Source organism: Aythya fuligula, chromosome 9 (assembly GCF_009819795.1).
Source record: "Aythya fuligula isolate bAytFul2 chromosome 9, bAytFul2.pri, whole genome shotgun sequence".
NCBI classification, from domain to species: domain Eukaryota; kingdom Metazoa; phylum Chordata; class Aves; order Anseriformes; family Anatidae; genus Aythya; species Aythya fuligula.
The window spans coordinates 22424604-22487802 of record NC_045567.1 but is presented as its reverse complement, the minus strand read 5'-3'; the positions used below and the strand labels follow the sequence as shown (position 1 = coordinate 22487802).

The 63199-nt window shown below is 41.3% G+C and overlaps 1 protein-coding gene across 2 annotated transcripts; it reads right to left on the bottom strand.

Moving 5' to 3' along the window:
* Nucleotides 1-30470: 30470 nt before the first annotated feature.
* On the bottom strand, nt 30471-62546 carry GOLIM4 (golgi integral membrane protein 4). 2 transcript variants are annotated; one of them, XM_032193108.1, is made up of 16 exons: nt 62163-62545; nt 48504-48578; nt 47243-47292; nt 46550-46603; nt 45889-46039; nt 44489-44571; nt 43842-43925; nt 40809-40976; nt 39690-40022; nt 38192-38430; nt 37531-37610; nt 36953-37062; nt 35533-35703; nt 34731-34799; nt 32695-32775; nt 30471-32346 (listed from the first exon to the last, which is right to left on the bottom strand). In XM_032193108.1, exons 1-16 carry the CDS (start codon nt 62347-62349, stop codon nt 32194-32196), a joined length of 2088 nt encoding a protein of 695 aa, XP_032048999.1. In that variant the 5' UTR covers nt 62350-62545; the 3' UTR covers nt 30471-32193. The 2 variants fall into 2 exon arrangements, with proteins under 2 accessions (XP_032048999.1, XP_032049000.1); XM_032193109.1 differs by lacking the exon at nt 43842-43925 and having other exon boundaries at nt 62163-62546.
* Nucleotides 62547-63199: the final 653 nt, after the last annotated feature.

Here is a 63199-nt window from a genome sequence, read left to right as displayed (position 1 = left end):
CTTTTCCCTATAAACTCTCTCCAAGTCCTACCACTGGGAGTGAAACCTTTTACTGGAATCCTGAATGGGCAGGACAAAAAGAAATTTGTTGCCTAGGAAACCCGACAAAATAACTGGATAGTTTATGCAAGAATGCCTGCTTATGTGCCAGAGCACAGATGAGCATATATGCGTTTAATATTGAGTTCCTTTTCTAGTGCTTCCTCTGAGTATCCATTCAGATTATGCCAATTAAATATTCGAAGAAATTCTCCCTAACCAAGTCATCCTGCATGAATGTCATAGATTCCTGGGTATAGTCAAAAATTAACTTTCTACTGTAGATAAATGTCATGAGATTTTTGGATCTGATTGTAGTGGTGTCATCAACCTAACAGTCTGAAAACACCAACAGGTATCAAGCTAACAGTAAGTAAGAAGCTTACAAAAAGAACATGAAATAACATCAACAAACTGATTTTTACAAGCTGCTGTATTCCCACATCACAAAAACGTTGTAATGAAGAACTGTCATTTAAGTATTCTTTAAAGATTATTAACATAATGTCAGAACAGAAAATCTCAGCAATTTAAGTGCATAGGCTTTAAGGGCATATTGCTTGTCTAGTCTGATTTTAATGAAGCCAGTCTCCATGAATCATGTTTGAATGCTGACCCTATTCACATTAACAGATTTTTTGCTGTTGACTACCACAGCGCCAGGATTTCATGGTCTGAGTATTTCAGTTATTATGAAAGGGGGAAGGATAATATTATTGCCTTTCTCCTATTCTTTGTCTGTCTGCTCTGTTCAATTAGACTAAACTCTCTGGAGCAAACTCTCTTTAGTGCCTTCCTGTGGTGCCCAGAACATCAGGGCATCTTGTGGCCTACAGCAGCCGTGATCATTTGAGTTGTTGCTGTCATTAGTCAGGCCTCACGATGAGGCGGATTCTGCACGGTTCATACATATTTCAGGAGAGCACCAGCTGGATTTGTAGGACATGCAGGGAAGCATCTGATCAATCACACGTAGATGGGAGGGATACGTGGCTGAGAAGGCTGCACACTGTGTATTTGCCCCACTCAGCCACTTCGAAAACAAAATTATTATCAGAATTGGACAAAGAGGGAGAAGCTATTTCTTTCTTGCAGGCTTGTGGTTATGCTGCTGAATTTCTAGGCAGAAGCACATTTTTATGGGCAGGTTGTAAGGATCTGAAAAATAGTGTTTACAATGGAAATGCTGCCACCACCTTAAATATGTCATTTCACTGAAGTAGCACATAGGGAATTTTTCATATGCTTTATGAGGAAAGTATTTGCCATAGAAGATCTGAAGCCCATTAGGCTGTGATGTGGACTAATATGATGTGGACTTTCATTTAACACAGACAGGAAAAATGTTAAATAAGAAGCCCCCAGACTACCGTCTTGTTTAATTTAAAAATGAAATATTAATTTTCATTCTGAGCAGGTAGAGAAAAGATGTGCTTAACTGACCTGATGAGGTTCTTCATACCCCATTCTCTGCCCACCCTGTAGTTAACTCCGTTTGTACAACCTAAAGTTTTAGTGAAACCTGAGTGGAAAAGTTATTTTGTTAAATTTCAGATAATGAACTGATGAGTCAACATTTGGGGCCACAAATACCTTTGTATATTGTATATCTTGCACTTTACTGGCAAAATAAAATTTGCAAGTAAAATTTCTAACAGAATGTTTTGGAGACTTCAAGCACTCTTCATTAAAGTACAAGCCTTTATATGTAAAAATCTATTTTAATGACCAGCCTTTATAATGACCAAGAAGAAGAGAAAAGGGGAATTCTGAAGGAAAGGGAGGATAGGGAATAGATATTCTGTAAAGAAAATGAAAGGTCAGAAGGCAGAACCATAGAAGTTCACGACTATGTTATTTCCAGTTGAGTATCCGTGGGCAGAGGAGTTTACTATGTAATTTTTTTCACATTGATCCTAATCCATTTATCCCCTCTTCTTTCTGTATGAAGGCTAGGAGCTTCAGTGAGGAAGGAGCTATGTCTGCAATGTGGGAGCTGACTTGCAGATCAATAGGGCATGATTGACTGCTCTATTATAACCTTATACAGCACAACATCAAAACTTGGTTCCCGTAACTACTGCTGGAGTTTAAAAGGCACCTGTAAACTTCAGCAGAGACTAGTCAATGTCCATAACAATATTGAGCTGCTGCAATTCCATCAGTGGCATGCTGCCAGCAGCTCCACTCTGTATGAGTGAACCAAATGAACATTACACCAAACCCATTTTAAAGTGGATAGCTTCACTACACATTCACAAGACCTATAGCTTTAAACTTTAAAGAAAAATATAATATAAAAATAGACACAAAACTGACCTGTCGGTTTCCACCAAGGAGAAATGTTCCTTGTTTTCATTCTCAGATGCAAACTCAAAGAAGGTAGCCTGGAAGGCTGGGAATGAAATGGCTGAGCATGCTCAATGGTGTAAGGACATTCAACAGAGCAAAGAGCTGCTCTTGATGCCCTTGATGTATATTACTTAAAATATCAGACTCTACAAGCATCTATTTTGTTTTCATCCAGAGTTCTTGGATTACTTAATAAGCTTTTTAACAGATATTAATGAAGGAGGGGATGTTTTAAGTAAAGGCAAGCTAAACTTCAAATGGGCAAAACTGTGAAAGTAAGTCAGAAATGAGCAGTCACGGCAGTTGAGCAGGGTGACCACGTGTCTGGCAGCAGGTATCACCCACCTACCTGCAGCCACCTCAGGGAAGGACAGGCAGCTCACTGATACCAGCTACACCAGCAGAGGGATTTGCTTGATGTGCTTAAGGGATCAGTGACAATCGCTCCTAACGCCGCTGCATTGCGAGCTGACAGGGTTGTCCTGGAGACTCTGAATCCCTACAGCCCTGGCCAGGATCCTGACGAGTCACCTCTCTTCCAAGGATGTCGAACCACCTCTCTGTAAAGGGGAAGAGATGGGAAGATAAGCGTGGGCTGTAGACAAATGGCCTTCTGCACGATGTGAGGATTTCATGCAGCAGCAAGACATGTCTGAAAGGTAGGAGGGTGAAAGGAGAGAAGTACCTGCAGTCATTGCACAGCCGGCTCAACATGCTTTGACAACAAAGATAGTGTTACAGGATCGAGTGTCTTTTTTAAGTGTGCCAACTGCTGATGGAGATTGTTGTGCAGTGAAAACAGGAAAAAATGGTTTTGTTTTGTTTTTTCTTGGTGTCATTGGCTGATTACTGAAAGACAGAAGGTGTCTCAACAAAGGTGTACGATTTATTATTAAAATGTGCAACAGGCACATTGAGGTGTGGAATTTGTATTTTGGCAAGTTAGATCCATGAAGAGCTGCACAGAATACTAGTTAATATACTAGGAATGTATAATTGTGTCGATAAGAACTAATTATGTTAATTATGTCTTTTGGGGGGGCAACTTCATGATGCGTAAAGCAAGATAATTGATGATTGAGTTAGCAGCAAGGATGCATTGGATTCGTAACTTACAGGTGTGTTTGTCACTAAATTATGCTCAGATGAACTGCTTCAGAATGCGAGATAATGTCTCATAAAACCCCTATAAAAGTAATTGAAGGGCAATAGAGCATGAAAACACTATGTCCAAGTCCTCTTCTCTTCTAAGTTCAGAGGGTTCTCATAATAAACCTTTGCAAACAAGCAACACCTGCTACATCGCAGTAAATTGTGTGCATTTTGAACAAAGCACAGCCTGAAGTCTGAGTTTCCTGGCTTTTAAATACCTTTACAAATTGCATTTGTAAGTTAACCCTGCAGTTCATTTCTGTTGATCAGCTTTGGCATGTGCAATTGGCTGAGACAACACAAATAACTGGGTGTTTGCATCATGCAGGCAAACAGCTAGCTATTTGCGCGAGTGGTTTGGACAGATCCATAACCAGCTCTGTCAGAGCTTATGCGAAGTCAGTGGCTCTTACCTGGGTATAAGAACTCGTCACTTTGGGAGAGTTCATCACCCTTTTAAATTTTATTTTTCTTAAAGATGATCTTAAAATTTGGCAGATTTTAATCCTTTAGAGTGATCCGTGTTTTTCACTTGTATAGTTGTAGGACTAAAAGGTCTCGAAGCTCTTTGCTGTTAAGTAGCAATTTGAGAAGGCTTCACCGGGGTCAGTTGCACAGGAGCCCGACGCCTTCCATCCTGCTGCTCTCAGGTTTGGGTGGAGGTCACCATAGCAGTCACCAGAGCAATTCCCACTCTGGATGTCCCTACAAGAAAGAATAAGCAGCCCTGCTTCTTGGAGCAAGGGCATTTCAGGTTTAAATGGCAAGTAGGCAGGTTTCAGTGAAAGCTAGGCCTGCTCGGAGCCGCTGAGTCCTGAGAAGCAGCTGGGGTTAACGCTCCTGGAGGCTAGGCCAGACCCCACAACTGCTCAAAACACCGGGACAAAAGCCTTCCAAATCCCAATTGCAAGTGTTCGCCTGCCTTGTCTCGACTGCTCATCTGCCGAGCTTGCCATTTGCTGTTTTTCACGAGGCAAAGCTGAACATGTGCTCCAGAGTCTAAAATGTTTCCGTATCAAGGCTGCCAGTTGTGTCAGGAGAAAAGTTTTTTGACTGACAACCTTTTCTTAAAGGCCAAATGCCTAAAATAATACACAGGAGGGATATTTTTCACTCAGAATATCTTTCACTGGCATAGCTTCAGAAGCAGCACATCTATAGCTCATCAAAGCATTTCATGGGCTTTTAATGTATTCTACCCTTAAAGTCAGCTGGACTCAAATGTACTTCCATTGCAGTGAGAACATTCCCAATATTTTATTGCCTATGAAAATTTTGCTAAGATTTCAGTGGGAGGAGAGGCAGACCCAGTTCACTGGCAGGACTGACACTGACATCTTGATATCTGTGACTTTTATTAGTTAAGTCTATAGGAGTGCACGATGTTTGAAAGTATAGCGTGATATCTCATAAATGATGTTTTGAAAAAAGTAATAGCTGTTCTCTACTCATTCTGCGCAGTTCACAAAGTATTTCAGTCGCTGCATTCTCCACTCTGACTTCCACCAATGAAGTATAAAGAACACAGAGATAGTCATGACTTATGTCATGATAGTCCTCCTTATGATAGTCCTCGTGTAGGCAGAGCAGACTCCAGCTGAAAGTATCTGGACATACCCACTTGCCTCCACTAACTGTAGACAGAGTCAAGACAATTTGCAGGCTGGCAACTCCAGCTAGGTGAGAATAATCATATTTTATCCAGGTCAAGGTTTTAGATGTTTAATGTTTACTTGATTATTCTGAAATTTTGTGTGCAGATTGGATATCAGTGGCCAAACCATACTGATGACACCAGCAGCCTCAGGAATTAGAAGTTGGTCACATACAAGGTTTTTCCCCCCTTACTAATTTATGTTTCACTTCCAATCCCATTTTATAGGATTCTTAAAATATAGCTAAGTATCTCTGCTTAAAAGACATCATAGATGCTGACCCCCCCACCCCAAACCCCAAGAAGAGAGAGGAATGGAGAAAGGTTATTGCCACAGAGGGTTTCCATTACTGAAATTAATTCCTCTCTCATAAGAATTTAGATCTATGATTTATGATAGCCACCAATTTCTCACTGCAGGCAAAGTGAGAGGAAATGAGTCAGCCTGGACAGACATCATGAATCTAATTTTTTTCCCTAATGCTTGACATAATCTAGTGTGCTGCTCCCAGAGGTGTCATTGGAGATTCATATCCAGCCGAAGGGCCTCACAATCAAGGCAGAAAATTTTGTTACTTTCATGTATTGTGTGATCTGTAATTGTTTGGAATTGCATCCTGCCTCATTCATTGCAATTTCTTTTATGTCAATTTTACAGCAAAATGATCAGGAAAACAAAGCAAGAGAGAGAAAAGCGGTGTTGCACTCGCTCCTTCTGCAAAATCCTGTGACACATTGTTAGGGTCCAGCTGGTGCTTATTAAACTCAGGCAGTTTGGAGATGAAAAACGCTTCCTTCTGTCACTCTTTCCAATAGAAATCTCACTACCCACCTGACTTGAGAAGTGTTATCTATCACATATTGATTCTGGAATTTTATGTTTTATTTTCTATCACTGGTACAGAATTTAGCGAGTGGGTTTCTGCCAAAATATCAGAATAGAAATCATCCAGCTAAAATGTTTTAGCCCACATTTCAAGGGACTGGCAGCGTATATTCATGTCTCAGCAGAGGAGGCATTTTCTAGGTGAGAGGAAGGTTTTGAAAAGTCTCACAATTATAAACAGTTATTTGAATACGTCTTAACAATTTTTTTCCATAACTTAGAAGAATAACAGATCTTTTCCTTGAATATAAAAGCATTTTTATATCTTTTTCCGATATGACCTCATTTAATGCATAAGGAAGCAAAGTAAATACCAGGACAATTCTAAGCAAGAGTTCCCGGCACTTTTTTTCTTTTTTCTTTTCTTTTTTTCACATTGACCAAAGCTAAATCTTCTTTTCACAGAGTTGCTGTGTGTGTGAATGCCTGCTGACTTGTAGCAGCACACACATCTGAAAATGGTCTGTTTGCCTCAAGACAGCCTCTAAAAATGCCTAAGTAAATAACCGTTATTTTCAGAAATGCTGAGCATACTCAGCTTTTAAGTCACCTATGGTTTATTGTGACAGCTTTGATTGCATTAAAAAAAAAAAAAAATCGTAAAACAGGAAGGGAGGAGTAATTCCATATGTCAGTACTTTTCTCTACAGCCAGTAGGCACTTCCAGGCTAGAAGTAATATTTGGTTTTGATAATGTTTGAAGAGGCATAACAATCTTAGAAGGTCAACAGAGTAAGTCTCTTCATGATTATTTTCCAATAAGTCTGTAATCCCAAATTTTAACTGATATGCCATCTAGCTTGTCTTTAACACTAAATATGAAACTTTCATTACCATCCTCACTAGACCATTTTAAAACAGCATTTTTATTCTCCATTTCTGCTCCTGACTATAATTGTTTTAATGATGCTTTCTGACAGCTGATACTTTCTGGCAAGCTCTCACTGAGCTGGTACAGTGAAAGTCAAATTATAGTGCTGTATGCACACACTTACTAAGTTAAAATTATTTTTCCGAAGTATTCCATGGTAAATTTCTAAATTGTATCTGCCAGTCTGCAAATTATTCAATATCTGTGAAGCACAATTGGAGAAATTACACCATTTGGGGTATATAAAATGTACTTTTGAAAGTGTTCTTGGGCAATGAGCTGGCAAAGCTCACAAGCACATGACTTCAAGACTCTATTAAACAAAGTTCAGCTCCTCTTAGGAACTTTGATACTCTACTGAAACATACTTAAGGGATTAAAATAACTATGCAGCTGAGTTATCTTTTCATACAACCTGGATATATGACAGCAGGGCTATTCAGGAGAGAAGGGGACATACCATGTTACTGAACAGGTTCAGTTCTTCATTATCTCCAAGGCTGTTTTTCTGACAAACCTCCAGTAAGTTCCTCTGCCTAATGTTTGGACATATCCATGAAAGCCTCCTGTATGTATGAAATGGTATTTACATGAGAGGTCCCACTAAGGGACTGCAGGGGAGTGCTGTAACTATGGTGCGACAGGATCGTGAGGCTCTCATCTGGTGATGTGTCCTACCCTTGCTACTCTGTATTTTCTAGTATTATAAAATATTTTGCATTTATTTGAACAGAATCAATTACTGGTTTAACAACTCCTCTCTAGTTCCTCAGGTCTGACTACAAGCTATCAGAAATTCTGTAAATCCTATTCAACCTGCTGCTCCGTCCTGAGTGATACAGATATTATTCCACCAGTTTTATCACCAAGCAGAGGATTCATCAGGCAGAACTGGGACTCCGGGCTGCCTTCCCCAGTAAGTGTTTGGTGTACCGGTCTGATGACAAGTTTATAGATGAGAGACTGACAAAGGGTAATTAAGGCTGAAATCTCTTCCTCAGCTTTGAAGCTTATTATGTTAATGCAAGGAGGCCTTTTATCTTCCAAAGCTAGATCAGATTACAAATAAGATTATATGCTATGGTGTCAGCTTTGGCTGAATCCCTACAGCATCTACCAGCTTCTGGATGTGTACATTGCTCAGCCATAACTTGAGGGAAAAATGCCCTGGAAATTATAGAACATGTTTTAGTGGAAAGGCAAAATGGGCAGAAACCTCATGTTCTTGACTGCAGTGGCACGTTTTCTCTGTATAGATTTAATGTCTCATTTGCATGCAGGTTATTTTGTATGTAAGATGATCCATAGATGTGTTTACATGCATATGCATGTACAAATGCATGCTGTTGTAGTCTCACTTCCATACATCATTTTGCTGTTCACCAAACGTTATTAAGGTAGAAGACAGTGTAAACATGTATGAATATTGTTGATACTGTAATAAGGCCAGAAATATAAGAAAATATAATGTGAAAAACCTACAACAACCTTATCTGATTCTTTTATTTCTTTGTTTTTATTTTGTGTGTGTGTGTGTGCTTTTTTTAAGCTTCCTTCTGATTCCTTCAAGTATCTGAGCTGGCATGACATAGAGGAACATGATGTTCAGGGAAATCAGCTTCACTGTCCCCGAGTGAGAAAAGGTAAGGAACAAAAAGACATATTTATGTTTATGCCTCATCTCTATTTATTCTGAAAGTGTGCTGGTAAATGTTATAGATGAAACCATGGAGCTCAGCACTGTTTTAAAAAGGGACAGGATTTCACTCCATATTGTACATCCTTACTAATTACTATGAAAATACTCTTTGTAACTCTGAAAACAGGAAACAAAAGCCAAAATTTAAAAAATTTAAGTATTCTGGTGTTTACCACCTCTCCCAAAAGTTCATTAACATTTAAATACTGTTCAAAATGCTAAAGGCATATACCAAACAAGAAACCAAGAGTGAAGTCCAGTCCTGCTAACAGTGACATATACTTTACTCTAAGGCCTAATTGGCCCAATTGCAATCTGAAGGTGTGCTCAAGAAAGAGGAATGAAAGATGGATTTTAAAATCTGGTGTTTGCACATTAGCCACTGCCACGCTGTCCTTTCTTTCGTTAGAAATGTAAAGATGTTCATAGCTGTAAGCATTTCAGTAGACCCACTGACTTGAAGTCTTCAGCATGTGTTGTTCTTAAGGATGAGGATATTAGGCCAAGTTGCAGCTGTTGTCAGTGACTGGCAAGTTAGAAACGTATCTCTTGCTCAGGACAGTTGAAGGATAAGCGCATCTCTGTTATATAATCTTACTTAAAAATATGATAGAATATATAGAAACAGTATTTTAGAACTCAGATGCTTGTGCGCAACCGTTTAGGAAAAAACCTTTTTTTCTGAGCTGTAGAAGAAATGTCACTTACTAACCATGTACCAAATCATCATGACCTTAAATTGCTTGCTGAATAATGGGCCCAGAAATGGTAGAACATCTTCACAATAATTTACTTCATTGAAGCCTGGAAACCTACGCACCTTTAATACTATATATATTCCCTCATTTCAGATATCATCCCAGCCATATATATAATCTTTCAGCAAGTAGCTAAATGCCAGTTCTATATCACATCCATTATTGTAAATCTTTTTTTTTCTGAGCAGGGCCTTCAGAAGAAGAGCTGTTTTTCAGAGGAGAAGAACATACGTTGAAAAAAAGGAAGCTAGTAACTGACACAGAGAAGTGGCAAAAGAAACTTCAAGAGAACTGGGAAAACTGTGCTGTAAAACTTTCTCATTAATTCTTTGTACTGTGATTGTAAATAAGCCAAATAAATAATGCACTGGCTGCTCCTTCCAGTTAGTAGTTTTAAAGCTCAGGTTGGTACCATGACACTTTAAACCAGAAGGTTTTTACAAGCTGGAAGGAACACTGGAATACGTTGTAATTTGAGTTAGTGAGAAGAGTTAGCTCCTATCTTTTGATGAAGCCTCATTTGTGCTTGGGCATATAAAACTAGTGAAATTCTTTGCCTTCTTAGCACCTTCCTCAAAAAATGATGATAAGCAAATGTTAGAGAATGGTGTAGTTCAATTTCAGTTCTCCTCCTCTGTCCTCATACCAGCTTATGCAATTCTTTTGGCTGGAGGTACCACATTATTGCAGGTTCTCCCCAGGAATAAGTGATGACCTCCGAGATCAAGGAGGAAGCCATGTAGGAACTTATCTTTAAGCCATGATCACTTAGTCCTGCTTTGTCCACCCAGCACACGCAGGCATCCCCAGTCAAAGAGGAAGGAGGAGGCTGGAAGAAAAGTTCACATGCTTGAGAGATGTTTTCTGGCATCAAAGAACACGTGGGAGAAAATACAAAAATAATGAAGCGAAGAAAATGGGAAGTTATGGAAAAGACTGTTGGAGAGTGGGTGGAGGAAGGAGACCAGTGGATCAGATGACGATAGAGAGAGCTGGAGTTCAGGAAACATTCCCATCTGCGGCCCCACACAGATAACTGCTATTTGATTGGCAGAACTCCAGCGTTTTGTATCATTACCACTTCAGGTGACCCTTACTTTCATTGCACTGTGCAGTGCATCACTATGATTCAAAGGCAAATTTGGCACCAGCATTTGTTTTTAATCGGTGGAAGAGCAGCATAATAAAATCGATTCACCTTTTAACTAATTCTGACATTGAAAAGATTTAATAATGTAGTTACTAGAAAGCAAGAAAAAAATGTAAGTAATTTCTGTTACTTTTCTCTCCCCAGGAGTTGAACCTCTCATTTCAGGACCTGGGTGATCTTTACCAGGTGGAAAACTTCAGGAGGATTCTCCAAAGATTAATTCGTGTGGAAAAACTGTGGTTGGTGGACAATTCCTTGACAGACCTAAGTGCCATACGGTTGCCAAGGTAGACAAAATGTTCTGCTTATATATATATTTTTGATATCATAGAAATAAAAACTGTTATTTACGTAAGTAATGGCTGAAGCAGGCTCTTGCAAACTGCCAAAATATGATATTTTGGGAGTTGTTATATTGAGAATCCATCAGTATATTTCTATTCTGAGATCATGTTATACCCGAGTTGAAAATATTCAGTAAGGAGGTAAGATGACGTCCCCTTTATTCCTGGTGGATAATTCATGAGTTCTTCTTAAGTTAAGTGATATTTTTCCTAAAAGGGAACTTGTTAAACACTGAAAGAATGTGTACAAAGAGATGGTTGAACATGACCTGAGCAGAGAGGCCAGGTGCAAACATTACAACTATATTTTTACAGTGGGTCTATTGCTATCCTGATGTCTTGTGGCTAGGTATATCCAAAGCTCTAATACAGGGAACAGGAATAATGATGTATCTATTGTACAATATAAAGAAAGCTGAGAGTACAAAGTATAAGGATATTATCTTGCAGACCTTGGCTAGCAAAAATAACACATATGTAAAAAAGTGTGAAAACAGGTCCCTACGAATCAAATTGTTGTACCTCTCATTGGAAACTCTAAGATGCCATGCTTGGCTTACAGGTATGTACTATTATGAACGTGGTCAGTGATGTCATGTGCTTTGTACTTTACAGATGCAGAGAACTAAATGTCAATAAAAACTACTTTACATCCTTCAAACAGCTGCCAAAAATACCTCAGATTCAGCACTTGTCACTGGCTGAAAATAACATTATGACACTAAGTGGAATATCAGACTTGAGACACACTCCACTCGAATCCCTTATACTCAAGAGGAATCCCTGTGAATTTCAAGAAAGCTACAGGCAACAGTAAGTCTTACCATCCCATGGCCAAAAAAGTGGGTTAACACAAAGAAATATTTGTGAGAGTGCACAAAAGGAATAGGATCTCAACCAGGATCCCAAATTTGGTGCCCAATGACAGGAGAAGAGTTCGGACTAGATGACCTCCAGAGGTCCCTTCCATCCTAAGCCATTCTGTGATTCTGTGAAATACAAGCTCTCCCAAATAATCTCTTTATTTTCCCATATTCCCAATCATCGCAGGAGCTTCAGGAAGGTGAGCTTGCAAGCCATTATCTGAGAATACCCACAAAGGATTCAGAAACTTCCTGGGAGGCTTTCTAATCATGTGAATGGCAGTTCATGAACTGAACTAAGTCCATGGATCACGTTTAGAGACAGCGAGTAGGGCAGATAAATTAGATTCTCTTTTATTAATAGAAACTACCTATTACTCAAACTCTCTTCTATCTCATTGCATCACTCATGTATTCCAAAAGGAGTCTAAATTGCATTAGATGTCAGAGGTGGAATGAGAAGGATGTGTTGAAAGATAGGAGCTAAAGTAAGAGACATTTCAGTCACCTTCATTTGATTTTTCTAGATTTAGTGCTTTCTCTTTGTGACAGCACTGGGTTGAATCCTCCACCTGGTGTATGTAATACACCTGGTGTATGTACAAGTTGCAGGCAATGCCATGTAGCATAGACTTAACTGAGCTGCCTCAGATACTAGAAATGAAAACTCAAATCCATGACGGAGTAGAGAATTCAGGGCAAGATAATTTATTCTAAATCTTGTGCACATTTTGACACTCACATCCCTATTCCATTTTACCCAATTAATGTTGACTCCAAAACCCTGTTGCCAGGAAAAAAATTGGACATAGGTCAAAATGGGGAATGAAGTGTGTTCCTTCTGAACTCCTGAAATCTACATGGTTGGGTGTTTTTCCCAATAACAAACACAGTATCTAGTCAGTCATCTACAGCAGGTTATTTCTGAGCTAAACCTTACTGCATGTGTCTGAGAAGTCCTTTCTTCCCAGGAGAGAAAAAAAGAGAAGGAACTTGTTAAATGAAAACCTTTCTGAGTTTCCAGTTGGCTTTTACTTCAGTCTAGTAGGCAGCCCTTTACCAGTGTGATGGTAATGCTTGTGCTTTTTAAAGATGGATAGGCAGATATCAAAGGGAAAGTTACACAGTAAATTTTATATAATGGATTTCACATCTTATTTACATATCAAAAGGTCCAGGAGAAGAAAAGCTGAAAAGCGCTTTTTAACAACTATTAATTATCTTTATGCCCTTAATCCTACCAACTTTTAAAGCAATTAAATATATCTCTCTGGTATTGCTTTTACTGCCAGTGTTGGAAGACAAAGTGAATCATTTTCAAGCCTAGATAAAGCCCTGACATGCCGAAGCTGAGCCCTGAAGTCCTTGCTCACCTCAGAAGGTGCAGAAGCAAACGCCACAGCATGTGGGTTAGGACCCTGTGTAATGCTTGTAGGGGGCTACGATTCCATCAAACTCCTCTTCTGAAGCAAACAGCAGTCATAATGACCAAGGTTAGAGATACTGATGAGCTGTTTGAAAGGAGCAGTATGACAGGAGGTAGAGCCATTCATTTCAGTTTGGCAGCATGCCTACAAAAGAGGGAGGACTTATTTTCTTTGTGAGAAATGGAGGTGCTTTGCAGAGAGCCCTGCTTCGCTCTCACAGAAGGATAAAAGTTGAGCTGGGCTTCTTGCAGTCTGAATCTTTGATTTTCAGCAGCCCAGGAATTTCAGTCTAGACTAACCCTGTGCCCTCTCTTTTGCATTAGACAACCGATTTGGTTGTACTCTGTTCAAAATGTAGACACCTGGAGTGCTTTCATGAGTTTGAGGATATAAAAATTGGGCAACAGAATGAAAACTGAGAAAATTTAATTAATTCTTTACCGCATCAATTCTGCAACAAATACCAAATCAAGATTTCCAACAACACAAATATATTTTGGTTATCTTTGTATCCTCTTTTTGTTTTTTTTTTTTTTTGTCAGTGTCTGTTTTGTTCTCAACATCTCCAAAGAATACTTCTCTCAATTTCTATTTTTCTTTTGTCTCTTTTTAAGTGTATTCTTCAGTTTGCCAAATCTGAAAATACTGGATGGTGTCCCAAAACTACCAGAGGACTTCTCACCCCCAGCTACCAGATTTTTTCCCAAAATGTGTACTGTGCTCTAGCACTGTGTTCTTGTGGCATCACAACTGTGCTCGAATCATCTTATTTAAAGAATCAATAAATCCTGCACATGGAAGTTAATATTTTTTTCTGATCAAAGAGGCATTGAATTAGAACTAAAATTCTTCTGAATGTGTTCATGATACCACAGATATCAAGTAAGTATAGATAAATGACATATAAATAAGATATAACGTGTATGCTGAGTGTCACAAATTTAGTGTATTAAAAATATGGGGTGACTTGCTGGTCTAGGGACTCTTGTGTCAAAAACAACCCACAATTATTGACTCCCATTATGTTCACTTAAAACGTGTCCAACTCCGGACCATGTGTCCATTGTGGAAAATGATACAGGGATTAACATCCAGGCTACAAAGGGAAAAAAAATAATAGAACAGGCTGTGCAGTTTCCTTCTTTATGTCTCACTGATGTTCTAGTGGGCTCTTTAGTGGGCTTTGTAGGTGGGAAAGCCTGAGCCACCGCAATCATTTTGGTACTTAGAAAATATTTGCACTAGTGCATTTGGTATGTCTAGAAAACAGTGACAAAGTAAATCACAAAAGAGGAAAGAAGTCTTTCATCTGGTCGCTGGTGTTGTTTAGGAATGTCTTGCTGCTTAGTAAAGGTTCCTCAGACCAAAGCTACAATGAGGGAAGAGCTGTGGAAGCAGGAAAGGGATTTATCAGGGCTCCCCAGGATAGCTGAGTGCAATTGTCTTTGAGAGGTGTCTGTCCTTGGCTTTGATTCACTTTTTGTTCAATTTTAGATTTTCTTCCAGGCAGCTCATGCTGGTGCCACTAATGGTTCGGGAAGACAATGATAGAGTCCTGGAAAAAGAAGACAATTAACAGAATTGCCTAATTCCAGAGACAGGCAATAAATTCTCTACTGTGTATTGGCTACAGGCATGGTTTGGTTCAGTTACAGAGAGAGGAATAATGGGTGCCCAGCCCTGTGTGCTCTGCAGTGCAATGTCCCGGCCACAGAAAGGCTGCAGCAGCTCAGGCTGTGTTGGATCAGAGCAAGGGAAATGACCAGCTCAAGAAGTTAAGGCTCTCCCTTACGAGTATCCTTACCTCTTCCACAGCTTAGCAGTCAAAACAGTTGGTCAAGATACTGATCAAAATATGAGCTAGATCCCATGATTCTGAGTGTGTAACAGCACCTAGCTCAAAATATTTTGTAATGCTGTGACAGGAAGAATGAAGATGACACAGTCCAACAAGCACTTACAGATTCAGGGAAGAGATGTGGTTTACACAGGGGCAAGAACTTTGAGACAGGCAAAGCAAAAGAGCGTGTGCTGTGCAGCATGGAAAACTGATCCAGATTTATCCAGAACTAGTATAATACAGTAATAAACATAAAACCCGAATTGTTGTGATTGGGAATGGAAAGCGTGAAAACAAAGGGTGAAATATTTTCTTCTCGACTGAGGATGTATGTGAGAAAACACCATCTCCTCCAAAGCAAGGCCAGGAGCAAAAGCTGAGAGGAGATGGGGTGTGGGAAGGAAAACCCCGGCTGGCCTGTTTGGAGACCGGGGAAGGGGAACAAGCTTTTCCAAAGAAACTTGTCAATTGTCTGCTGGGAACACCCCCGGAGGCTTTCCTCTCTTGACCTGAGACCTGGGTCAGCCACAAGACAGAGGAATGGATGCAGGTTTATTCTTTCCTGAGGGGGAGCTGGTTCCACTCTGTTTTCCTTTCAGTATTTTAATGCTCTGGCTTGTTATCCCAGATGAATCCTAGGTACTATCTGGGGAGCCACGCTGATCTTATTTAAAGTGCATCCAGGAGCAAGAATGCACCGGTAATGTTTGAGTCACTTTGCTGCAATGAGATTTAAATGAGACATTCACTGTCAGCACTGTCACAAGGGAAACCGGGAAGAAAGAGCAATCAGGTTCCAGCTGTTTGGCTGGACAACAGCCATGAGACAGAGGAAGCATCCTGGGCACGTTTCAACATCACCAGGCAGCTGGAAACCCCAGCAGCAGGAACCTTTAGGAACAAGCCAAACCAGGGATAAATTAACACACATTTTAGGCTCTAAATTTGATTATTACTATCTTTCCTTTCCTGCTAAACTTACACTCAGCTTGACTGTGACATTTGTTTGGGGGGGAAAGTCCAAGCTTGCCCCATTTCAGTGTTCCAGGCCTGGCACCAGTGAGAGTAGATCGCTTGCACTTGGTCAGGGCTCAAATAAGATGAAGGGGTCACTGCAGCCGCTATAAGGTTAAGAAGTTGTTTTGTTCTCATCTCAAAATATGGGCTTTCAGCCCAAGACTGTGTTGCAGTCATGAGAAACACTTGTCCAAGCCCAAGAAAAGATGTGCCCAAAGCAAATTACTGTTGAGCTTTATTCCTTTGTTTTCTACAGTTATGTTATGGAGCGGTCTAATTGAAACCTAATCTAAGATTTCAAGAAAACCTGGAAGGAGTGGAATGAAAGTAGAGCCTTTATTTGGCTGGAGATTTTGAGATTTTATTTACAGTGATTGCACTCTGAAATCTAGAATAATAACAACCACCTGTGAGCTTGGTATCAAAGCATCCCAAAATGAACTGTGTATTTCTGATTACTTACAAAGATACCTTGAGACCTGATATTTCATGAAACTTTGCCAGAACATTCCCAAAATCTTGCCTAACATCATGAGACAGGTCTGGGTTTGACAGAGATCAGAAGTGAGTTCCCAAGTCTCATTATAATTGTCTATCCGTCATTATGTCTCAGTCTTTCAGTATGAAATAAGGAGTAAGCAATACCAAATCAAAGACAGATTCCTGAAAGAAAATGAGAAAAAACAACACTTGTCATTTAGTCTATTTACTATCAGCCTGGGAATTCCAGAGCAGGATTTAAAACATCTGAAAGTATTAACTACATGGATCTTGGAAGCAGTCAAAGCCCTAACAGAAAAGAAATCACCAGCTACTAATGAGCATTTCTGAGAAGACCCTTGGCTCGTGTATTCATTAACCCTGTACAACATGAAGCACAAGCACACTGTGTTCTTATCTGCCCAAATGATTTAAATCACCCAGGAAATGAAGACCGTGGGCTATTATCCTTCTCCAGGATTGTGCATTGCAGGCACCAGCACCAGACACGAGCACAGGGAACGGGAGAGCAGTGGCTCAATGTTTTTCTTTACAAACATTCTCTTTTAGCTCCCTTACACTGAGCTTCAGAGGCTTAAAGCACATCAGAGGCAAACTAGAAATGATCAATAAAGCCTGCAGATTCAGCATCACAAATGTTAATGCACATGGCTCGAGCCATGTATAGACCCATATGGAGTGTGTAACTTGTCAATGACTTAGAAGAAATATTCTGGTTGCCTAGAATTTAACCTGGAAGTGCTGGGGCACAGAGCGGGTATAGGGACATCACAGGTGTCACTGTTTCTGCACTTCTTCCCTGGAGCAGCTGGCACATTCCTGTGGCACAGAGGGGTTGATTTTCTCTCTTTGGTCTGCTCTGGCCTCTGTTTGTGATATTTGTGTATCAGTGAAGCCAGACAGTGGTGCCTTTGGTACTTGCTTATTCCCTCACTTAACACAAGTGACTACCCAAGTCCTTCCCATGTTTAATTTAACAGCAAAACTTCCACTGGCTTCAAAGCTGCAGAAGCCCTGTTTTCTTCTTCTGTGTGGACGAGAGGAAGGCAGGAAGCAACCAGCTCGCAAATCAGGCACCGGGTTCCCAGAAAGGGCACTGTGAGGCTGTTAACCTTTGAGAAGCAGAGCGCTCTCCCCTTTCCCATGAGGCCCTTTCTGAAGATCAGACTGTGTTCATTTGTTTTACCATTTCCTTCCTGATTAAAATCAAATACTTTCTAGTCTATGTAAGGTGGTTTTCAATCACTGCCATTTAAGTTTTGCTGTTCAATGAAGAACTTCAGCATTTTTGATGATTTCCTGGGTATCAGCACTGAAACTAAAAAGGAATGCAGTGAGTATACAGACTGGTGAATATACTGAATATAGCGATGTTTTGATCTATCTGGATACATATATGAGACACAGAGGCACATTGGCAGGAAGCATGGGTGGAAATAAGCTATTAAGATGTCTCAGAGCGTTCATTTTTCATTTGTAATCTATCATCCAAGATACATTTGCTTTGGAATTGCCAGGTACCGTGCTGCATTATGTAATTGAAAGCACTGAAGATAAGGAATGAAGGCCATTGAAAACATATGCTTTGGATAAAAGCAGCTATAAAAATAAATGTAATGACCATACCAGGGATGAGACAAGCATGGATAGTAACAAATTGGGAATGACCAGAAAGTTCTTGAATAGTCAAACTATAGGAAACTGTGCAGTCAGCCCTGAGGATTGAAATCCAAGCCTTTTTTTCTTTTCTTTTCTTTTCTTTTCTTTTCTTTTCTTTTCTTTTCTTTTCTTTTCTTTTCTTTTCTTTTCTTTTCTTTTCTTTTCTTTTCTTTTCTTTTCTTTTCTTTTCTTTTCTTTTCTTTTCTTTTCTTTCTTTCCTTTCCTTTCCTTTCCTTTCCTTTCCTTTCCTTTCCTTTCCTTTCCTTTCCTTTTCTTTCCTTTTCTCTTCTTTTCTCTTCTTTTCTTGTCTTGTCTTTTTTCTTTTTCACACTGATCGTTTTATTTTTATTTTTGTTAACATAATAAATTTCCCACTTCTACTCTATGTACTGTCTGTTTTCTTTCTATTAGATTGCTGGAATTACTGCTTTCAATCTGAGCACTGAGCCGGTTTAAGGATGCTCCTATTAAAAGCAACTGATGATGAAGTCAGATGTTTCCGTGACACAACTGCAATTTCCTGCATAAAATGTACAAAGCTCCATTTTTCTGAACACAAGGGAAGTCAAACAGGAGACTGCATCTATGCTGGGGGCTCCAAGCCCTTTTATAGTCAGTACTTTTCTCTCATCTTTTCTCAGCATTGCACATCTTTGAGTTTTACCCTTTGGGGTCTTATCCTGCATCTTCTTCTGTGTTAGCTCAGTGCCAATCTTGTAGCTCCAGAGACCTTCCTTGTGTTGGGCCCATGCTTCTCTTGAGCATAAAACTCCAGCCCAGCCTGGATCTGGTCACTCCGGCTGCTGCAAGCCTTTTGTTGCCTGCCAGGCCCAGCTGTTCTCCCAGTTTCTCCCAGTTTCTCCCACTTCCACCTTCAGGTCCACCACTGCATGTGGTATGCTTGGTATCATGGAGGCAAAGCAAGACCATTGGTGCAGCAACAAGTTCTGTGGATTTAAATAAATCAGTAAAATAATTTAAATTAAACAGACATCCATTCTGTATGAGCTGTCCCTCTTTAATCTTTCAAAGGCAGAGTTCTTTGTGAGGACAGATGTCTAATTCAGGGCACAAGATTATAGAAGAATGAGTTCAACTTGTAGGACATTTAAAATCAACAGTGTCTACAAGATAAAGGATAAGGAGCTTAGACCTGCTGCAGTTCTTCACTCAGCTTAATGTTTTACCACTGATTCTAACTTGGCAGTATTGGCATGCTGTTTTCCTCTGCTCTTTTGCTTTGTTTATTGTCTTTGTCTAAACATTGCAATGCATACAAGCCTAAAACCACAGCTTAAGTTCAAAAGTATAGATCTATGCCCAGAGAGAAATTGGAATATAATGTTAATTTAACTACAAAGGGAAGTGTTCAAAGTACTTATCATGTCCTGTGCCACAAAAATTAGATAAAAGTGTCCTAAGGTTTTTCCTGCGACAGTATCACACTTGGGCACTGTGAACCAAAAAGAAACTCACAATAGCAGAGTGCCTAATTATTATATGTGTCAGCTTGAACGTACCGGAATAATTCCAGGACAAATTTGTCTCCAGTTATAATTCCATTTATTCTAGTCGGGTCTATTTACTGTCCAGATGTCTGCCAGTTACTGAAAAGGCTATAATTATGTCCACACTAAACCTGCCTTTAAATTTTGGATTGTCACATCCCAATGCCTGAATGGGTGAAGGAGCTGCAGTGTTGGAAGCAGGATAACGTTAGCACAACGTGTGTGAGCCTGGGCAGGGTCACACTATAGTGGTTTGTGCCATGACGACGAGCCAGACCAGGCTGCGGGGATTCACCGGAGGGTCGGACGGCTGGGGACCACCTTGGGCTGGGCCAGAGCCTGGGCAAGGGCTAGAAGGGTGGTGTTGGAGAGACATTTCAGCTCTACAGCACTGCCTGATGCCTCGGTGGCCCAGAAGCTGGATTGCCGTGCCTTGCTTGTGACTGTGATGCAGTGCTCAGTTACCTTCAGGTGTGCAACCACAAACATGGCTGAAAAGGTAATGTCTTCTGTGGTAATTAGCAGTGGTGAAAGTCGTGATAAGTAATTAAAGCCCCAGATAGCCCAAATATCTACACTTATGGCAAAATATACTGGGACATAGTAACTCCGTGTGTGTGTTTAACATCAAGCAACTTTACAGTAAGGGCAGCTAGAAAGTGCCGCTTGTAATGTGAGAGAAGTGTCAGGGCTTTGGGAACATGGCGTGGTTTGGTTGGTAAATGTATGTAAATGGTCGTTTCTGAAATACACTAGGCCTTTTTTAAACAACTGCAGTGGAACATATCTCGTGACAATATTGGGAGAAAAAAATATCTCAGTTTCTGTTTCTAATTATAAACATCTGTGTGTAAGCGAAAGCCGTTTCTGCCTCTATAAGCAGATTTCCTCCATGGGCCTGATTCCTCTGAAGGGCCAGAGTCCAGTATGGCTGCTGCAAGGCCTATCGCTAAGTGAGCTGGACTCCTGACGTGCTCATATTCCAGTTGCTACTGATTGCTCCCTCTCCTCCTTCCCCTGCCTCTAAATTAAAAAATAGGCTTCCCTCCAGGCCTGGGGCCTGCGCAGCCATCTCCAAATACAAGGCAGCCCTTCCAGTACAGGCAGGGCTTTTGTGAGGCTCTCAGGAAGCTGAAGACAGGAGCCATGAGGCCCCCACCAAACACAAATGGTGAAGGACATGTTTATAAGGCCCAGAGCCAAAGCATGGCCAGCAGACCAAGGCATCTGTGGGCTTTGCCTAATTAGGTAAAACTTGGTCACCTGAACTTTGGAGCCTGCAAAGAAAGAGTAGATGAAGGGTTTGGGTGTGGAGTGGCAGGGAAGGGGATCACAGAGGTTGAATTTTTTTGTGCAAGCACTTTGCCCCTCAGGACTTACTGTGGGTTGCTCCCCCAGCCTCGGCCGACTTGCTGAAGCCCCTTCCCAGCAGTCTGAGGACAGCTACCAACACGCGAATGGAAGCAGATAAGGAGGCAACATGGTGCTAAACAAGGTAAGCTAATTATAACACATCTTTCATAGACCATAAAGCTTGGGTTATTAATTACTGAATGTGACTTTGTTGGGGGAAAGCAGCTGGTAAACAAGTTTCTTTACAGGATATATATTGCTGAAGGTTAACGCTCTCTGTGCATTTATCAACCTTCCAATAGTACTGTCTGCTCTCCAACATGGGGCAGCATGCTGAAACACCCTCTTTGGCGATTTTGCTGTAAATTAAGGGTGCATTTTATGCTATGCAAGTATCGCATCTTCTATGCTGTCTGCTGCGACTCTAAATCTTTCCAAAGTAGCCTGCTGCTGTGTTCCCATTCAATCTCTGCTTCTTTTTGTTTCTAAATACAAGCTGACTTTGGAGTGAGTGATTTCTGTGCTCGGGAAGCACGCTGTGGTAAAGAGGTACATTTGTGAAGCCATCTACCTGGGAAAAGTCGTGCCCCCTGGGAATAACTGATGGCAATTCCTGTGCTGGTGATGGATGGTAACCAAATGTCTTTTTTCAAAGTGCTGCTAGGGCTGGAGTTCCCTTAGGACTGGCCTGAATTAATCCTTCTTTCCCCATCCTTCTTGTGTAGTTTTAATTAAGTTATAATTCATCTCTTTCTTTAGAATAAATTGTTTTTCTAATTTACTCGGAGACGCATCCTTTAGTCTGAGATAGGGCTATACGGATGGTGTGCTATTCGCAGTAGAGCCTAGGTGCAATCTTTCAAAGAAAACAAATAGGGTTTCTCAGATATGCTTAGCTCTTGTTCTCTTCTGGAGATTGGTGAAGGGCAAATCTGCATATCACCAGCCCATACACAGATCCTTCCCAAAGCAGGGGCTTTGTAACTCTCTCACTACTAACTGTAGTTACTTGCTATAAAATCTTCTTTTATTCATCTCATTGTCAAGCTCTGTTTCAATAAAGCACACTGATTGGAAGAGAAGATAGATCTACACAGAATTGGTGGTGGTGGTTTAGCTGTTAGATACCTGTATGAGCTCTGAAAACTTCCACAGCAATTAATATTATCTTGGGCAAAATAATAGGACCTGAATTATCTAATGAGAACAACAGCAGAGAGCAGAGTAGCCACCAAACCTGGGCTGATGAGCTTCAGTACAGCTGTCAAAAGTTAAAATGAATGAGTAAAATAAAAAGTTTTTTTTTTTTTTTTTTTTTTTTGTCCCCCTGTGGAATGAACTTCAGCCAAACGAAAGACTGATTTCACAGAGAAACACTGATTTTTTTGACAATAACAATCAGCTGCAATTTGCTGCTCTTTCTTTCTTTCTTAAGCCATTCTGGATCCCTCGGTTGTTGACTGTGCTGAAAGTGTAGCCTGTTGTGTCCAGCATGCCTGAAAGAGCCTACCTGAGGCAGCTGCCAGCAGGCCTTAGGCTTAAAGTGCTTTTTCCCGTCTTTGTGATAATTTTGGGGGTTCTGCAAATTGTTCTTGAGGGCCTCCTGGTGGCTTCAAAGAATTCCATGTCATGGAGTTCTCAAAGGAATGAAATCTCTTTATCACAGCATTTCTTAGAATTAACTAGATGTTCATTTTAAGGGTGTCTAGACTCACAAGGTGCCTTTTCTGTCCCAAGATACTCAGCTCTAACAAGCACTGTACAACAGAGCACATTCAGCTCCGCAAAGCACCCCAAGTATCTATCATGACCTGTTTCTGTTTAACCACTTTTTCCTACAAAACTATGAAGTTTCCTCTTTCCCTGTTCACTTACATGTTAAATAAAGTCGTATCACTATTGCCATTCCTCAGTCTGGGCATGGGGGGGAGCAGCCCCTGTTGCTTCGTGCAGGTTTTGCACCCTCATGTAGCCATCCCCTCTCGCCAAACACCGCTGCTTTTGATGCAGGTCTCACAAGTGTGTCTTGCTGGAACACTTTGTGGTGCTTGGTGCACTCTGTGCAGTGCTTTCGATGGAAAGGTTGTGTTGTAGGAGAGTTCGAGTTGAACGAACATCTCTGGAGGGCTTCTGGCCCAACCTCCCCCAGAGAAGGGAAGCTCCTGTGTTGGAAAGACTTCTTTTCCAAGCTGGGCAGAAAACTGATGTGTCTTACATCTGTCCCAGGTTCCCTGTTGGTTATACCCAGGATCTCTGTTTTCATATAATCTCTGTATTAATGAGTACGTGAAACATAAGCCACACAGAGTGCAGCACTAAGCTGTGATTTGAGAGCAGTATTTAAGCAGTAATGTCAAAGAAATGGTGTCCGCTATTTTGCTTGGATATCAGCTGACAAGCTGAAAGGAATTTTAGTCAATAGGTATTTATCCAACGGTTTTTCTAGCTGTAATAATACCCAGTATAGGGTTTTCACCCACTCAGCTTGATTCAGTAGGAATCAAGATGTTATATACAGGGAAAAGAAGTTGTCGTAGTTTGTTTTCGAGGGCTTTTTTAGTTGACCTTGTGCCGTATAATGGGAAGTTCAGGTTGCTTTGATATTGTACAATGTCTGAGCTAATTCAGCCATCCGTATTTCCTAATCCTTTCACAATAAAGCAAATATTTTTCCTTTATTGAGAGATAACAGAAATCCCTCTTAAAACACAAAGCAGAGCTAAACAAACAAACAAAAACTTCTTGTAAAATTAAATTGCATGCGGTAATACTGAGAAGACATTTCAAAGATGGTGAAGCCCATACAGAAAAGTAACTCCAGCCAGCAGCTGCTGTCTGCAAGAATACTTTTAAAGTATTTCCACGTTTTTCATGCTCTTTTATTTGACCTTTAGTTCAAGGCCATCTGTGCTGAGCTACTGACTTTTCTTGGTCCCTTGAGTGACTGCTGAAGATAGGCTTCAGTATACATAATGAGGAACAAAACCTGGTTTTAAACCTCCCCCCTTCCAGATAACGTATGATAAAACTAATTTAGCCCTTGAAGGAGCAAGTCTATTAGCCCTTTGATAGCTAATTTGATTCCTGATAATTTATTGTGCTGTATGAGCTGGGAAAACAGATTCAAATGTCTTTTGGAGGGCAATAAGAAATCATTATCAGGAAAAATCACTATGGAAGAGGAAAACAGTTGAAAGATCAGGCAGAGATAGATGGAAGTGCCTGCCTGACATGGGCTCTGCGAGGATTTGGCAGCTCGAAGGAGGAAGCCGAAGGCAAGCACGGTATCTAGGGAGAGGATAAGGCTAGGAACTTGGCTGGAAGGCAAATACATGCTAGTTTTAGGCTGGTTTGTTGTCTTGAGGCTTCAGGAGCTCATGCTTTGTCAGATAAAAAGGTCTCTTCTAATTTCTGTGTGAGAAGAAGTAGGTAATGTTAAAAAATGATAAAAATTCTGATTTTTTTTTTTTTTTTTTTTTTTTTTTTACCTGAACCTCAGGGATGTATATAATTTTTTCAAATTCATCTATTGTTCCCATAGACGTTTATTTCTACTTATGGCCACAAAGTCCTAATTTGTAGAGATCCCCTGTTGGCTTTTCTTGTTGTTGAGTCAGGAGGATGGCACCACGGTCCCTAACTGAACAGCCAGTGTCAAAACAAGTTATTTGTATGGTAATCCAAAAAGAGATAATTTATTGGCACATGCTAGGCGTCTGGAATACAAGGGTAGATAAATGTTCTGCCAGCAAGCTAAGGGAGCAGCAAAGCTACTCGTGTTCGCAGGACATCTTGCATATTAACGTGCGCTTTCCCTCAAACTCAGCCATCCTGCTGGTTCGGTGAGCACAGCACAGTCACCAAAGTCCAAGTCTCTCATATATGCCTCTCCTCCTCTTGTAATGTATTTTGTAGCGCGGCAGTTGCTGCCAGTCTCATTTGATGACTGCCATGTGTTAACAATTTTCCTACCATAAAACCAGCTAGCTAATGCTCGATCTTTCTGTTTTGGTTAGGCTCTGGACTGGGACACAAATTTCAAGGCATGCAGGAGCACTGGTCTCATTTCAATTTGTGGCCTTGTCATAAATTTCCCGTTTGTTTTCAGGCACGCTGCCTTCCCTCTCCGTGTCTCCTTCTTTAACGTGCAGTGACAAGATCATTAATGGAAAATTTGGTTGGTTGAGGTGTAAGGTTGTCAGGCGGCCATCAGGTAAACCCACTTTGAAACCCCGTTGAGGCCTTCACAGTTGGGCTGAACCATGCCGTGTTCCCTCCTGCATCATCCTCACGTGCCATGAGTTTTGGTGGGGTCGGCCCTCCAAGCACTGAGGTGGCCTCTCTGCCATCCCACAGTGTTTTGGGGACCAGACATCGGCCCATTGAAGGGAAGGGACAAAGTGGGACAGGCACAGAGGCTGCGGCCGCAGCGGCTGAGAGGCCGGTTGTCTCCAGAGGCAAAGCTGTCAGGGCTGGCAGGTTGTTAGAGACGCATCTTCATTTATGAGCCATGAAATAAAGCTCATCTCCCCGGCAATTTACTGCCATGCAGTCCCATCGATTTTATGGGAATTGCCCGGTGTGTCATGGCAGAATGTAATTCTGTTTTTTTTTTTCCTGAACGTTTCGGATTTGACAGTCTTTCATTTAATGGTTCAGTCAAAAGCCCACTGAGCATTTTATGGTATTTAGATGGCAGGCATTAGCTTAGCGTGGATATTTTAATGTACTTATATATGAATCTTTAATATATTCTTATTGATCTAATCCTCGTGTGATAGCAAAGTGCTTTTATCCCCGTTTATAGACAGAAAATTGAAACACAGATGTGAAAATAACTTCAAATGTCATGCAGGATTTAGCAGCGAAGACTCAAAACTGCTTACTCCAAACCAAGTGTCCTGGCTTCTGTATCACCCATTTCCTTGGAGAAGGTTTATTTGCTAAGGTTTGTGGGTGTCAGGTTGATGGCACACACAAGGGGATTCTTTGTCTCTGTCCCTGTGGTGTTCCCTTGGTTGGGGGGGCTTAGGCCTGGCCCACACTGAGTCTTGATTTACAGTTAGAAGAGATGCAAAGGAGCCAAATGAGGTCCTCGGGTTAAAAAGCCCTGAAGTTAGTTATTAATTAATGAGGGTAAATTGTTGGTAAGATTATGTGAGCCTGTGGAAACAACTCTTGGGGTCATTAAAAAACACACACAGATTTATTGACTGCTCAGATGTCAGCAAGCTTCCCTTACAAGTGTGGACATCGTATCCTGTGAGGGAGTAAGAACAGGCAGGGAAGGTATCTGCGATTGCTAATGCAATATTAAAGAGAAATCCTCTCTACTTAATCCTCTTATTAGGTATTGCATTACGTCGGCTGTTAGCGTGCTTGCTACCTGTTGGTAAAAGCAAGTAATGAAGCGACCTGGCAGTGCTGAGGAGGCTGTAAGTGGTTTGTATGGAAAGGGAAAGTTGGCATTGATATGGCACAAGAGATGATGCCCATATGGGCACAGATCTTTCGAAGGATGGGGCATATTTACCAAAAGTGAGACGGATGGCCTCTCTTGCAGAGGATGAGCATACCCTGTGGTTCTGTTCCCTGAGTTGTTGAACATGGGCCCAGTAATGCACAGTGTGGAAGGGCTTCACCTCCACGTGAAATCAGGGGGAACCAAGCAAACCAAGGCCCTCCTGGGAGGGCTGAAGCCCCTCTTTTTGTTGCTCTGCGCTGTAAGGAAGTTTGTGGGTTTCAGAGGCAGGGAGGTGTTCAGAGGGGCTGAACTCTGTCACGCTGCAAATTCAGCAGCTGATGCCAGGCTTGTAATGGCAGCGCACCGCGGTGCTGAGTGCCTGTACAGATGGGGTGTTAATCGGTGGCTGAGTGATCGGTAAACAGAACCAGAGAGTGAGCTCAGCAGAGTCCCCCAGAAAGCCAAGCTGGCAGCTGGCTGGCGTCTGGACAGAACTAGCCCAAGAAAACAGCTTCAGAAGGAAAAAATATCATCCCATGCAGGTGAGTGAACAGAAAGGTTTGAAAACTAAGGCCCAACTCTGTGCTGATACTTAAAATACATCCATCCCGTGCTAGATCTTAGACCATACATCTGTGATGCCTTATGTTGTATCAAAAATCCCACACTTCTAAAACACCAAAAAGGACAAGAAAACTGCTTTCAGTGTCGCATTTAAGAGTGGCAGACCAATAGTTCTTTGTGTTAGTGGAACAAAATGACAGGAAGGTTTGTCTCAATGGGGAGCATAGCGGGCACAGAGGTCAGGCGTGAATTTAATGGCCTTTGCTTGAGGACAAGCCCCAAGGAGAGCACTGGACAGAATGGCATCACCTGCAAAACGACCTGGGGAACAACTAATTACATCACAGTAAGAATCGATACAGCAGGTCGAAGCAGGCTAGCAGCTCTGACATATTCCTTCCTTGAGCTTGCACTAAATCACCTTGGTTTTTAACAGCCACCAGGTAATCTGCACAACCTCTTGGAGTTTTCAGTTTTCAGGACAGCAGAGCTAGATCTGCCTCCTGGAAGAGCTTATGAAGCTCTACATAAAAACACCAATGAATTCCTTTCTAAGAGACTCGTCTATTATTCTGAAACTGGTCCAATATTCTGGTACAAAGAAACTTTCTCTAGAACAAATCTCAATGCCTTTTCAGGAATAACATGATTTGTGACCTCTCACATTTATCACTGCAAACTGTAGTGCTTCTACAAAGACTTGTTCAATTTCAGCATTATTTTCAATGTTTCGTTTAAAAACATCAGAATATTGATCCTGAGATGGGAAACATCTCAGCCTACTTAGTCATTGCACCACGTCCCCTAATTTCACAAGCGGATCGATTGGATAACATGGCCATCTGACATACTGGCAAGACAACTGGAACCATTTCCACATCTTCTGGAGCATTTGGAAGCCCAAAGTGTGTACAGGAGTCAGTTTTTTCTGCTGCGCCATGTAACATTATTGCTCCTCAGTGAAAGATTTGCACATTCAGAAAGGTGTAGCGCAGATCCCAGGAGATCCTTCCCAAGTGCCTTGCATCCCAGCGGCACCCCAGCATTGCTCTGGTGCAGGGCTGAGCTTGTAAAAGCTGATAAAGCAGCCCTGGTGTCCAGGACTTGCCATGAGGTTGCTCGTAAGCTTTCCACGGTGTCACTGCTGCAGCAGGCATTTGCATATGTTCATTGCTCATACATCTTGGTCGGTCCCACGGCGAAATAGAAAACTCCTTTAATCTTTCTTTAATGTCAGATTTCTGGCACGGGCCCTGTTAGCTGTGACTTGAATAGAGCAGTTTTCGTTGGCACCACTGCTGCTTTTAGGAGCTGATGCTGGAGGTGCACCGAGGTGTCTCTGGCAGTCGTCCACCTCGATTTGTGCTCTGCACCAACTTTTCAGCAAACACTCCAAGCGTTTGTTTTTCTCCCCAGTAACTGAGTTTACTCTTTGACACTGCAGCATAAAACTGTTAGTAAAGCTAAATCCGTGTAGGATTTGGGGCTGAGGAGCCTTAAGCAGTATAAACAGTCACTGGGGCCTTTGTGTTTCTGGCCTGTCAAAAGAAAGGACTGAAACATGTGAGCAGGGCTGCTCCATCTCTCCTGCAGATGAGCAGCTCGGGGTCTGTGCCCTGCACAGGGCCGCCCTGGGCTGTTCACCACAGTTACTGGGGTAGGACGGTGCCTTGCAGCTCCTGCCAGGAACGATTGACCTCGTCTGTCCAACAGGTCAGGGAGAAACTGCAGGTCTTGCCACCCGCTTTGACACCGGTAGAATAAGGCACCTCAGACAGATTGTGCATTAATTTCATAATCCCATTTTTACATGACTGTGGCTATTTGATTTTGGTGACGGCTAACAGTATCATTTGTTCATTAATTAAGGATGCTGCCTTTTCCCAAATGCCATCTATGACATTTTGTTCCCTTGGCGTAAGGCAGTGTATAAAATACCCCGTGAAGTTTAACCTTTCATTAAAGCTAACCTTCTTTATCTACTTCAGTACATGGCTACATTCTTAATTGCATCTTGCAGACAGATGTGAAATGGTCAGCACTGACATGAATACGAGCTCCTTCAGGAGTGTAACTCTGCGAACATTCGCATTTGTAAGCCAAAATCCCTGGTAAGAGGGGTGTTTCCATCAGACATTTCACAAATTCATGGTAAATCTAGCAGCCTTTGGAGGGACACCGATACAAACACAGACACTCTGTGTTTGTCCTCTGATGCAGGAGCTCCCCTAATCCTGCCCCCATGCCAGCATTCATTTTGAACTGTATTGTTGAGTGATGTTTTGAGTCATGCCAGCCTCCAAGGCAGCCAGCAGCAGAGGTTGGCTGGGAAGCCCTGGGGAAGCCCCAGCAGTCATCGCTGGAGCTGGAGCTGGGGCGTGTTACGGAGCCTGTACGCTGCTATTGTCAGCCAAGACTTAAATCTCATGCAGAGTTGATCTTCAGTCAAGTAACTCTTCTCTGAAGTGAACAGGCCCTTGACAAAGAACAGAAGAGGCTTTCATTAAGACTTTCTTGGCTGAACTTGTTATGCTTGCTGAAGTAAACATTGCATCTGCTGCGAACACTGGCTCACACAAGACATAACAGGATCCCTTTATTCTGTTGCTTCTGATTCTGGGCAGTTTTGTTGTCACTCCGGACTTTTGCTGGAGTCGCAGGTTATGCAAGTGAAGCCCCACTGCCTGACAGCACACCGAAGGGTATCATCATAGCTGCACAATAAACATGCTCTGTGCCCAGGGGCCTTGGCAGCACTACAGCCCGTAATCCAGCAAAACGTGCAAGCACCCGTGTAACTTCATCTGAGAATTCCTCAAGCAATTGCTTTCTTGACTTGGGAGGAACAAGCAGCAGCTTATTTTGGCATGGTGATGCTATAGTGGTAGAGACTGCAGATCATTTGCATCTGCAGATGATTTTGGCTTTTTCCACTTCTGCAGAAAAGACAGAAGACAGAGAGCCTCCATTCTCAGCATCTTCACCAGCACTGAAGCTGCCATATGCGTTCTGTAAGAGGTAATGCTGTGTCATTAAAGTAACTGAAGTACACCTCTAGGTGTGAGAGGTACTGTGAAAACAGAGCCCTTTGTATTCTGAGGTGCAGCTGAGTTCAGTTTGTGTCCCTGTACCTTCAGAGCTCCAGTCCTGTCCCTCTGCCATGGGGCAACAGAAGAGCTGCAAGAGGAGGGGAGACTCAGCTAAAGCTGCCACTATTGTTAGCGCTGGCCTTAGCACAGCTCCACTTCACTGCAAATGCCACCATGGCTGCTCCTTCACCTCTCTGCCAGTCTCTGCTGTACTCTATCTTAAAATATAGCATGAACACAGCATTTGGAAAAATAAAACAAACTGCCATGCTTGTGAAAGTTCAGTGACTATATTCTAGTTTATTGACTGCAGTCAAGTTTTATTATGCCTCAAATAATTAAATACTGTAACAGTGACATTAAAAATACAGGCCAATTTACCAAAATAATTGTATTCTGCAGATTATGTACATATTATACATTTTACAGTATCATGTAAACTTTTTTTTATACATAAGGTAACTCTGATTTATGGTAACTAAAACCCAAAATACTTGCTGACGAAAATATTCCTATGAAACATAAGCGTTGTGTCTAGGATACTCAGGAAAATTGCAAAAAATGGAAACCAGCTATAAAACATAATTGAGTTAGTAGAAAAATGAATTAAATTACATTCATATAAAAAGTTAAACTAAAAACATTGCTATGCGTCATTATTTAAAAAGGGAAAAATCCCAAACCTTCTCCTTTTATATATTAACACACACTTTCATGGGAAGCTACAGTGCGCCCCATTTCCAGCAACGGGGCATAGCCTAGGAAATCCAGATTCCCATTCTCCTTATAACATATATTAAATAACTAGGGTCTGTACCAATACAAATATTGTATATATTCATGCACTGTGATTATGTTCCTAGTAGCCTACCAAGGCACAATTTTGTGTCATTCCCCACCCCCCTCTCCCTTACATTTAGGCATGCAGCGCTAGAGATGCTCGCTGTTCAAAAAGCTCCTGTAGGATTTCTCTAGTCTGATTTTCACACTAGAGGACACAGAAATCTTTCCAGATTAGACTTAAAAATAAATAAGTAAAAGAAGGTAAAGGCCTTCGTTCAACACCTTGCACCGATCATGTCAACTCATTTAAAATGCCTTAACCACCTCCACAGTCTCCAGAAAGCAGGTCACTAAGGTGACGGAATTCCATTTGTCCAGTCAAATTTATAACATATTAACTAGGATGACAAAATTGTCCCTTCTGGAGATTTTCTTTGTGTGGCAGCTGTAGTGTTTTGATTTGGCATAACGGATCGTCAAGTCTAAATAGATTTCTAGCTCACATCTCAGCAGAGCACCATTTACGTTATCTGCTATGTAGTGCATGTAATTGAAGTACCTAGGTATGCTCATTAAAATAAATGCATAATTTAACTGTATATAAACAGCTGCCAAAATGAGCAGCTGTTAACCTGGCTGTATTTTGAAGGCTTGTAAAACTTGCATATTTTATAACCGCCCTGCATCTATAAGAGGCTTGGTCCTGCAGATAGCTGGGCATGTGCTTATCTTTAAGGATTTGAAGACTCTCATGAGATTACAATGAATGAAACTGCCTGCAGGCCTCCAGGAGCACTGCAGGTTGTGCCTTGGACACGTAGTGTGGCCAGCCATTAGTCCCCTATGTAGTGTCAAGGAAGATGGAACTTGACTACTACAGACTGGGTTTAGGCACTAGATAGATTCCCTCAGACGTTGAACATATCTGAAATTAGACCAAACATCTCAGACTTGGATAAGGTGAAAATGTGTTACAAAATGGCCTCTTAAAACATGCCCAGAATTATAGAAAATGAAACCTATATGATGTCTGTTTATGTACATCTTTAATAGAAAAGAAATCCTAATCTAGAGTATCAAAATACTGTATTCATATAAACATATGAGAGCATCTAAATAGAAAAGTAAAAAGTGTAAAACACAAACTTCTTTGGGGAATTAAATATCCTAAAAAAGTTTTTCTTAAAATCAGGAATGTATGTGCTGCAAAAGATTGAGGACTACATCTCCCCTCGTCTACGTGTTTTTGCTGCAGCAGCTCCACGTTCCTCCTCCTCCTCCTCTTCATAATTTTCTTCATGGACTTCTTTCTGGTTGTTCTCTTCTGGCATTTCTTGCTCTTGGTCTGCTCCCCCGTTATTCTTTTCGTCTGCCTGATTAAAAAAAAAAAAAAAAAAGTAAGATTCCATGGAAGTGACAGTTTTATTATAGTTTAATCTTGGGCCATGAGATGAAGTTAAAGAACACAAAAAATGACTCAGAGTTGTTAGAGCCTATGACCAAACACAGGAAAAAACTTTTCAGAGGTCTTCAAGCAGCAAAAATGTATGTGGGGGTGGAAGGATGAGCAAAAGGAAGTTCAGACAGTGTGAAATATTAAGGTTTACAATCTAAAGAACGCTACTACAATTATTGTGCAGTGTCGCTGTGACATGATCACAGCTGTGTTAAGCGTTTAATCCTGTCATGTCACCGAGTTTATGGGTTTACGCAGTACTCACATTTTCATCATTTTCACCATATGGCTCTTCAGCATTGCGTTCCAGTTCTCGTTTCTTCTCTTCAGTCAAATCTTCCTGAATCTGCAAAGCACAGAGATGTTCTGTACATTTTAATTTCCTTTAAAAAAGCAACCTGTGGCATAAGGGTGCACATTTTCACGGCTAAACTTTTGCAGAATTAAGACAAGGGCATGGAGAGTTTAAGGGAAAAAAGGAACAAATCAGGAAACTCAATTCCTCTGAAAGTGTATTTAATTTTAACTGCAGTTTTTACAGACCCTCTTATCATCAGCTAATTTATTTTAAATTGCTTTTCCACATTTAACTCGATGCATACGGTATTTTCTGCTTGTCTTTTACAGTGAGAGTATCATGACAACGAAGAGTCACTACTAACATTCCATCCCACCGTGGGCTCCTATAAATATATCAGCTCTGACAGGTGATGTGCGTATTTAATGCTAATGCTGTCCATGTTTTCCTAGTGGTTGAGTGATCCCTCTGCTAACTGCTCTTGGAAAATCAGAGAAGAGCAAGTGGGGACTGGTAGGAAAGGATGATCTCTTCCATCCTTTCTGTGAGCACTTTCCCTCACGTCCATGCCCCTTCATGTTTCTTTATGTTTAGGTCCAAGTTAGAAAGAAGTAAACTTGATTTTCTGTTGGAAAAATGTGAGCTTTTGTGCACAGCTGCTCCAAACAGTGTCCTATAAGTTGGGGAAGATGCTTCCCTAAAGCCTTTCAGCTTCCCTCATGGAAAACAGCCATTTCACCTGGCTGGGGAATATTCACCACTCACTGCTGCCACCTACCCCGCCACAACAGCAGGAATACAACTGCTGCTTCTGACTGGGCTCCCTTCCTGTAGCAGATAGCAGCAACAGCCAAATACTTTTTCTCTCCCTCCTTGTATCAACCTTCACCAGTAGCAGGACAGTTTATTTATCAGCTTCTTCCATCAGGAGGGGAAAGCTGCTTGAGAACATTTTGTTTGAGGTTAGGTATTACTGCTACCAGATAAGCAACTATCAAACCTGGATCACTGAAGAATTTATTGGAAAGATCTGAATAATCTTTCCAGTGTGCAGTATTTTAGTCACCACACTAAAGAAACTGTTCCTAATTATAGCATCTTACCTCACTCTTGATTACCCATTCAATCGCTGCTCACTCTTAATACTTCCAGTAAGCACGCTGGTTCTAGTCCTTCATGAAACATGCATCAAATTATTTCCTGTAAGCCAAGGTAATTGCCAAAGGCCAACTATTCCCAGTTCCTGATGACCTAATTTGATTTAAGTAACCATATTTTGGAGTGGTGAATTCTAATTGCATTCCAGCTAATCTAGACAAAGTACTCCCCACAACTGAATAATGAATAGCCTTTTCTATTGCTTTTTGTAAATCATTATGTATGAAGTAGAAAACAGCAATTGATTAGGTATGGAAGAAATGCAGAGCAGAATATATGCTGCTGCATGCATTATGAGCATGCCATTCAACATACGAAGGATAAGTCCCTTCTTCCTCCAGTTCAAAGCAATGTGCTCCACGAATAGTAGGAGCTTATGTAACTTGGGCTGCTCAGGAAGAGCACAGATAAAGTGAAGTCAGTCCTAAAGAGTAAATAACTGACCAAGAAAGCAGTTGGCCCAGAACAGTGGTGTGTGATTAAGGGTGCAAAGTTCATGAGGTTTTCAGTGACCTCCAAAGGGCTTGAGGTTTGCAGGAATTTTTCCTTGCATTGTGAATGGCTTAATCTTTGCAATTATTGCACAATTAATGCTGTGTTGTACAGAAGGCTAATAGATTACAACACTAATAGATTACAACAGGTAAGCATGAATAACACTAAATGTGTTCATTAGTGGAGAGCAGAGTAATGGCAAAGACTCCTTAGGTTTCACAAAGTCAGAAACTACCATTGGCAAAGTGATTTGGGTTCATTTTGCAGTTAGAAACGGTACCAGCATTGAAAGTTAACGAGCATTTGCTATACTACCTGAGTCCACATACGCCTTACATCTGCTTTCTTACCTCTTCTTCTCCTTCTTCCTGATACTGTTCATCCACATTATCTTCCTGCTGGTCAGGATTTCCTGCCATCTGCAGAAAGATCACGTGAAAATTTAGCTCTGCATACATATCTATTAACTTTAGAAGACCAAGGGTTAAAGCTTCTTGTTCTGGGACTAAAGACTTCATGTCAAGACAAAGGAACAATAACAGCGTACGAAGTTACAGTGCTTTCATTAGCATTAATGATAGCCTGGCTACATGATTTAGAATTGCCCTAAATTAAAAAATAGACAGCAGAATGATTACAATAAAATTCATTTCACAGAATAAAGCCAGACTTTCCATACTAATCAGGAAGACAATGACACAGTCTTACCAATAAAGACCGATGTCAGAAAAATATGAATTATCTCTGCCTAGAGAAGTTTACAGTGAAGACAACTCAAGTGTGCAGCATTCACTGGAATGGCCATAGAAGGAAATGGACACCACTGCTTACAGCTGATTGAGTGCTGATGGCATGGAACCAGCACAGCAGGAATTTGTGCAAAAACAGTAAGATCGTATGAACAGGAGTTCCTGCAGGCAATTATGTGAAGGGAAATAGGGAACCCTTAAGCATGACATTACAGAACCTTGGTGAGTGAATCTCGTGGTGAAAGCAATCCTGGTATATCACCAGGAATAGTTTCATACTTCTACCTGCACGTCGTATGTGGTTTAATACAGATCTTTAAAACTGGAGTTCAGTGTTCTATCATCAGGCAGTGCTACAGTGTTCCTAAAAGGGACCTGCAGATCTTTCCTTCCCTTTACTGACCACTAGGTGCTCTTCAACTCCCGGATGTCCTTGTTTCTCACTGTTCTGCTTGTGCTTTTCATTTTCATCTGGTAGATTTTCTTCTCTCTCTTGCTCAGCCTCCTCAAATTCATCTTCTCCCTGGTTGTTGGGGTCATCAGCAGGGTTCAAATCTTCCATGGCTGCTGCCTTCTGTAATTTTCAGAAATGAATATTAAATACATATTTTTAATCTCACAGCTGAATTCCACTTCACTTCAAAGCTGCCCTAGAGCATGAGCTATAGTAGAGCCAACTCCATACCCACTGAAACCAGCTGGAATCTCGACAGACATCAGGGGTCACTACATCAAAACCTAGTCACCAGAGAATTGTCAGTTCTGAAAGAAAGAGTACTGAACACACGCTAAGAGTATAGAACTGCATGCTAAAACCTGGAATGAAGCTGGTGACTTATTTCTCATCAGCTGCTGAACTCTGTTTACTGACTATCTGACAACTGGCAATGCCTAATAAGACCAGCTTTAAAAAAATACCGAAGAGTTTAATTAGTGTTCACAGCTCAAGAGCTGATGACATCTTTCATGATCAATCTGTCCTATAATATTGACCTCATCTATGTTAACAGGAGCTTGAAGGAAAATACCCAAACACACACCAACACATGCCGTCTTCATTATAGTTTACCATTCAGAAAATGAGCATTTTATTACTGCTTTTTTTTTTTTTCAAGAAAAGCGTTTCCAATATCTTTATAAATGACAATATAAAGTTCCTTTGAAATATCTGCTATACAAATAATTTTGCTGAAGAGAAGGGGAGGAAAAATGATGCATTTTATGTTCTACTACACCAAATAAGATGAAACTTGGGGAAAGCACAGTACTGAATCTCCTGAATCTGTGTAATCCATATTATGGCTGCATTCAGCGCTGCAGTTATGTTCTCTTTCAAGAGCTCACACTTCTTCGATACTGAAAAGGTTTTGATTTAGTGATCACAGATTCCTGTGGGAAGACTCCAGCTGGTTTCAGTGATTATTAAGTTGGCTCTCACCCTCTTATCTAATGATAAGAAAAAAAAAAATATACTGTCACCACTCTTTGACTGACCACCAATGAATTACTTCTGTTATTTTTTTGAATCCAATTTTCCCTGTTCAGTCCCAGCTAAGTCCAAATCCTTTGTTCAACATAAAACACAGATCAAAGGAATGTAGAAAAGCAACTTGCTTCCAACAAGAAAGCTCTTTTTTATTTCTTCCCAAATCAGTAACAGCAACTTTAAATAGATTGCGGATGTAGCTTTAAACTGTCAAACTTGTCTTCCTAGCAGACCTCTGCTTCACCTTACTTCTGCAATGTATAATTATGTTAGATGAGACTTCTGGGTTTTCATTTCAGTAGCAATTGCAATCCATAGCATCTTAATTCATACTCACTGATTCATCAACCTGCTGATTTTCTACTTGATGTTCTGGTTCTTGCTGTTCATTTGCATTATTTTGATCATCTTCACCTTCATCCTGGTGCTGGTTGTCACGTTCATAAGCTGACAAATTTTTGATATTATTATTGTATTACAGAAGTTTCTACTTAGCCCTTTTAAGAAACAGTCTCCTATATAATAGCTTCCATACGTGCTTTTAGCAGTAGGCAGCTTCTCCCTGAAGTGTTTACTAAACAGATAATACCAACAAAATTGTTTTACTGCTAGTAGGAGACCAACGCTGGAAGATTATACAAGTTGAAGACATCAGACAAAATCATAGGCAGAGCCAGGAATGTAACAGAGACACAATCCTAGTGGCTTAATCAAAAGGGCACTCTTCTTTTCAGCAATATGGATAGGATCTTTATTAACACCTGTATTTCAGTCAGTTTAGCCAGTGTTATTTGAGCTTGGGATTTTAAACTGAGTTTGTATTTCATTTAAATCCAAACTGGATATTAAAATCCCACATGAAAGGAGGTTCAGAGGGAACCTATGAACATGGTAGGGGCATAAATGTTATCTTACCTGCTTCTTCTTCCTGAATACCTTGCTCTTCTTCCCCTTGTACAATGTCATGGTCCATGTTATCATAACGAGCCTGTTGACTGAGAAGAGTAAATGCAAATTCATCATTTCAGCTTCAAAAAGAATGTTTTTGCTTCAAGAAACAAACCACCCTACCTCACCTCTGCCTCTCCCAGCTCCTGCCAGAATGGGTTTCAGTTTAGCTCTCTATTAGGTGTTATATTTTTGCATCATCTTTCCTGAAAGAAGGTGCTCTGTGTAGAACAAAGTCACTTGTTCCACTGCACTAACTTCTGTACTTACATTTCGCTATATACCAATGGGATCTGCCTTGCATTTTTAAAACTCCTAAGCTAGGGTAGTCCTTAATCAAAGCAAAATGCTATGAACTGGAACGTGCACCCATTAGTCCAGACATCAGAGCTTCTATAGTAAAAGGGGAAAAAGAAAAAAAAAACAACACCAAAATCCACCGAAAACCACCCTTAAAATAGCAACCAGATTTATCCTTGGAAAGAAGGAGATGAGGCTCACTGTATTTATTTAGTTTCTGGGCAGTCCAGGTTTATAGCTTTCAGCCAGCCTCTTGTCAGTGATTGTGCGGTGGAAGCCATGAAGCCCAGAGCCCCGACCATAACAAGCTTACATAAAAGATTTTAACCTTAGCCGGTTTTTATAGAGTTTTTCCCCTTGTTCTGCCTCCTTCTGTAGCTGAAGCTCTTTTTCTTGAAGCTGCTGCTGCCGCAATAGCTGTGTTCGCAGTCTTTGCTGGTGCAGCGATTCCTGATGTTCTCTCAGCTGGTCGGCCTCCTCTGCTCTTTGGGCTGCAAGGTGCTGCTGCTCCAGCTGTTGCTCATAGGCTGCCTTATATCTTTTTGTTACAGCTTTTGTTGGTGTTATCTGTCAGAGAAATGGTTTAGTCATAGTTTAATCCTAGATTCAATGATCAAAAGCAAGCATGCAGAAACCTATAGCACCAAAAAGAAGAAGGAAAGTTATGCTGATGCTACATGCAATCGAGAAAATTACAGAAAATATTTTTTGTTTATTTTTGTCTTTGTTTAAATTTATATTAATTTTTCACTACACAGACCTTGGAGGTTTTGGTGTGTTTGTGGAGAACACGGCTAAGGGGGTAACAGACCTGGGGAAGCCATGCATTTCTTACAGGTTAATAAAAAACCCAACATATTACCAGATAAAAAAAAGCTTTGAGGGCTGGCAATAAAGACAGTAAATAGGCTTCCGTTGACTATGGGTAGATTCAGCAGGGGCTGCTGTGTGGTAGTTAAGTGAGACGCTGCACATTCTTTACAGCCAAATTGTAAGTCCTCTTTCACAGCTTAACCTATCGCTGTTGTTCTAATCCGCTGCACCTGTTCAGCAATGACTTCTCATCCCTTTGGAGTTGCACAGTTAATCTGCTAGGAGAGTAAGTGTTTACAAGGCCTAAAGTGAGATCAGTAAAACATATTTTCCATTGGAGATCCGATCCGGAACATAAATCCACATTTCAATGGTTTTATTTAGAGCTGTACAGAGCAAGACTTGCCACTGCTCTGCACTGGTTTTCCCGGACTATTTTAGTCATGTTCATCTTGTTGTTAAAAAAACCTGTTAAATGACCCTCAGATGGAAGCGTTTACAGAAAGCAGGTGTACCTGAAAAGGAAACTGCAATTTGCTGAGATGCCTCAAGTTAGTAAGGTGGGACACCTCCTCACCAAAGTGCTGAACAGAAGTCCTTTCCAGCTCAGGATATTCTATGATTTGTGCTCATCACCTGTCTTCTTTCCATCACCTACCACAGGCCTCAAATTTAAAGCAGGAGATAGGATTCAACCTGACAGCTCTTTTCTTCCATCTGTTGCTTTTTATCAGTAGAATTAATGTTCATTAAGCTGCACTTGGCAAGCAGAGCAGTGAGCATGTGCTAAAGCTGAGCCTGAATCCTACGCATCTAAGTGCTCTGAATCCCAAATTTTCTATAAATATGACATTAGTTTTACCTAAAAACAGGTGAGTGCTCTGAATCCCAAGCTTTCTGTAAATATGATTTCATCTAGGAACAGCTGAGTGCAATATAGGGCCAGCAACGATAAGAGATGCCTCCATTTCAACAGCAAATCTAATCAATTAGTAGGAAAAAGCTCTCCATACCTCTGACTGAGAACGTTCACCCAACATGTTGGTTTCTTCTTCCTTCTGTTCCTGTTTCTTCCACTCATGTTCTTCTGGTACTTGATCCTGTTCCTCTTCTAAGTGCTCAGGCTGACCTGCCTGCTCCATTTCTTCCTCCTCAAGTTCTTTTTTGTGTTCCTCTTCAACTTGGTCAACATGTTGCTCATCATCCTCTCCAGCTTCTTGTTGCTCCTGAATGTTGAGTTCTTTGGCGTGATGGCCCTCATTAGGCCTTCTTTGTAGATGAAAAGGCTCAGCTCTGTCTTCTCTTTCCTGGGTGTTTATTTCTTCTCTCTCTTTTGGTTTCTCATCCTGAAAAACACGCACAAGACATTAAGGATTTCATATTTTCAAGAGAGCTATAGACCACATATGGATACCTTTAATCCAGCCTGCAGTAGTGAATCTGTAGTCAGGAGAGCCAAGTGCCTGCCTCAGAACAAACTACCCTTCCTGCCAAGAGGGATGAGTACCTGGCTCCTGGCTCTACATAGCTAAACAACTTGTTGCACAACAGCATCATAAAAGCAGTTTAAGCCTCACTTTATTCTGAGGTGGAACAAACTATTACCATTTTGCATCTAAAAAGAATGCTCTGTGTTTTTATTTCCTGTAGGTTCTGCCAGTCAATAACTCTAGTAAAACAAAAACACTACTGGTATTTTAACCTGTAGACTTTACCCACATCTTTGCCTTTTTTATCTTTGAGCATCAGGTAGTATGTCAATTTTAACTATACTGACTTCAAGTGTGCCACTGAAACCTTATGAAACGCATGACAAGACAATTTCTTCAGAACTAAGCTAAAGCTTTTTATAACACATGAAATATCTAAAATGTTATGGACAACGTATTATTAAACTTCATATTTTTAGCAACTTCTGAAAACAGCTTACATAAAACAGTTTTAAAGGCCTTTGAACATCATCTTGACCGTAGTTTTCTACTACTCAATCAAATTAAACTGTTCCTAACTACCTTATTCAAGAAGTGACAAACACGTAGAATTATCCACACGTTTCTAAGGGAAGCTGAGCGCACAGCTAGTGTTTTGCTGAATGAGAACTATTTCCCATAGCTCCAGTCAGTGCTGCGTACCTCCTTAGGCTCTTCAGCCACAGCTTCGTGGTGTACTGGGAGGCTGCTGTGGGGAGACGGTGCCCGCACCTCTGGTTGCTCATTTGGTTGTTCCAACCTCTCAGGCTGCCGGAAACTTGGCATTTTGTTGAGTGTGTCCTTCAGCTGTTTGTATTCCTCCACCTGGGACTAAAGTCAACACATTAATTACACCGTGTCCCGATCAACAAAAACCAATAAAAGCGTTTTAATAAAACAGTCACCCCTGAGTGAACTTGCTGGCAAGACGTATGCTAGAATGACTCGATATTCACATCAGAGCAAAGACTGGGGAGAAGCAGGGATGAGAGCTTTTAAGATCGGTTGTTTCCATGCGCTAAACAGCATTGATTCATCACGATCTTTTCAGCCAAAGTGCACATGCATACAAAGATGCTGGAAAAATCCCCATGGGACAAAGACAAAGATTGTTTTTTTCATGCCAAGCAGGAGAATTTTCAGAAGAGGATGATTCAGTTTTCTTGGAAGACTAAAGCGAGGGAAATTGAGAGCACCACAACTTCTTTACTGGTAGGAAGCAGTGCCGCTTTTTTGGAACCAGGAGTTTATATACACATCATGAAAACGCCAACTCCACAACATTTAGGCAGGTGTTATAAAAGACAACAGTCAAGGTACGGAACTGAGGCAAAGAAAGTCACAGAACACCTTTGGTGAAGAGCAAGAAACAAAGGGAAAGAAAAAAAAACGATGACGACATGTAAATTTGTCTTCCTAAAATGCAACAGTAGGATGTTGTATTTTGGTTTGCAGCTTAACTCTGTACAAGATCAGAGTATTTTCAACAAGCTTTAAAGTCCAGTGTGAGAAGCAAGACCAGCTGGCACACCAGTCACTGTCTATACAGCAGAGAATAGAGTAATAATTTTAAGGCATAAGACTTATAAAAGCTGACCAACAAGAGGTGGTGCCCCATGACAGGGTTTCTCTGTTGCTCCAGGGGAGGTGGTGGGAGTGTTTACTGTTCTGAAGTCAGAGGTGCTTTTCGTAAGTCATTTAAGAGTTGGGGTTAGAACCATTACACTTTACACTCAGCACTGTGTGTGCCACTTTGTGTGTGTTACGTGGTATCATAGCAATCAATAGTACAGCAGACAGGCACGATGCATTGATGTACAATGCATGATACTCATACAAAACAATATCCACAGTGCTACGGATTGACATGATGCAATGCATAACAGCTCTCAAGCTAGACGCACCTCGAGGCATCTTCAAAAGACTATGGCATCCATTAAAACAGATGGGCCTAAAAGCAAAGCAAAGCAGAGTTCAAAGTAATTACACTCATCATTCCAGAAGGGCACTGCTGTTCCCTGATTAGCTGCTGGAGAGTGCAGTAAGAAACTTTAGAGTAAAAACCAGTATTTATTTAGCCATAGGCTAATACAGAGGTCTTTGTTTTTTCTCCCCGCTCGCTGACCATGCAGAGAGACTTAATACACGTGGATATTTAAACTGTGCACGTCTAGAATCGACGTACTCCACCCCACCATACAAATCATTCTCAGCTGAACACTGTGATCCAAGGCCACAGCCTAAAAGGTATTAATGCTGGCAGACAGATGGGGTTTGTAAAAATATATGAAGGATCTGTCTGGCTGTTTGAACTATGGGAAAGGACAAAGATCACAAAGTCTTAAAGATTCAGGTCACAAATACATTAGTGCTGGGTTGACTACTGATATTTTATGTCTAGAATACACCTAGAAACAGCGGGGTAATTTACAGAGCTGTGTTTCTAAGCAATAATCCCCTGTGAACTTTCTGTAGCTAGTTTGCAGGAGAAACTGCGTGACTGTGCTGAACACCTTCTGTTCTGAAAGGCTCCACAAGATCCTCAACTCGAACAAAGGCTCTCCATGAGAAATGCCACATTCTGATTGCAGACAGGAAGGCTGTGTGAGACACAGGTGTTCAAAATAAAGAACTGAATAAAAGCCAGAAGTAAGAGGAGCCTCCCTTTGGCTTTGGTGGACCTTAAGTCAGACCTTCCATCTGCTCTGGGTGAGTTTCTGATATAAGCAAATATGTACCACATAACTAATAGGGCCAGGGGGAGAAGAGGTTACAATTAGCTTCCAGTATGTTTTAGTGCTGGAAATTCAAAATCTTTGCATATTTATTCTCTGAGTGACTTTCCTGGTCTTTCCCTATTGCTTGAATATCTACATGTGACACATAAAACAAGCAGAACTCAAATAAATTCAGTCCTTTTAGTGCTACTCATGGTTTTTTGGACCTTGAAAAACACTCAAATGAAGAAAATTAGTCAGGAATAAGAGTATCTTCATTCTACCTCATTACCTTCCCTCTGATCTTTCACAGAAGTCTTTCTTGCTCAAAATTACCTTCTTTACTCCTAATTTCCAATTCCCTGTGACCTACACAGGTGGTACAGCTGACTGAATTTGCCACAGCCTAGCAAAGTTTGTGCTACATGGATAGGTCATTTGAAATTGGCATTTAAGACACTGCTGCTGATTTATTTTTTAAACAAAAACCTAATTTGGGTTTCATATGGAGCTTGCATACTTTGGTATATACCTGACCCCTGTAGCACTGATATATATAGCTTTCTAAACATTCTAGGTGTACATAAAATGAAACTTTGAAATATCAATAGATCTGCATTTTAAAAGTGATACAAGGGAATGTCAGAAAGTGAGACATTAAACTAACAGAAGCTCTATCAGAGAAGACAGAAGGGTATTCTACAGCTCTCGTGAATGCAGAGGTACTTTTCTTACCAGTAATACATGCACTCTTGGGCCTACAAACAGAGCTTTGTGTTTTCTGACAGCCATATAAGCTGTTGCAGCTTCTTCTTAAAAGCAACCTCTTAACTCATGCAGTTCCCTGCAGTGTGCAGCATGGTGCTCCCTGCAAATTCCCCATGCGAAAGGCTACATGCAGAACATTACAGTCAGCTGAACTAGGAGAAAGGAGTTTTAAGGAAGGTTAGAGCTACTACAAGCTGCTTTCCTTTCTGACCTGTGCAGCAGCTAGTGCACTCTTGTGGTCTTCCAATGTCACTACAAGCTGGTTGTGCTGGGAGAGTAAATTCTTATGCTGTTGCTACACAAAAAAAAAGAAAATAACATGTTTCACAAAGTTCATTCTAAAGGTAAATTAGGTAGCCTGGGGGGTTCTGAGCTAAGAAGATAATTCAGTGTATTCTAAAATGAAAACACTGAGTTGGCATAACAGCATTTATTTATTTAACCTGGAATGCATATTAAGCATAGAGAAAGCGAGCAGTGCCAGGAAAGAAAATCTGAAGTCCAGAATTTATGCAACTAAAAATTGGAGTCGATTTCAATAAATGCTTGATAAAATAGAGCTGGGAAACATTCTTTTTGGCAAACACACAGTTCATTACTTACAAAGTCACATTTCCAATTCCAATTTCTATACGAAATACTTCTCTTCCAATTTAGTCTTTAGTTCATTATTTTATTGTAAATGAGCATGTTCCTTAAATGCTGGTGGCAGAAGACAAATCCAGTTCAGCTATATTCTTTTGCCACAGTAGAGAAACTACAACTCTTTGTTATTGCCCATTTCTGGCTTGTTAGAACTTGGAAAATCTGTTCTTGTTGCCAATTGTTTTGACAGTTCTCCTTCAAAACAAAGCCTACCTTTACATCTTGTAACTGGGTATGAATGTCTTGGTGAGCTTTTCTCAACTGTCTGTTCTCCTCCCGTAAATTATACAGGGATTCTGTTTAAAAGAAACAAAATACAGAGGTTAAGCCCAGATTTATAATACTAAAGCACTGTAACATTAACTACAATTAATTCTAAACAATTCCTGTAGTAACTCTGGATTAGAGTAATTGTAGGATTTGCTTACCTTACATCTCCCCCCCACCCTGTACAGAACTTTACATTTTTAAGCAGAAAACTTAATAGTTGGTTACATTTCATTTTGGTGCACCCACTGTGCAACTGGAACTATGCATTATTGTTCATTCTAGGGTCTGCAGATGGCAAAATTCATTATGGTAATCCAAATCTTTAAAATGCAGAGAGGAAGACACCCTCTGCTCTTCCTTCTTCCCCCACATCGCATCTGGTGAGTGAGAGTTTTGTTCTGTAGGACTACGCTCTTATTTTGGAAAAGGTGCCCAGATGGCCAGCATACTTAAGCAGCACTACATTCTGGGACCAGGGAGAGGGGCTTTTCTTCCCACTTGTTACATTATGGTGATGTGGAATACTGCAAGCAAACACAAGCAAGCTCTACCGACACGCCAAGCTGCTAGGCTGCAATCCAGCTCAGTCCAAGAGCTCGCTGTATGACTTCACTGGTGTGGTGCCAAGGCAGAACTAATGAACACAGCCTCTGCCTGCAAAATACTGTGCAGACAAAACTGCAGACAGCTCCAAAACTAACTCGTGTTAGTGACACATGGCAGAAAGTGGCCAAAGGCCCTCGATGGGAAATGCCTCATCCTTTTGTTCTATGCTATTGTATTATTAGGATTGAAAAGTTCTGCAAACTGCAAGAAATCTCTGTAATAGGAAGCTGGATGCTAAGAGTAAAAAAAATTACTAATTCATCCCCTAAGTATACAGGTGCAACATGTTTCAGAGGAGCTGAGAAAGAGAAAATTAGGTCTATGAGAAATTATGTAAATTATCTTCATAAAAAGGCACATTTAGGTCTCTAATAGAAATGACAAAAACTCTTTACCTTTTTTGGTAAACAAAAGGCAAAGAGGGAGACCTATTTCTCCAGCTTTTATATGAATTTTAGAACTAAAAATGAATGGTAGGATAAACCAGCCTCTGACACTTGATGGGCTTTTGAGTGATCTGTTTCTTACTACTTCCCTAATCTAGATTGAAACAGAAAGCACAAATACAAAGAACTTTCAGAAAGAGGCCATGGAAAATCATCAAGAAAGTGTAACTTATCGTAGGCATAGGCTGTGCGTGAATGACCTGTTAGTGAGAACAGAGACACTGCCTTTGTGTCACATCACACAAAACACGATGACAGACACGCACTTTAATATGGACAGCCAGCACATACCCTTCAGCTTAGAGATCTCCTGCTCTTTTTCCTGCTGCAGTTGTAAATATCTCTCCTTGTGATCACTGAATGTTCTGCTAAACTCTTCTCCTTGTTTTCGGTGATCTTCCTCAAGGTCAGCATGCTGTTTCTTTAGTTCTTCATGTTGACTCTGCAAATACCAAGTTGGACACCGGAACAGTTCTGTATTAGCATATCCGCCTAATATTGTCTTTGGCAATTTATTTAATAAGTCCAGATGAATACGAAGCTTTCATAAAAGGAAGCTTATTATTCAAAGCATGCACACTGCAGATCCTTTCAAACACAAAATGATCTCTGTGATGAGTAGTCTCCTTTTCTAGGGCTACGTCACCTCACTCAGCAGTTGCACTGTCCCACGGGGAGCTGCTGAATGTGTCTAAGAAATTCCTTAGATGCCAAAATACGTGAAGTTTGATTAGTCACTGCTCCATGCAAGTAATTGCATTTGAGAAGATTAAATTATCCACTGGAAAGCCTGACTAGTGAAAACCACAATAAATCATCTTTCAACAGTACTGCTGCGCGAGGAAGGCACTGTCAATGTATTGATGTTCTGGAATGAATTTCCAGAAGCCACTGAGGCCGTACACCCTTCGAACTGCATTGTCCTGTGACACCGGTTACCTCAGTCACCTACCTTCAACATCTGGTGTTGTACACTCAGTGCACTGTATCGGCTGTTTGAGTCTTGCTGTAAAAAGAAAACAAAACAGTGTTCATCAGAACAATATTGTCATTCTTCTAACCTCTGTACATGCTTATTTAGAAGTCACAAGCCAATGGACGTAACTTCACAGGAAACAAATTAAGCTCTCCACTTGTTTTGACCATAGCAAGTATACATATTTTGCACTTGGCTGCAGCAACTGTGTAGTTGTAACATACCTAACTCAGCTCACAAAGTCTTTCCACTTTCAACCTGAAGTGTCCATAAAATACTAGCTTATTCTCTTCTTTATAAAGAGTTCTCTACAGGTCTCTGGGTCCTTTACCAGACACATCCTTCTTTCTAGCACTTGATATCTAAAACAGGTTCATGATTTACTTATTTTTATACTTTTCAGTTCAAAGACCACTTGTTAGAAAGTTGTCGCTGTTCTTTTCCCTGCAGACTAAGCAATGAAAAGATTTCCAAATCTTATAAAGTAAGAGGTAAAAATAATTAAGAACAGCAGAGCAGAAATGGAGTGAGAGCTCCTTCAATTAGCACTTGTGAGACCTCTTTCTTTGAACAGCTATAATTGCAAAGCACTTCCTTGTTCTTGCAGCTCTAATAGCATCAAATATTAGCAAAATATTAAAAGCTGGTACTAGGAATGATGAGACTTACCCTTCCTTTATTTAGTGTTTCCTGTGCTTCTAGTTTATAAACAAGAAAATCTAAAACATAAAAGGAAAAATACTGATGAATAAAAAAACATCCGTACTTAAATAGCATAACTGTCTGTACATAATTTCTCTTAAGAGCCGAATACTTATGCAGTTACAATTTTCCAAGAGATCTTCACTAACAGAGGAACTTTAAAAAATGTTCAAGTTTTGCCCAAATATTTTCATTCAGAAAAAAAGTCATAAATAACAATGTATTTTAAATCTTTGTGTGAGATATAGGGGATATAGACTATAAGGCTCACATATAAAGGCTCAAGACTATGGAAACAATAATCATATACCACATGAGCTTTCCCAGTAGAGGCGCAGTAGCATCATTCAAAAGGAACAGGACATTTATAAATCGTGCATATTTTTATTACAATAAAGATACATACTTCAATTTAGTTTTGACTTCCAAACTTTTTGAAGTACAACAACAATCTCCTCTTTTTGCTTTTTTTCAGGATTTAAAAATGACGACTCACCTTTGCATACCTATGAGGCAGCTGTCCACCAGATGGCACCAGACAGCTATCAGGAGCTGCACACTAAGAAGTTTGTTGTTTTTTTAAATGCTCTTAACCTTCGCTAAAGTAGTTATTTGAATGCAGTGGCTGAGTCATCGGTTTTAGGAATAACGCAGACTTCACTCCGAGAATTACAGTGAATTTACAACTACAAAAGTCTCGGAGAAAACTCAAACTTCTGCATTCTGCTAAAGTTTTGTTGAGGGGAGATGTTAAGAAAAAAAAGTAAGAAATAAAATGTGTGAACACTTCTCCATCACACACATCAAGAACTTAATTTTAAATCAGAAAAAGGTATGCAAGCATGTGTGTACCTTTAAGTAAATCAGAGTGAATCAATTTAACTGAATCAGTCTAATTTCACATTGGAATGCAGGAAAAGATCCTATGTTTTTGTTGCAAGGTTTAAAACTTTGTTATGCTGTAACAGGATTTACACATGCCCATACTCCACATACATTTTTGTTGTAGGTATATCCATATATATGTTTCCTGTGCATACTGTGCCACGTTGTAGTGATCTGTGAAAAGCACTAAAAATGTATTCCACAGATCTGCCAAGGTGGTCCTCCTGATGTGTTGTTTTTTAAATATATTGACAACTCATTTAAAATTGAACAATAAACATCTAAAGTCACTATTTTTAATAGTCAATTTATCATAGATATCAAGGTGAAAATCATATTTTACCTTCTTTTGCTTTCTTATGTTCAAGCCTTTCTTTTTGCAATGATTTTTCTAATCTTGATCTGTGTTCATATACAACTGAAAAGACAGATTTTATACACAGTTAATTTTAAAAGCAGGATATTAAAATATATAAAAGTCCCCATCTCCCAGAACACCCAAAGAAAAAAAAACATACCCAGAAAATACAAGTGGAATGAGGTCATAAGGTTAAGGACTGCTTACATCTTTTTTTATTTTTATTTTTGCATGTGATATTGGTCCTGAATATTTTTGTTATTTCTATTGCATTACAGAGTACAGTTACTGCATTCTATCCTTGGTGCAGTCAGCTATGGTTGTTCTACACGAAGCCTGTGTAGATCATCATTCCTTCTAGGGTATGTACAAACGCATTTTTCCATGCTTTCCTCATCTTCTGCCTTTTTTGTAAAGAGACAGAAGATAAAGCAGGAAGAACAAAATAAGCCATCTGAGGGGCTAGCATAGCTAAAATAAACAAAAACAAACAAACAAACAAAAAAAAACCACATCCCATAGCACTTCTCTGTAAGGCTTGGGTATCAGAGATTGCTGGTCGTGGATCATTTCAGTTTGAGAACAAAATTTAATCTTCACTGATTCTTAACTCCATTTATGCATTTCCTTTGAGTCAAAGTACCCATACGATATTCTGGAGATGAAGAAGTGGTCTGCGTGCAGCGCTTTGGGCAAAGAGCAACAAGCCGAGCTTAAAGGCAAAGCTTTCAGAGCACATCCCACAAAACCCTTGACAGGCCAGGCAAGGCAGGCATGCACGGTGCCTGCATCTCCTCCACGGGGGGCATCTGCTAAGAAAAACTGCATGTGTTCTCTGGGAAAGGTGTCCTGATGTCTTTGATAAGCTCTTTTAAAGCCAAGATTGTGTGAACACCTGCATGCAATCTGGATAAAAATGAATTGACATCTAGTTTTACCTGCCAAAAGGTTTTTGCTTTTAAGAATTTATCTGTTTGTTGTACCCACACGTACTTTGGACGTGCTGTATCCCCTGGCAGAGGGTTCCACCACTTTGGTACATGTTGAGCAGCTTTTCAGGCAGCACGTGCTTTGGACAGTGAGTTTTGGATGTGTCTCAACAGACAGTGAACATCAGACCCTATTTACCCTTTCCTCACCACTCACTAGACAGAAGGATCATTATCTGAAATAGCTGACTTTGCAGCAACAATATTAATTAGATCTCTTATAAATTCACAATTGGATTTGCTAAAGCTTGGTTTGACACCAGCACCTTTCACTGTTTTAATTTTAATTTGCACTCTTGCACCAAAGAGCTGTTACACAAATTAAAGGAACTTGATTTTTTCCTTCAAAACTAGGAAACGTGTTCTCTGAATATCAAACCATTGGTGTGCATAAGCCTTCAACAGGAAGTCTCAAAGATCAGTATCTTGGCAGCCACAGAAAACTCCTCTTGCACCTTAAAAAGCATTCTTAATTCCCCCAAGCTTCGTTCTGCAGGCTCTTTAGCTACTGGCTTATCTCGAAATGTTTACAGTTTGGCTTAGGTGACAAGGATTGATTAGCAATCCCGCCTCTATCCCTGCCTTGCCATTTATCATCTAAAGTCAAGGGCATCAGTCAAGATGAACTAATGTATCAACATCCTCTGCAACAAAACAGGCATTTAATGAACACTCACAAAGTCGCCAGCAAGTAAGTTTCCAGAGAAGAAGAAAAGATGGCAGCACTACAGTAATGGTTTTATCTAGGCACCGAAGATGGTGAATGCTGAATCACATTGCAAGAGGAGCAGCGGTTGTAGCATAGCAACTCAGGAGAGAAATGAAAATCCATAATGGTTTTCCCCTCCCACGCCATTAGGAGTGGAAATAGGTTTTTTGGCAAGCAGACTGAGCCACAAACGGATTCTGAGGTAACGTTTCTTGTTGCACTTCTTTGTCCGCAGGCGACCTTCCGCAGCTCCTCCTGGTGTTTTAACAAGTGGGGAACTCACACCAAAGCCATCACGGTAAGGGCCGGAAGAAAGGAGACGAGGAATGCGATGCTTAACTTTCAGGGACCACAGTGCTCTGTAACTTCCGCACCCAATTTTGACTCTGCTGAGCTGTGGCTTTGCTGCCCTCACCCAGCACTCGGTGTCACTGGTGCCCCTCCTGGGGGGTGCATCCTCACTGCCACCTTGTGTGCGACAGCCCCTGAAATCCTGGGATACAGCCTGCAGCGTCCTGAGGAGTCTCTCAGACAGCCAAAAAGCAACCAAAGAGGAGGGTAAGAAAAACTTCCTCCCACCTCTCTTCCCACCTAGTTAATGTGCTGGTCGAAACATGTTCTGCAACATTTTTTCTCTAATAAAAACCCATAACATGCAACATGAAGAATGATTTTTAAGAAAGCGTAGCTGCCGTATATTCTCACTAGCTCTTTTCAGGAGTAGGGCAGAGGTCAGATTTCATACAGGTTGGAGTTTATCTCCCATTAATGTACCAGTAAGGTGGAAATTGTGATGTAAACTTTCTAGGCAAGAGTCCAAAGGCTTGTTGCCGTAGCAGGGGATTTCTTTCTCCACTACCAGCATGGATATGCCTGAGCAAGAATTTCAAATATATATATACACATATTGAAAAACATGGTTTCTATTACAGATCTCCCATCCAGGATATGGAAACTATACAAGGGAAGGGATAAATTCCTGGCAGCGTGATGCACAGACACAGCACTTAAACAACTTTTGTCCCAGGGTAAGTTCTCCCACCCCTAATCTCCTACTAAGCTTTGCACAAGTAACTGCATTTTGATGGTATGTTATTCAATAGAACGGTACAAAACAAAGGGAGAAACATAATTTAACTGTTAATATGCACTATTCCCAAACCAAAATAATGGCAGCTATCAAGCCTAGGGGACCTATATAATGTCACCTATGTGACTAAACAGACAACACAACAGGAATGCACAGAAAGGTGATTCAGCCTCAAAGAGCAGAGCCCAGAAACACAACCAGTAAAATCACAGCTAGTTCAGACACCCTGTCTTCAGTAAGCAGACATCTAACAGTTCTTGAATTCAGGTGTGAGTTTTACCATTCAGGAAGGGAAGTGGAAGAACAGGTAGCAGGGGAAGGGGGGAAGCTTCTCAGCAGATTGCATCACCGCGTTCATGGCTGAACGTTAATTGCAACACCGGAGTCCAGTTATCTGATGAAAGCAAGTTTATTTAACAGTCATAGTTAGCTCACTTGGCCTTGCATCTCTAAGCAGTCAAACTATTAGAAAAAATAAGCCATTATAATACATATAAAAGAATGTATTTCTGATTTTACATTATCAGCAACTCCAGCTGTGTTACTTTGGCATTTTGGTCTGTCTGAAGCATGACCCAAAAGAGCCTCAAGCACCCCAACATCCATCTTACACACTGAAAAATTAAGAACATACTGGAACTTAAATATACACGATGCCAGGAGTTTCACTAACTGCAGTGTTATTGTTTCTTAACTAATTCTGCAATCTTTTTCTGAGCTCACAGCAATACCATCTTTGGTTTTAAACCAGCAGATTTCAGTAGTCTTGGCAACATCCAATGTTATTTTGTCTCAGACTGGGGCAGAGTTGAACTGAAGCAGCAGAGCAGGGCCCACCACACCAGCACTTCTCTGGTAAGGCTATGCAGGGCTGTAGAACACAGACTTGCTACAGAAATACAGTTACATCTCAAGTTCTTGTCACTTCAAAGAGAGCCATTTAAGTTGTGAACCCATGCAAATAGCTTTTCTGTTCGGAGAAAAACATTTCTATTAGGCAAGTAATCCCTTCTAGAATAGATTTTCTAGTCCAATGATAATAATTAAAACGTTGATCTCAGAAAAGATTTCTTGACTCATCTGATGCTAATGTTTCATGCTGGGAGAACACGTTATTAGTATAGCACGACTTGCTCTCCCAGCTCCAAGCTCTGCATGTTGTTAAGTCAGTGAATCTGCCTTCAGACTGGAAGATCTCCTGTTTCACCTTCACCGCTGACAATCCAACCAGTACAACCCATACTGGTCACAGGATGCACTCCTCCTACTTGAAAGACTCATTTGTGAGGTTCACAATAAATCAATATTCCAGTGACAGTGCAAATATCTAAGAAATATAAAGCTAAAGAAGCATTCCCACAGCAGTAAAGAGTAGGAAAGCTGTTTTTTAAATAAAGTGCAAGTAAACAGCATTACAGAAATAGTACAGTTACAATATATTGAACAAAATATTGAAATTATTTCATATTTTATGCCCTTTAAAATTTCTGTTTTGAATTCATATAAAAAGAACAGAAATAGAAGCCAAGATAACACAAAGCTGATCGTGCGTGAAAAACAAGCTTTCTTCTGGCTTAATTAAGGAACAGCTTTGTATACAGGCAGGAATGGGCTGCTCTGTTTTGTTCACTGAAAACCCCAACTAGCACTGCAGGCAGTATCACATTTATGTTCACTTTAAAACAAAGCCCTACACTTTTCAGTTTTCACACATAAAAAAAACAGATAACAGCTTTGTCACATTACAACAGTTACAACAAAGGAACGGGATTTCTCCTGACAAACTAAATCAATGTGGTGGTAATTGTACTTAAAAATAACCACTGCTTTGACTTAATTCTCTGGTCGTTTACTTTGCCCATAGCATTAACGAATTTAAGAGAGGTTTGTACTTAATACATGGATCTCCATATTCAGGGGTTTTGTAGTGCCCATCATAAACCTAGTGATGATTTCAGCTGCACAAGGCAAGAAACCCCACCAAAAATAGCCTACCAATTAAAGTAAGTCTGTTCCTTTAGCTCAGTCAGCACTCCAACATTAAACTAGAACTGGAGAATGGGACTTGAGCAAATTTTGCAGCTTTACGCTGCCTTAGGAGGCATTTATGTCAAAGTTTAAAAATCAACCAGATAAAACCTACCCAAAGATAATGCAGAACTGAAGACTTGCATTTTTATGCAACTTTTTTTTTCTAATCTTGCAACACAGGCATCTCTTCCAGGTAAGTCAGATTGTATCTGAAAAACTAGAGGGTAACTGAGGAAGTACCTGTATCCTGCTGGTCCCTACCACAGAGAGCACCGGGAGCCCGTTACAGCTCACAGCTGATTTCTTACTGAAAGCTGTGAGACTCCTGCTTCCAGCACTATGAAATCCAACTCGGTCCCTGGGGTGTTGACAGGGACAAGAACGCTGGTGCTCTCTGTGGAACATGCCCTACATCAAAGGGTTTGGACCAAGCTCTGTAACATTGAGTGTGGAAACAGATTAAAAAAAGATACCAGAACTCATCATGATAGAACTTCAAAACCCACTCTGGAATGTGTGCAGAGGTCAGATAAGCATACAAGAAGTTTCATACGCTTATCAAACCTTCAGCTTTGCATCCTCAAATAGAAAAGGAAAAGCTGAAGCACAGCACATAGAAGTGTTGCAGGTCTTAAAAGTTTGCTTTTTTGCAGTTGTGGAATGGGAGAATTCAGCACGCTACTGCAGTTCACCCCAGAAACATGCTTATGTTTCTAAGAAATAGTCTTCGCCTCTATTCATTTATCAGGATGATGTGAAAATGGATTTCTAAAGTGGAGTAAACATTTAAGTTTAAAAGACTCCATATTTCACCCTACCTCATATATGCTTTTCTTTCTTAGAAGTTAAGACCACCTCTAGGAAACAACATGTTTATAAACAAATTGCAAGCAAAAGAAAACAATGAGGTGGGATTCGGGGAGGTATTTATCATGTTGAAGCAGTGAACTGGAGTAGGTGCTGCTCAAAACAGAAGTTTGAGAAGGAGCATTAAATGTGATTGAATGTTTAATGCCTGCTAGGCTTCAAACATGATTTTTATTTGGAAATAGATCACATTTTCCATCGCAGAAGAGATTTCCTGCACACTCCACCAATGATTTCTTCCAACCTCTGGTGCCACCCATGATCAGATCACCATCTCACCCCACATGTGGCATTTCCTATCCACCTGCCTATGCTGAAGTGGTTTTTAATTTGTTTGGTTTTGTTTGCTTTTTTAAAGTGATAAATGCAAATTGTTCAGACAAAACCTGATTGGTGATTTTAGACAAATGCTTAACTTTATTTTTATGATTGTATTTAAAACACATCAGGTACATGGCTGTTCAACTCCTTGGCTGGCAAGTGGCATGAATGCTGCTTCCATTGTCCTTCACACAGGGTGATTAGCAAATTTTCTTCTAACAGGATTCCTCTCCCCTTTTTATTTATTTTCTTCTCTCAGTTCTCCTGCCCTTTGTGTCACAACACACAGGCTCATTTTGTAGAGACACACAAACATGCAGAAGGGCTGTGGCAGCAAGTTTCCATTTCATTTCTGAATGTCTGGGGCTGCTCACCTCTTGCCTCCAGGAAACAAGGGCCTGTTCCTTCTCTCAAAAATTGTTTTAGAGCTCTTCCAACTTTCTGAAGAAGTCCAGTGACTCTATCTACACGCTGCTAAGATTCTGTATCTTTTTCCATATATATACACTTTTCAGATATATACATTCAGCTACTAGTTTAAAATTGGCAGTGAAGAAAAATGGTGTAGATTACTTCACATGTGCATTCTAACGGTCTGTCCCAACAGAAACCTACATTTGCACTTTTATCTTAAAGTATGGCAGAAATTGATGCAATAGCTACAGTTATCAACTTACAAAACTGCTAAACCGCTTCCTTAAATTTGTTCAAGAGAGCTCTAACATAGGGGACTGGGAGTCAACTTCAGTTGTACATTTCAAAAAGCTGCATACAAAAAAAAAAAAATCAATACTTTAAGTTAATGTATCATCGTTTTTATTTTTTAAACAGAAAATCACTATCAAACCTTACAATATACATCTGAGCATGACAGATTGACTGGAACACCAAAAACGTCATTATTCAGTGGTGGCATGAATAGGAATAGGCTGCCTACCGTGCCCTCCAGGAGGGCAAACAGGCCACGCTTCTCTCAGCATCTCTGTAATTATCCCTGGAAATGACTGCCAAGTTCGGGATCTGAGTCACCTCTAGGAAATAAGATACTAGGCTAATTTTGGATACCTTGGAGGAAAGAAAAAAACTGCAAAGGAAGAGGCGGAACAGTTGAAGTTTCTTTAATTTTTCAATTAGAGACATAGTGGAAAAATCTCAGGAAGTTTGGGTTATGCTAGATCACCAGAAAAAGAACAGAACTACATCCATCACAGAAGACATTTTTAAACAAAGAACAGCATCCAAACAGGCTGTGTTCCCTACGTGCTTACCTCAGGCTCCAGTACGACAAGAAATTCATACCCCTGACTCATTAAAAAAGTCACCCAACAACAGATTCTGCCTTAATTACTGAAAAAATGGAGTACACAGAGCTATTAATCTGAATTATTTAGCTTTCATTACAATTAAACCTCAAAATAGCACCTGACTTTTTAGCAGGGCAGATGTAATTACTTTTTGCTACACAACGATCCTATTCCAAAATGAGCAAAGCAAACTGTACTAACCACAAATTGCTGATGAGATCCTCACGACTGTGTAAGAGATGCTACAATGCATACCCAAATCAGAGGGCGGGTGGAAACTTTATTCCTACAGAAGCCCCACCTAGAGACACCCGGCATCCTGCCAGCCAAAACACGCAGTCCGGTGACACAATGCATCTGGAACGTTTTATTTAAGGCGTAAGAATCTTACAGTATTAGCTGAACCCTTCCAGCAGTACCTAACTCTCTGACATTAACTGCAAAAATACTGTCAGTGCAACTGCAGAGTCACAGCTAGACACCACTTGACCTGTGCTGGGGACTGCAGGACTCAGGCTCAGTTTGCAGCTGCATCAGGTTGAGGTTGTGGCATCTGCTCCTTCTCTACAGGTCTCCCTCACCAAAGCTGGAGATATTTAGATGATGCAGAAGCTCCTGTCAAACTTCACCTGCTAGTACCAAACGACAGAAGGTGACTGTTGAAAACGTCAAACGTAAACCCTCCAAAGCATTCACCCATCTTTTCTCCCTCCTCTCTCAGCTCTGAAATGTTCACAGATCCAGACAGACCCATCGCTCACAAGCTTGAAAAGGCTTTAATTGTAATCAGCAACACAGAGTTTCAGGATAGTGGCTCTATCTCATATTGCCCAGCATTCATCTAGACTACATGCTCTGTGATCTGCACACCAGATCCCAAGCAGGTGTGAAGTTGCAGCACTAGAACATATTCATCCAGGAAGTATTATGCCCATAAGGGAAGTGATTTTAGAGTATTCAGGAACATATTACAGGAGTAGAAAACACCCACCCACCACCACACAGAACTATAACTATGGGCATTTTCTCAATTTGCTTTTTCCAGTCTTGGAATTCAGCTGCCCAGACCTATCCCTCTGGGCCTAGAAGGAGCAAAGCAGCTCCCTGGGTTACAGAACTCAAAGCTCCAGCACCTTTTCTGTGCTCAGAGTATGAAGAAATACTGGTAACTCCAGGTAACCTTAAATCTACAGGTCTTTTGTCTTCAAAACAGACACATACATATTTAGATTGGTTCTAAATATACACAAGCACAGCACTTCAGAATAAGGGGGCAGGATACTGCAATGGTAGCAGAACAAGGGATGCCTTCTTTGCTATTTAGCATGGTACTGATGCAGAAGACTCACTTTAGCAGGTGCATGTTGCCCTCAACATCAGCAAGTTCAAAATACAGGCACTGGAGTCTTACTTAGCATGTAAGACAAACTTCCTTAAGTTTGTGCACATGTTAAAGGTTGCTCTGCACTTTTTTCAGTTTGACCCATTTCCTAAAACTGTAGGGGATCGTTTTATAGCGTTAGGTACAGTCTGACACTAACGGGATTCACGGGACTTCAGGCTGCTGTTACAAGGAACAATGAAACCATGCAGGAGCTGCACAGGTGTCATTCTACTTGGATGATGCACATGAAGAACAAACTGTCAGAAGTAATTAGTTCTAGCTCAGCCAACTTAAGGAACAAGTTTCAATACAGTGCTACAAAAAGGAGTGCAAGAATGAAGAACATCTCCATGTTTAAGTACTTCACTATGAACAGTTAGGAAATCTATGGATCCAGTACGGTGCCACATTGTGCGAGTCTCTACACCTGGCTGCTACAGATATAGTGAAGTTTCACCGGGTCACCTGCAAGGAGGGGCCTTGGTTTAGGACACACAGCACAAAAGGCCCAGAGGAATCTTCATTTGCTGTTCAGGTGAAGCTTTCTAGCATTGGATGGAATAGTTTTGTGGTAGACATTGTCTACAACAGTGCATGCTCTCAACTTGCAAGTCCAGAGCCCCTGCTGGGTTGCCTCGCACAGCCTCAGCCTGCAGAGATCACCTGAAGCCATCAGACATTTAAACTCTAAGAGCAGGAAAATAAGGGAGTAAAAGACACTAGATGTATGCTGTTATTAGGATTAGGGATTGAAACAGATTAAACAGATTAAAACAGTACACAAGGAATTACCTAATACCCGGAAGATGAGAAGCCAGAAGTTGCAAAGGCTGATAAATAAATAAATAAATCCTGTAGATACGTTAAATCTTGAAGCAAAGATATGATCGGGTTTGTCTACAGCTGTCAGTGCAGATCTGTTCTAGTAACTGAAGTCTGTTCCAGTAAGCCAGTAGCTTAAGACTTCGTTTGATGCATCTTTGCAGGAGGTGAACAGTATCAAGTTTTGGTTTTAATCATTTTAAGGAATATTAAGTAAGATTATCTTCATGTTTCAAACACATAATGCTCAGAGAATGAGACTAAAATAATCAGCTTACTGGGGAGATCCGCTCCTCTGTGAAACACCTGCCAGAAAACAAGGACTTTAAGATAACAATGGCTTAGTTTTCTTAGCAGTCACGAGATTCTGTGTCATCTCAAAATCTTGCCTCTGGCATTCCCCTCGTTACTTACAGAAGCAGCCCTGCTTTCTCCTTGCCCATCAGGACATTGTTAAGAGATGATAATACTGAAGTTTGCCGTTCTCTTTCATGAAATGCCCTGGAAGTCTAGCTTTCAAACACGAGATCTGCTACAACGTGAGCTGGGCTAAAGATCCAACTTTTCCAGCCAGTTATTCCTAGGCTTCCCAAGTCAATCATTGCTCGAACAGCAACCTGATCTTATTTCAGGAGGCACAAACACTTCTCAGCCCAGTACCTTAAGCTGTGAGCTCCACAGAAAGCAAAGCTCCCTACGACAACCATCGTATGCCCCATTCTTCAGATCAGCACATGAGCTAAATGATTTTGATACCTTTCCCATCACTGTTTTTCAGTGATCTGTACCTTCTGCCATGGCAGGTTGTGGTGCTGCTTCTGCCCAAGCGTGCAGCAGATTCAGCCTGCTTCACATGCTGCATTTGAACAAAGCAAGTGAAAAAGATTAAAATCTAAAAAGACTGGCTTTTCAAGCAAAAACAGAAAACACTGCTCATTCAGGCATAAAGAACTGGCAAGTACTGAAAGGGAGGTTCCTATTACATAGCGCAGATGAAAAACCTGAAAAACGACAGAGAGAGAAAACAGCAGATAGCAGGAAGTTAAGGGAGGCTACACTCCAAGCTATATCCGAGGAGCCTTCTCAAGATTTTGGGGAGACCAAAGGCTTTCAAGTCTAAAACTCTGGCACCGAACTCTGACTGGATATACAAACCTAGGAGTCACCTACACTGCCTTAAGCATTTCCCAAACCGACTCATATTTCACCCGCAAGCCCTAACAGCGTTCCTCTGTGCACAATCAGGAAAGCAGCTACCCTTATAGGCCCGAACAGCCACAATGAAACCCAATGAGATTCAGAGACCGGGTGGTATTTCGCTGGCATCCACGCGTTTCAATCCTGCAGGCTTTCCAGGAGCACAGCCAGCCCAGCACAATACAGCCTCAGGATCCTCAAAAGGCCAACTTTAAGAAGTTGCCTTTTTCTTCTTCTTTTTTTTTTTTTTTTTTTTTTTTTTTTAATTAAATAAAAGCTTACTGATGAAATGTTTGCTCAGGAAGCAGAAGTCCAAGGTTCAATTCTCTCCTCAGCTTGTAATGAGCTTTAAAGTCTTATTCAATCACCCAGAAAAGAGCAGTAAGCACTAAGAAATCAAGCATTGTGAATACACCCACTCTTTTCCTCCTGGCACTACTATGCAAGTGAAGCAGCCCTTTTAACTGCTTCCCTCTTAAAGATTTCAGTGCTCCCAGCACACTGCAAGTCCCAAAGTTATCTCTACACCAGTATCAGCATCTTTCAGAAACCAATTACGTCATGAGGAAGAGAAGTTGTGCTGCATGTGTAGCAATGACACATTTTATTGTTCTCCTAAAAGGATAAATCCAAGGAAATATATCTTGCAATGTGAAGGACAGCAAAGATATATAGCCTAGATAGTTGCAGAGCTTTTTTGTTTGGCAACAGAGACATTGTTGATTTAAAATCCAGGCTATTTAAAAGTTCAAAGTGCAGTCAGACACTGCACCTGCAAACACAAGGTTTTCTGTTAGCATTTGCATTGTTTTCAAGTCTTCTCTGTTTAAAACAAATTCCCTTCTGTTGTTCCATGTGAAAGAGTTTAACAAATGGGAAAGGTTCAGAAATAGCTTTGGTTTTGTATTTCACCAGTTAACGTGGTGTTTGTGTATCTCAGGGTGAACTGGGCATAGATCCTGACTTCTCCATGTTCTCATCCCTAATGAACTCCTTCTGCAGAAATGCTGGTGATGACACAAGGCAGCTCATCCTAGCAAGTGTCATGTGAAATCTACAGGGAAATGCAGGGAAGAGAAGTTTACTTTGTAGCTTCCACTTACTGTAGCAGGAGATCAGGAACCTAACGCTTGCTGCTGCATTTAACGTGCCTGGAGCTCCCAGCCTCACCCTCTGTTAGTTCCATTAACTGTTGCCACAACATAGAACAATTTTTAAGAAACAATTTTATTTTTAAATCATATTTTTCATTGTATGCTCTGATTTAATTGTAAGTATTTTTTCCCCAAAGTTTACAGCTACCGCATTAAGCATAGCTAAACATCCCTATTTATTAGGCTTGATACACTGGCACGCATCCCAGAACAATTTAAAGATATTTCATTGATAATCAAATGTATTTGCATTTTCAGATCCTGGTTCATATTTTACATTTCTCATTGCTGCATTTTTATATAATTATTCTCTTACTTTTTTTTCAGTGCATCATTGTTGCTGCGTTCATCAGCTACTGATTGCCTGCTGCTTCCATGAATTCATTTGGGTAGATGCCCACTTAAAATAACGTTTCAGAAGGGGAAAGTTAAAACTCACAATCCAGACCCAATGCATCTGATCAAGAGACTATCGCTGTTAGGACAAAGTTTATTGCATGACCCTCCTTGGTATAGCCACAGCAACAGAAAAAGCCAACTCGTTGAATTTTAACTTGAGAACAAGATGTTCCTGTTTCCCCTTCAAATACCGCTGGCAAATATACAGACTAGCAAAAGTAGCCTTTTAGCCCACTGCCACATACCCATCTCCCAGCCAAACACTCAGGCCTTTTCAGTGACAAAAAATGAAGGATTTTATCTTTTTTTTTTTCCCAAGGCATTGCATCATTATTTCCTGAAATTGAAATATGAAGCAACAACGGTCTCAGATCACAGATAAGCATACTCCAAATTACAAACCGCTATGAGAATCTAACAGCATAAGCCTAATTCTGCTATTTCTGCATAAAAGCAGTATGCTTCTGGACGTGCTCTTATGTACACTTCCACAGTAAAAAAGCATGGCAGAAGATCGCCCTGAACTGAAGCAGATCACCTGTATTCATGATTTACACAACCTTGAGAAAAAAAAATCCTGTTCTGAAGTTTGTCTTTGGACTCTGTACACGTTGGGCTGATAACTTTGCACCCGACAATTAGCGAGGTGCTGAGGTCTTGCCCTACCTACAGTGCTGATACTTCACGTAGATGTTTGCCACTTTGCATCTGATTTCGGGACATGCACGTGTCAGAGATCAGCATCTTTTCGTCTTCAAGCACTGAAAGCCCACGTTTGGTGCAGCCTCAAACCAAGATACATACGGATCTGTATTTAAGTGGCAACTTTAAGCCAAGAAATTCAAGGCTGTTTCAACAGTTACGGAATAGCTTTATCCAAATAACTTACCCTTTGAAAAAAATGTTTATTACAATATTCCTCACCCTGCTGGAGCTATTTAACTTTCACGCTGTCTTCCTGGAACTGCAGCCTTGCTTTTTTACAGCCGAGTAGCCGCTCAGCACCACTAGCACTGCTAAGACAACACAGAAGCACACAGAAGTCCCAGAACTGGATGTGGTCTGTAGGACACGAATGGGAGCATCCCTGCCTTTTATACCAGGAACTGCCAAGCGATGTGCAGCCCTTGGGGATTGAGAGGCACTCCAGAAAGCGTGCGGGGGCGAGGGAATAGGGGAGCTTTATAGGAACCAGCCGTGAAACCTCCCACTGACGTCAGCGGGGCTGGGGGCTCACCACGGCCTGACAGCAAAACCTCACGGGGAGAGAGGAGGGGGAGAAGAAGGCAAGGAGCAAAACTTGGCAAGCATCGGGACGGCTGGAGCTGGGGTTCCCCAGCGGAGTGTACGGGCAGGGGACCTGCCTGGCAGCGGTACCTTGTAGCTGGGCCGAGAGGGACTCCTGATGCTGCTGGTACTTGAGCGCCGTGGCCTCAGCCTTCCGCAGCTGGCTCTGCAGCTCGTAGTACAGCATGGCCCCGTAGATGAAGCCGAACACCACGGTCAAGAGCAGCAGGCTCTGGAAAATCCGCTTCTGTTTTCGGGAGCACATCCCGTTGCCCATGTCCCCCGGCGGGGTCCCGGGGGCCCCCCGCCCCTCACGGCTCAGCGGCGGGCGGCTGCAGGCGGCGGACGACGAGGCGGAGACATGGGAGGGAGGGAGGGAGGACCGGGAGGGGGGTGGAGGAGGGACAGAGGGGCCGGGAGGGCTCCTCAGCCCCGGGGCACCACCGTGGCGACACCCGGGCCGCTCTCCTCCTGCCGGCGGCCCCGGCGCGGCGAGGCGGAGCGGGGCCGCTGCCCCAGCCGCATGCTGCGGCCGCGGGGCTCGGAGGGGGCTGCGAGGGGCTGACCGGAGGGGGCTGCCCCCGGCGGTGGGGCCGAGCTCAAGCGGGGCCGGGGATCCCCGGCTCCCCCTTTTTTCCTTCCTTCCTTGAGGCCGGCCCCGCCGCCGCCGCCACCCGAGGGGAACAAAGGCAGCTCCCCCGGCCCCTCACTTACGTGTCGCCGCCGCTGCCCCGCCGCAGCCGCCGCCGGTTCCCCGGAGGAAGTCCCGCTCCGGGCGCCGCCTCATTGGGCCCGGCCGCGGCTCTCTCCCCTCCCTTCGGGGAGGCAGCGGCTGAGCGCATTGGGTGCCCGCCGCGTCTGTCCGGCCCGCACGGGGCTTGCAGAGCCCGCAGCGACCCCTCTGAGGGGGCTCAGTGTGAGGGCTGTGGGTGCGAGAGGTCGCGTTTTAATATCCCAGAATCATTAGGGTTGGAAAAGAGCTCCAAGATCAGTTAGTCCAAGCATCCCCCAAGCACCGTCAGCCACCGAACCGTGTCCCCAAGCACCACGTCCAACCTTCCCTCGACCACCCCCAGGGATGAGGACGCCACCACCTCCCTCAGCAACCTGTCCCCACGCCTGGCTGC

Bases quoted from the DNA above. Each gene is read 5' to 3' on its own strand.
- GOLIM4 (XM_032193108.1), bottom strand. From the start codon at position 62,349: ATGGGCAACGGGATGTGCTCCCGAAAACAGAAGCGGATTTTCCAGAGC. The intron at 48,579-62,162 runs GTACCGCTGCCA...CTGTCTTTTCAG, and splicing joins CCTCTCGGCCCAGCTACAAG to TTGTATATGAACACAGATCA. The intron at 44,572-45,888 runs GTATGTGCTGGC...TCTTTTAAACAG, and splicing joins GGAGATCTCTAAGCTGAAGG to AATCCCTGTATAATTTACGG.